The sequence below is a fragment of the Castanea sativa genome, chromosome 2 (genome assembly GCF_040712315.1).
Source record: "Castanea sativa cultivar Marrone di Chiusa Pesio chromosome 2, ASM4071231v1".
In the NCBI taxonomy this organism is placed as follows: Eukaryota; Viridiplantae; Streptophyta; class Magnoliopsida; order Fagales; family Fagaceae; genus Castanea; species Castanea sativa.
The window spans coordinates 22650027-22722115 of record NC_134014.1 but is presented as its reverse complement, the minus strand read 5'-3'; the positions used below and the strand labels follow the sequence as shown (position 1 = coordinate 22722115).

Here is a 72089-nt window from a genome sequence, read left to right as displayed (position 1 = left end):
TGTTAGGCCTATCTACTGCTAATACTGTTATTAGCCTTTTTTTCTGCAATATGGAAATATATTTTGTCAACTTGTTATATCCTGTGAAAATTAAAGTTTGCAAATTATTGAAGAAGCAATTTTAAAATTATATCTTGTGACATACAACAAAAAAGGGTCTAGATGATATGATAGTATTTACAGAAGTATGCAATAAATCCTTTTCTATTTATAATTGTTTTGATATGGAATTCAAGCTCAACGGTAGTGATTACTTTTATGGTGCTCTATGTTTTTTTTTTTTTTTTGGTTAGAATCTCACTTTCCACCACCCACTGTCTATCTATCAAAAAGATAGTTGTTTTGAATGATATTGAATCTTTTTTTTTTAATACAAAATATGGAAATCAAATTAGTGATTTTAGCTTTCAGCAAGTGAAAAAAGGGAATTCCAACCCAAGTTTCTTTTAATATAAGAATGAGATAATATCATTGAATTATAAAATTTTTTTAGTAAAAATACAGTGAAATATAAAGTAACAATTTATGGTAAAAGTTTGTATTAAATAAATATGAGTCTAATTTTTTTTCCAATTTCAAAACAAATGATGATTATCATTTATCATATGTACACTATCTACATCAAAAACTTTAGAAACAGAGTGCTAACCAAACTTCTTGTCGTCCAAAAGATCTTCAACGCTTAGGCTGTTGAGCACTACCGACCAATCCAACTAGTGTCTCGTATGAGTTCAACAGAGTATAATACGATTAAATTAAGTAAAAAGTGTTAAAGCTCCAGGAGATAGCATAATTTAATGTTCTTTCATCCTAATTTCTCACTTAACATTGCACCAATTTGAGAGCCGATTTCAAGCTAGTACTTTCTTAATTTTCTTTGACCAGCTATCCATATCAATGCCATTCTGAGCTAACTTTTTGACTCAAAAGAGTATAAGGATTGTGCTCCAATTCTGGTCAAGCAGTCAACCCTCAAGTTTATCCTCTCTCTTGACTCTTGAGCACGCTTGCAACACGTTTGGGTAGGCACACATTGCAATCATCCTCTTTTTTTGGTAGATACATTAATATGCTCACCATAATCCACCATTACATGCTTCTTACAAGTCTTTTTTTTTTTTTCTTTTACCAATTAAGTGTTCTTTTTGGGAAAAGGGTAAAGTTGTATAATTGTTCTAGTATCAAATTTCAGACTTTTAAGTTCATAAGAGACAAATTTATGCATTTGATTGTGTTCCTCGTCATTTCATTGTTATAATACTTACAATAATGTCACTCTCCTCTATCATGCCAACAATGCCTAGGTAATAGTCATGGACAATTGATGAAATAGCTAAGTGCATTTCCCTCTAATGTACTTATTTCGGCTTCATTTCTCTTCTGATCCCCATCTGCATAACGTTTGCACTGAGGTTATATATAGTTAATTTTACTTCGTCATTCAATCCCACTAAGGGACATATTTCCTATTTTGGCTAAGGCTCGTAAGCGTATATCTTAGCTAGGTTCATTCTAAAATGAATAATCTAAATTCTAATATTAACTTATTACTCACCTATAAGATCATCATCCTTTTTCTGAGTGGTGACTGTCTAATTTCTTTAATCGGTTCTACAAGAAACATAATAAAATCATAAACCATAGAATCATCAAAATTTACTCATTAAAAAGCACTTTGATTCTGATCCATTCAAACCATTAAAAATGTTTGGACAGTCTGTCGGTCCTTTTTTTGTTAATTTAATGAACAATGTGTGGAAAGTATTTGACAAGATGTGCATAGAAATATGAAAGACTTGGCACGTAATTTTATCACAGATTTGACATGCAAAATTATTAAGTATTTCTAGAGTACCATAAATACGTACTCCTCTCTCTCACATAAATGGTAGATTCTACCATGAATTTAATTAGTGTGACCCACCATTCATGAGAGAGGAGGGAGTGTGCATTTATGGTATTTCAAGAGTACACAATAATTTCCTGTTTTGGCATAGTCGATCCAGGTTTATATGAAAATGATTTTTTACCATTTAGAGTTGACCATTTTATCAAATTACAGCAAAAAATTGTGGTGACAGAAAAATTGGCATGGAAATAAATGCCACACCTCAACTGATAAAATCAATTTCATGTATAAATCTCTCAGAAGCAGCTAAACAGATGGTTGATCTCTCTCTCTCTCTCTCCCTATTGTGCTGAGAACTGATGGAGAAATACTCAAATACAACCCCAGCTGAAGTTTATCAAATTGTACCAAAAGATTTTAGGAGCACAATCAATTTTCACACCCATTTTCATAACTATTTAATGTGGCTAGCTATGACAAGTACCAAAAAAAAAAAACCTTGTGAGTCCATGTAAAAGTGATAAATAAGTTGCTAGTCACAATTTGTCAAATAAATAGTTATGAAAATGAGAATGAAATTGATTGTGGTCCTAAAGTAACTCAATTGTGCCTCACTAACAATACCTTTTAGGAAAAAATTACTTACCCTTTCTCTCTTTTTATTGTTTGGTGGAACCACGCACTAACATATTGGCTTCAAATCTGAAAGTCTATGAATCTAACAAATATCGTTTTCACCACCTTTAAGCATGATGTTCACAGTTAATATGCCTGATCATTTCTTGAAAAAAAGAAAAGAAAAAAGCCTGATCAATTAAAAATAGATTAGATATGCAGAAACCTAATATATTGACTTTCATTATCGTGGACTCTAAGGAACTACTTTCCATCGAAATCCATATCAAGTTGGAGAAATGAGAGTTAGTTCTGTAGATTTGAAGTAAGACAAGTTTGGGACACTTAGCTTTCTCCTATACCACATTTCATTTTTCTATCTGATCCTCTTCCTTTCAGGCATTTTTATTTTTTTCGCTTGAGCAATCGATAACAATTTGAAGTATGTCATAAAAAAAAACATTGTCAAAACAATCATTAGTAGCAGGGCTTTGGCGCTCAACTCCCAATCCTTTTTAGGAGTTTCTGGCGACATTTTGAGTGCAAAGTGCTTGACTCGTGGGACACTAGGATGATGTATGTAAATGAGTCTTTTATTTTATATTTTTATTCTTTAGGAGTCACCCCCAACTAGGTGTGCATGGGTCGTATTAAATCGGGTTAAAGAGTTTTTTCAATCCAACCCACCATGGTGGGTTAAAAAATATCTTACCCAACCCAACCCATCACAAGGGTCTAACCCAACCCACGTGGATCGGGTTGGACCCATGAGTTGGAGATTTTTATTAATTATTATTATTATTATTATTAAATTGAGCATTAGAACAATATCACCACAAATAAGAGCAAATTCATAACCAAATAAACATGAGCACAACACCAAATAAACACAAATTATATGAGAAAAACTTAGGGTTTGGGTTTTATTTGGAAAGAGGGACAAAAAAGTAAATGAAAAAAATTACATAATACATTTTTAAAATTTAAAAATATATTAAATATAAGTAGGTCAGGTCGGGTTAGACGGATTTTTAAATCTTATGGCCTAACCTAACCCGAGCTACTGTAAAAAAAATAAAAACATGACCCAACCCAACCCACCAACCCTTAAAAACCGACCCAACTTTGTGGGTTAGATTAGATCGAGTCGGTTTTGGTGGGTTGGCGGGTTTGTTGCAGATCCCTATCCCCAACCGTTAGTTTTTAAGATGTGATTGATTATCTATGTATAATTCATTTTATTAACTAGTTAACTAAGGGATTCCTTAAGGATTTTAAAGCTAAATGGGTAGGCAAGTATCTTGAACCAAAGACATGGACCCAAAAATTCGGTTACATACGAGAAAGGTGTTAAGCAATAAGCACCCCACAACCTAATTTTTTGAATTATTCCGAATTTTTAGTGGGTAGACAAATGTTTTGAATTAATAATATTTTTATCATTTAAAAGTTAACTATGACATTTGAACTTAAAAATATTTACTTCGGAATCATGTTTGAAAGCATTGACATGTTTTTTTTAAAGAGAAACCAGACCGGGTACAGCCTGGGCTTGTTTCTCAAAAAAAAAAAAAAAATGTCAATGCTTTCAAACATGATTCCGAAGTAAATTTCATGTGAAAGCATTGACATGTGATTGCATAGTACTTACTAGGAAAGTAAATTTCATGTCAAAAAAATATATGGCTTACCTCACTCCTTTAAAAGCAAAGTAAATGTTTTTTAACTTGTTCTCCATGCAAATTCACGTGCAAAAGAAACACCAAAAACAGAGGCTCTGGAAGGGGATTTTGTTAACTTGATTTTAAGGTCCATGAGCTTAATTCATTTAAGTCATTAGCCTAGCATCACTTTTGAAAACCATTCTTTGGAAAAAGCGATTTTGTGAGTTTTGGGAAAGGAAATTGTTTTGAGAATTTTTGGAGAGAGAAATTTTTGGAGTCCTTTTGGAAAAAACATCTTATTTTAGGGAAATAAAATTTTGGTTAATGGGGTTTTAGTGAATATATCATGAGTTTTTGGGAAGAGATCAATTTCATGGGAAAGGTTTAGTGAAAATCTCATGAGTTTTTGATGTAAATTTCTTAGGAAAGTTTTTTTTTTTTTTTTCATAATAAAAATCTTATAGAATTTTTAATGGAAATTCCCAATAAAGGTTTTGTAATGATAATATCATAACTTTTTGAAGAAATTTCCTAGGAAAGGTTTATTAATAAAAACCTAATGAGTTTTAAAAAGGAATTTCCCAAGAAAGGTTTTCTAATGAAAATCTCAGGAGTATTTAATGAAAGTTTTCTTTAAAAGGTTTTTAATAAAAATCTCATTAGATTTTGTAGAGAAATTCCTAGGAAAATGAATTATTGGGAAAAGTCCCACGTTTTTTAGGAAGGGGATTACTTTCAATTGGCAATTTTTATGAAAAATGATCTCATGGTATTTCTAGGAAAAGACCTTCTTTTGGATAACAATTTTTATAAAAAAGTGCCATGGGTTTTGGGAAAAGCTTTCCTACGAAAGTAATTTTTTTAAAATGAAAAACCCCATTAGTTTTGCCAAGCTTGAAAAGGTTTTCCCATTGAAATGTACTTATAAATTATTTTAAAAATCAGGTTTTATTTGGAAAATCATTTCAAAAATCACACTGAAATTAAGATTCTATTAGATCAAGCTTTTATCGTGGAATCATGGATTTACGATGCTAGCTAATGAGCTAGAAATGTTGATCCATGCTTAGAAAAAGAGGGAAAACATATAGTATATGTGTGCGCGTGTGTGTATATATATATATATATATATATATATATATATTTATTGTATGGTATTTTAAAATCTTCACCATTGGATTACATATTCTCTATGTTAATAACATGGGTCAAAATGGGCTTTTACCCATTTTTCACAAACTTTCCGACAAAATACCCCATGTCTGAAACTAATTAGGGAAATGCCATTGTTTTGAAACTCAATTTTTGAAACATCGAGTTATAGTTATCGTGAACTTAGAATTTTTTTTTTTTTTTTGGAACTTGAGTTCCATGTAAAGTACTCGAGTTCATGAAATTTTTCAAGGAACTCGAGTACTTCACATGGAACTTGAGTTCCATGAAATCGAGTTCTAGAATTTTTATTTTATAATTTTTAGTTCGCTATAACTCGATTTTTTTAAAAATCGAGTTTTAAATTGAAATTCGATTTTTAGAAAATCAAGTTTCAAAATAGGGGCATTTTCCTAAATAGTTTCAAATATGTGGCATTTTGCTAAAAAATTTTGGCGAAAGGGGCAAATGCCCATTTTCTCCTAATAACATGCATACTAAGTTTCATGCCAATCAAATTCTATTTACTATTTGATTTAGAAACTCTTCTTTTGAGTACAATTTTAAATGCAAAAACTTACAATTTAAACATTTAATTGATAATATAATTATTGATATAAGATCATCTTGAAATTTTGCAAGCATGTAGCTGTAAGTGCACAATTGCACCTGGACCCAAAGACGATTACGGGCTCAGGCCCAATGAGCCTTAAACAATGAAATTTGTAGAGTGTGGGCTTGAAATCTAGATTAGAAGTACTGAGCACTTGATAACAGGCTAAAAGTTACAAACACTTGTAAATAATAAACGATAATTGCAAATAGACCTCCTCGGACGTGAGCCGAGAACTACTTCTGTATTATTTCTCTTTCTTTCTTAAAGGTTACAATTCTTCTTTCTTTCTTTTGTTTCTTGCCCCCCCCTTTCTTTGGCGTTCATCCTCCTTAAATACTTCTTTTCCTGATGCTTTATCCACGTGTTGCTCCAACCCCCTCCCTCCTAGATATTTCTTTTCTTAGTGCCTTTGAATAGTGACCAGAAGTTTCAGTTCTACTGTTCAGGGGTCACTTCCCCATTAATGCGGCCAAGGAGGTAGGTGCAGAGTCTTTAATGTGGAGGTGGCAACTTTTGCTTTTGGTATTTTTCTAACACCGGTGTACCTCGAAGGTTCAGAGTTTCCCCTCTTTAACCAACAGTCTTTCCGGAATATTGCCTTGACCTTCATAGTGAAGTTTCGAGTTCTCCTGGGTCTATCCGAGGAGAAACTTACCCTTGGATGTGTCCTCGGACCCTCGGCGTATGGACCGATTCGCAGTACCAACAGATTCTTAGCTTAAGAGCAGATCGGCCCTCCTTCCTACAGCCCAAAGGCCCATATGCCCACTTGGGTCCTTCAAAATAGGGGCATTTTCCTAAATAGTTTCAAATATGTGGTATTTTGCTAAAAAAATTTGGCGAAAAGGGCAAATGCCCATTTTCTCCTAATAACATGCATACTAAGTTTCATGCCAATCAAATTCTATTTACTATTTGATTTAGAAACTCTTCTTTTGAGTACAATTTTAAATGCAAAAACTTAAAATTTAAACATTTAATTGATAATATAATTATTGATATAAGATCATCTTGAAATTTTGCAAGCATGTAGCGTATAAGAAGAAAATCTAATCCAACGCTAGATTTGTTAAAATTAGCATCTAATAAAATAAATGAGTGATGCAACATAATTTCCAATTTCTTACCTATATAATATAATTATACAATGATTCTTTATTCACATGAATACTAACAATGAATTTACAACAACCAATACATCCAACATAGATCACGAATTCATTGCACGGATGGACATCCAAACACAAAGCCAAAATCAACTATTATATAAATATGGATCATGTCATAGAAATATTCATTGAACATGTTATTCATACATGCAAAAGCTGCAAAGATAAATATGGCATCCAAAGTCCAAACAAAGCATAAGTGGAGCATGTAAATCAAAGCATGTAAGCATGCAGATTCAAATGGCATAAAAATGGGTAAGCATGTAATTAAAGTATATGAAATGGGTAAGCATGCAAATCAAGGCATGTAAATCAAAGCACAACAAAGCATATAATTAGGGTTAAGTATATTAATCCAAACAAGTAAAATTATAAAATTAGTAGTCATATAAGAGTATATAAACATGCAAGATCATGTGATATCAATTTTTAAGCATACATGCATATATTTCAACATAGTATAAACATTAACATATTAACTTCATACATATTTTTCACAAACTAGGTTAAAGCATGCATATCCATATTCGTAAACGTCAATCAAAACATACTTAGAACATAATTCAGCCAAACAAAAATTTTCACACCATTGCAACATGATAACAAGGTAATTAGAGAAGGAGTTATAGGATTATACACTTAAAAGCTTGATTTCAATGAAGGAAATTGAGACGGGGAGGTTTTTGGAGTGTTTGGTTGTGATGGCGACGAAATTTTATGGGTTTTTCTCATTCTCAAACAGAGGGGATGGCTGCTGAATATAAGGAGTGCATGTAATTGTCATATTCAGCATTAAGCTGAACACAGGAGCGCATGCACAGCCTATGGCTGAGCACGAACTTGGGCTCCTAGTTTGGCACTTTTTTCTGCTTGTTTTTGCTCCAGTTTTACCAATTTTGAGGTATCATCTTTGCACACTTATTGAAGGTCTTGGACTCCAATTTTTGCGATCTTATACCTGTCAAAAAACTCGTGTACTTTCTAAAGGTTCTAGCTTTTTACAGTTTAGTGCAGTGTGCAGAAAGTTCCGTAGCTCTAAATTTGGCTGGTCCAAACAGGAGAAAGTCTCAAATTAAATTCGGATTTTGTTATTTTTGCACAAGCGATTTCTAACATTGACGTTGTCTTGAGAAGCTGTCTTTTCCAAGATGTAGACAATCATCTCTGGCTTAAGAAAGTTCCAATTTGTTGCGAGCGAAGAGAATTCTGGGCCTATAGTGGCGTTTCCTATAAACGCTGCTATAGGCATAACTATAGTAGCCTTAAGGGATCTTATAGTGACGTTTTAAAACAATAGGTCTATAATGGCGTTTCCAAGGACCTATAGTGGCGTTTGACTATAGGCCGAAGTGCGTTTGACAACCGCCACTATAGGCACTTTTTTTTTTCTTTTTGTGTTGGACTTTTTTTAAGGGGAAAAAGACCTATAGTGGCGTTTGATAACCGTCACTATAGGCACTTTTATTTCAGTTTTTTTGGTTGGACTATTTTAGGGCTAGGAAAAAGACCTATAGTGGCGTTTGACGAACTCCACTATAGGTCCTTATAAGAGTATGACCTATAGTGGCGTTTGATAACCGCCACTATAGGAACTTTTTTTTCTTTCCAGTTTGGTTTTTTTTTTTTTTTAATGAAGGCTAGAAGAGGAAAAAAGACCAATAGTGGCATTTGAAAACCACCATTATAGGCACTTTTATTTTAATTATTTATTTATTTTTTCCTTTCTGGTTGGTTTTTTTTAAAAAAATATGGGCTAGAGGAGAAAGAAGACCTATAACAACATAAAAAATACTTATGAAACGTAAATTTTTGAAGAAAAAATTCATTATAAATTAACAAATTCAATTAACTTAGGGGAGACAAAATCAACCTACATCCATTTGCCCACCCAATTAATTGGATTAAATGGATATTAACCCAGTTAAACCTAATTAACATTAATGTTTATTGGGTTTTAACTAGGTACCCAATTAGACCTAATTATGATCCAACTATCATAATTACAAATCACCCAACTCTAAAATACCCCAAAACCATTGAAAATTACCAAAATATCCCCTAAACCTAAAAAATGACCGAAATATCTCCAAAAACGAAATACCACCTAAACCTAAAAATGATTGAAATACCCTTGAAACCTAAAATGAGCAAAATAACCCCGAAACCTAAAAATTGACCAAAAAACTCCCTAAACCTACAAAATGACCAAAACACCTACTAAATCTAAAAATTACCAAAATACCCCCCTAAACGTAAAGATGGGCAATAAATGGGTAAATGAGTTTTATGTACCCAACCCTAACCCACCCATTTGACACCCCTACAAAATATGTAGCTCTTTTTTATCCAACTTAAAAAGATGAATTGCATTATGTAAAATATTTTTAAAAAAATCATAGAATTTAAGCAATAATTGAGCTACGTTAATAGAAAAATAGAAATGCAAAAAATAAAAAGTAAAAAGAAGATAGCTCTTCTCACTAAAAAAAAACCAAATCTTTCATTTAGTAGTTCTTCACTTAATTTTGGTTTATTTATTTATTGATTTTAGTATTCTTAAATAGTAAAGTAGAGTAGATTTAGTAAAGTTGTAGTAGAGTTTGAGTTGAACTCAATTTCTCTTGGATTGAAACTTCATTTGTAGAGCTGTTTTCTTTTTACATGTATTATTATATGTTTTTTTTTTATTGGCTATTTTGGTTTTAAGTGTAGTTATATCGATTTTTTTTAAAATCATATTAACGTGCACTATGTTGCTGGTTTTTTTTTTAATTAAGATTTTGTTTTCAACTTTTTTTTATAAGATTTTTTTTCCAGCCATTCAAACGTGTACTATATATGTTGCAAGTTTTGTTTAAGTAATTTTTTATTATAAAGGATTAGATAAAGAATTTATAAAGGATTAGATATAGAATTTACATTGAAAACAAATTAAGATAAAATTTTGATTGTAATTAAATTATGATTTTTCTCAACTTAAAAATTACCTGTTTTTAATTAAGATTTTTTATATAAAGGGTTAGGCGAAGAATTTGGATTGTAATTAAATTAAAATTTTCATCAAATTAGTCACACTAGGAGAAGTTAAAATCATATAAATGTCTACTATGTTGTTGGTTTTTATAAAAATTATGGTCCTTTTTACGTGTAGTATTATTATTATATGTTTTTTTTATTTTCTATTTTCCTTTTAAGGGTAGTTATATCTATTTATTTATTTTTTATCTATATATATATATATAAAAGATCTATAAAAAAAAATTAAAAGGACCTATAGTCCAACCCAGAATTTGAGGGCCCTTTTTATTTCCTTTTGTCTTTTGGGCTGGGTTTTGTTTTTATATTAATAATGATCTATTATATATATATATATATATATATATATATATATATATATATATATATATATAAAATAGATCTTTTGTGTGTGGCTCTGATACCAATTATGGGAGAAAGTGACGAAGAACAAGGAAAATACAAAGGAAGAAAGAGACGAAGAACTAGCTAAGATACAAAAGACAACTAAAATACAAAAACCAAAACTTAAAACATGAAGAAGGAAGCTACGGGAAAGTGGAAATGGTGAATGATAATAAGGACGAGCAATGACTACAAGACGAACACGATGACTGGATAATAGGAGTGTAAGAAGATCATGGAAGCTTATTAATTGCGTATATTACTAAAATACTATAGAAAATAACAGCAAAATATGGAATAGAACATAAAACAAGATACAACAAATTGAGGGATATTATTAGATTGAGCAAGTTTTTTACAGGACTGGAAGACATAGACTGTAAAATATTACACAAACTGGCTGACTCTCTAAACTCTCTAACTTTTATTCTCTTTTCTGCTTTCTTACTCTCATTCACTCTGCTGAACTAATGATACAAACGGCCTATTTATAGGCAAACATTTTACAAGAGGACGAAATAATTTACAGTAACCAAGTGTGAATTCTGATTTCTTGCTTTACAGTTGTCGAAGGCTGGTGGAGGAATCAGTGCTAGCTGGCTTCTGCAAAATTATCTTCTGACAATAGGAATCATGGAACTGAAGGAAAGGACGAGCTATTATGCATGGAAACTTGAAAGAAGTGTGACGGCAAAATAGGAAGGGAGGCCAAGACAAGAGTGGGTCCAAAGTGGGTCACACAAATTTTTTTTTTTTTTTTTTTCATATTTCTTTTGTACATATCTTACTTTAATCATCTCTTCCTTGGAATCATTCTTCATCAATGTCTGCATCTGGATCATGATTATGGTAATAGGGATCATCAAAATCAAACGGACTGGGCATTTCCCAATGGTGTTGATGGGGCCATTGCTGTCTGCAAATGTCTGGGTCGGCTGGTACAATTTCTGGAAGGATTCCCTGGTTGAGAGATTCTGCCATCGAGAGTGAATAGTGACAGGATATCCATAATACATCTGTGTGTCTGTGAATAGTACCGTTGGCATTTGTTACCCAATATACTTCTGGAGGGTGGACAATTCCTTCTGCTTGAACATTATTCTTGGAGTTCAACTTTGCTACTAGGCATGCTGAGTTGATCTTGTGACCAAACCGAGGGTGATCTATTTTGTGATACTTGAACCATTGACCATTATAAGCATCATTTTTCAGAATTTCATGCCAAAATTTGTTAAAATAATGATTTTCATGAGGAAAAGTGTATGAGTAGAATCGTGGCTTAAAATGAATGCACAAGTAGTACTCATTAAGTAAGTACCACATGTAAAGGTAATGTGTCATATTCCAATATGTTATCCAAAATGCAAATGGGGTTTTCCATGGTTGCTCAATATCTGGGAAAATGGCAAGGAAATGACTTTGGTGTTGTTTAACGTAATCATGGAGGACTTGAATGATTCTTTTGGATCTGGCTTGAAGGGTCAGGGTTTTTATTTGGTCTTTTATGTCTGGGGGAAGGGTTTCTATCATGTTCATGATATCATCAGAGGATGAAAGGTTAGAGGATGAAGAAGGGCCTGAGGATGAGGATGGATCTGTTATTGGATATACACATAAGGGTGGAGGAATTATTGTGGTATGGAGGACTGGAGGCTTTCTGGAAAGGTAATCAGTGATAAGGTTATCTGTACCTTTGATGTGTTTGACTTGGAAGGACCATTGTGAAAACCAATTTGACCATCTGAGTAACTGGGGATGGGGAAGCATTTTTCTTTTGAACTGGAGCATTTTTGGGAAGGAAGACATATCCATTTCTACAAGAAAATTGTGACCAAGGAGGTGAAACTGGAACTTTTCAATACCATGTTTAACTACCAGAATTTCTTTGAAAGTGGAATGATAATGGAGTTCTGAAGGCTTGAATGCACCGCTTTTGTATCCGCAAATGTTTCTTTTTCCATCAATTTCTTCAAAGAGAGCCGCCCAATACTCATCACTTGCATCTTGTTTGTAGAATTCTTCTGCATATTCCCTGGAATCTGTAAAGGGGGAAGCTTTTCTGCCAATTTCTTCAATTGTTGGACTGCTTCTGTATGAACTGAATTCCATGCTGGAGGAGATTTTTTCAACAACTTGGACAAACAATCTCTGTGTCTGGAAATTTTTGGAATGAAATCTGACATGTAGTTAACAATTCCAAGAAACTGTTGGATCTGTTTGGTGCTGGTGAGTGTATCTGGAAATTCATTGAGAGAGACCGCTATGTGAGGCTGCAGAGTGTATTTTCCATCTGAAATGTTTACTCCCAAGAAATCAATAGAGGATACTCCTATGACCATCTTCTTTTCTGAAAGCATTATTCCCTGAGCTTTTACTAAATTGTAGAATTCAGTAAGCAATTTTTCATGGGAATCTGCATCTTTTGAGAATAGGAGGATATCATCTACATAGATCAATGCATTTGACAACAGTGGTTGAAACAGAGTTACCATTGCCTTTTGGAACTGGGATGGAGCATTTTTGAGGCCAAAAGGCATTACCGTCCATTGATAATGGTGGTCTGGAATGCAAAATGCTGTCTTGTATCTTTCTTCTGGATGGATTCCTAATTGCCAAAATCCTGCTTTAAGATCAAACTTTGAAAATACTTTGGCATTGGAAAGATGCTGAAAAAGAGCACTTTTGTTCGGCAGTGGAAACTTGTCATCAGCAAGGAAATGATTAAGATCTTGGTAATTGATTACCAATCTGAGCTTTCCTCGGACTTGTTCTGCATGCTTGTTAACATAGAAGACTTCACATGCCCATGGAGAAGTTGTGGGTTCAATGAGGTTTTCTGAAAGAAGGGTAGCTAACTCCTGCTTAGCTAGGGATAAGTGTTCTGGGTTCATACCTTTATGACTAGCTTTTGTAGGGTTAACATCTTCATTCTTTTTGAAGGGAAGGGTTATGAAAAAGGCTGGGTTTTTCCATAGTGGTTTTGGATTTTTGAGGAGGAATTCTGAGTGGGTGGTTGCATAGCATTCATTGATGATCTGGGCTTTCAAGGAGTCAAAGGGGTTTATAGAAAACAAATGTGGTACTTAGGTCCATGTGAGAAGGTGTTGTTTATGCAAGAGGCCTTTTGAGGACCATCTGAGGCTGGGTATCTAGTGAAGGAGGTCAAATCCTATGAGGAGGTCTCTGCCTGTGAGGGGGGATCCAAGGACTTGGTGTTTAATGGTAAAGGTTGGGAATATTCTAATGTGAATGGGTTTGCTTTTCTGGGTATCAAGAATGTTTCTCCATTGGCTGCTCTGAACATCTGATGATGGGGTAACCAAAAATCTTCTAGTAAAATTTTAGGGTGAAGGATTGTTGCTACTGCTCCTGTATCAAACAAAGCTATTACTGGGATGGGTCTGGAATAGGTATCAAGGAGGATGTTGACTTGGGCTATCGGTGTGGGGCCAATTATTGGGGCTATAAGAGGCTGAGATGTGTATACGGTTTGGATTTCTGGGTCTGAATCATTTGTAATGCTTGAATCTGATTCATCTTCTGAGGTTGAATAAGCCATGACTACCAATGCTTGGGGAGAATAATCATCATCAAGGGAAAAGAGTGATTCAACATCTGAAAATGGAGTATCATCTACATGAATCTGGGCTTGCTCCAAAAGCTTTGCTGCTTTTTCTCTTTTTGGACAATTTTTTGTAAAATGACCGGGCTTTCTACATACAAAACAAACTTTTGAAGTTTTGCCTTTGAACTGCTTTCTTCTGAGAAACTTCCATTTCTTTTTCCTGAAAAATTTCTTCTTTGGATGATAATGTTTCTTCTTCCAAGAGTACTTCTTGTAATGATCTCTTCTTTTTGTTGGACAAGAACAGGTTTTGTCATAACACTTGATCTGCAAATCTTTCCTTTTGCAATTGTCTTTAAGCTTGCTGTGGATCTTGTCAATCTCCGAAAGAAACTTTCTTTGATTGCAAAGTTTTTCCAAAGCAATAAGGACATGCTGATAAATCTCACCTAAAGAGGCTTGCTGCAAGGTGATTTTTTGAAGATTCATCATACGAAGAGTCTCATCACCCAGTGGTTCTGGGAATGAGTTCAAGAAGGTGTGCTTGGAATTCACATCATCCATGCCATTAAAGGCGTAGTATCTGCTGGACATTCTGTCAAAATTTTTTTCCAAATCTTTTCTTTCAAAAGAACAGCATTTCATCAATAAGAATTCATCTCTGGCTACTTCAGTGTAATGGGCTAATGAACCAAGAAATTCATTATGGAGGATCGTGAAAAAATCCTCGAGTGTGTTACTCTGGGCTGCTTGTCTTTGCCTATATTCTCCAAGGTTAATCCACCATTGTCTTAGTCTGCCTGTGAGTCTTGCTACAAATTTGGCAATAATCTGGGCAACTGTATTGTTTGGAGTTTGAAGTTCTGCTATACACCATGAATACATGTCGAAAATCTCATCATGCCATTTTGAAGGAGGACTGTTATCAAGGGTAAACAAGTGCTTTGAATCTGTGGTTGATGAGTAGGTTAATCTTGTATGGTGATCAGGGATGACAGGTGGTGTAGGAAATATTGGTGGTGGAGGTGGAGGTTGTTTAGGGCGAAGGACATCATCTTCTTCTTCTACTTTTGGCTCAGTCATGAAGACTTCATCTAGGTCAAGGCCAGATAAATCTAAATCTGTGTCATCAATGACTGGAAGAACAAAGGGTTCTGTTGGTTCTTGAAGAGTTAAAGTTCTGAGAAATGATGATATCGGGTTCGGAGAATCAGAATTTATGGCCAACATATTCATATCTGGGGGTCTGGAGGAAGCACCAATAGTTGGATCTGGTGGTTGGTATAAGGGTTCTTTGTCTTTTTTGATGGGAGGAGGTTCCTTTTATGGTTTGGTTTGAGGTTCTGGTCTGGGTTGAGATTCTAGTTGGGGTGGTGGTATTGGATTTGTTGTGCTGGAAAAAATTCCACATGGTTTGAAAGGGTTTTGGGCTGGATGTGTCATGTTTAGTGGTTGGAGGTTTTGGTATAGGGAAACTGGGGAAAATGGTGAGGGTACAGGTATGAACAGATCTTTATACAATGATTGACGAGGTTGGTATGGCATGTAGACTTGCATTGGAAGAGCTTGGGTAGCTGCCTTTTGTGAGTTTTCCAAAGACTGGAGTTGCATCAATAACTGCTTTTTTTCTTTTTCTTTTTGCCCGATGAGTGGAAAGGAGACAGACAAATCTTTTACTGTGGAGGCAATAGTTTCCAATTCTTGTTCAACTGATTGTATTTTCTTCTTCAAATCTTCAATGAGAGAATTTAAGGATGAGAAGGTATGACTTACTGCTTCAGTCAACTTTTGTTGATTGTCAAGGATCTTCGAAAGAACTTGGTTCTGTGCTACAGCATTTTCTGCCTGCCAATTGAGAGCTGCTTCAGCTGATGAGACCTGTTTTTTGCTTCCATCTGGATTGGTTCCAACAGGGTTTTTGATTTTCCAAACATGTTTAACATTGGCTTGTGGGTGGTCAAAACTTTCTAAAGGAGGAAAATTTTGTGAGTATGAGGGTGATGTATGGTCAAACATATAACAAGGTTAGGGCTTTTGTGTGTGGGTTTGACTGGGAGGTTTGGGTTGACATTTTTGTATTTGGGGAAGGACTTTCTGGTAATATGGGATTAAAGGTGGTTTCTGGTTTTGTTGGTTTGGATGATGACTTTCTTTGCATGGGGAAAGGGATGGAGGTTTTTGTTTTCTAGATCTGGGATAAATGACATAGTAGTTAAACTTTCCTGAAGGTTCTCCAAGGAGGTCAACTTCGGGGTCTCCTGCTTCATATCTTTCTTTAAGAAGCTGCTGTGAAGACTTTTTCTTTCTTCTTTTCTGATCTTCTTCAAATACTTCTTCTTCTCTGCATTCTTCACAATCACAAACATCCCACCATATGTGTCCAGTGGATGATTTTCCTTCATAGACAGGTTTTCCATCTTCTCTAAATGCTTTAATCTGAAGACCATCAAGACCTTCATATGAAACTGGTTGGATCATTGCCGTAGGAAAGACTGTCACTTCTTCTTTTTCTGGTGTGGCTGTCATAAACCTAACTTCAACATCGCCGTTCTGGTTTCTGATGAAGAAAGGAGTGTTGGACTGGATTGGCTGAGATGCCTGATGGAGAGTCTCATATTTTGTGATCCATGACTCTGGAAAGAGTTTTTTCATCTGATCTTTATTCAACTGTCTTGGAACAAATGTACACATAGGTGTCATGCCTGGATCAACTTGGATTAAAAGAGCATCATTGGACTGGGCTATCTCTGGTATAGCTATGTCAAAAGCATGGTTTTGGAGTCTGTAGGCAAGCTGGTAGTGAAGTGTAGCTGCAAAAGTATCATGCACTTGAGAAGCTCCTGTAATCTGGACTTGGACTTTAAGAGCATCACAAAGGTGAGGGTCTTTGAGAGACATGTTGAAATTGGGGAAAAGGGTGACAAAGACTGTTCCCGCATTGAGTGTGGTTTGGACAGTTCCTATAACCGCATTGTGGTATTCCAAAAATCTAGAATCAAGAAGAGCAATTCTAGAAGCTATAGGGAGTCCTTTTCTGCCATGAAAAGTGAGTACGAGTCTTACTGCACCAAAATGGAGGTGAGTATAACCTTGTCTTTGCCATGGGATGACAAATTCTCTAGGAAGGGCAAGACTAATGAAGTTTTCTTTTTCACTGGCTGGAATATTAAACTGGTCAAACTTCGAAACTTGGACATATTCTTTTACACTAGAAGGATGAGAAGGACCTAAAATTTTTTTTATGGATTTTTGAAGGTTTTTTGAGGTTTATCAAACACAGTATAGGGATTTACAATAGGGAAATCTGTAATAGGTATTTTACTATCTTTAGGGACATGGGATATTTCATATAAATAGTTTAATCTATTTGCAGTAGATTTACGAAGGGAAAGATCACAAAAAGTGGTAATGGTATCAGTGACTGCTGAGGATGTGACTGCTGAGGATGATGAACTACTCATGGCTAGTTTCTAAAAATGAAGAACAATTTTCCTAAGGTCTGATAGGACTAAAACGCCACTCCTAGGCTCACGTCCATTAGATAACTCAGGAAAAATAATTCTTTGACACTTTTAGTACAACTCCTTAGTGTTCTACTTGATTATCAAATCCAGTGTTCTGATGTGATTTTCACAGAGGATCCACAATAAGTGGCAACTGTAAATCACAAAGCATACTAATTAGGACAATAATTCAAGTATACTAATCAAAGGAGAGTGAAACTGGTTGCAAGGCTTTAGCAGTTTTGTGTTGCATAGCAGTTTTGAGCTGTATGTGTGTGGATGATGAGTTGCATGGTTGTGAGGAAAAGTGTATGAGTAGAATCGTGGCTCAAAATAAATGCACAAGTAGTACTCATTAAGTAGGTACCACATGTAAAGGTAATGTGCCATATTCCAATATGTTATCCAAAATGCAAATGGGGTTTTCCATGGTTGTTCAATATCTGGGAAAATGGCAAGGAAATGACTTTGGTATTGTTTAAGGTAATTATGGAGGACTCAAATGATTCTTTTGGATCTGGCTTGAAGGGTCAGGGTTTTTATTTGGTCTTTTATGTCTGGGGGAAGGGTTTCTATCATGTTCATGATATCATCAGAGGATGAAAGGTTAGAGGATGAAGAAGGGCCTGAGGATGAGGATGAGGATGGATCTGTTATTGGATATACACACAAGGGTGGAGGAATTGTTATGGTATGGAGGATTGGATGTTTTCTAGAAAGGTAGTCAGTGATAAGGTTATCTGTACCTTTGATGTGTTTGACTTGGAAGGACCATTGTGAAAACCAATTTGACCATCTGAGTAACTGGGGATGGGGGGCATTTTTCTTTTAAACTGGAGCATTTTTGGGAAGGAAGACATATCCATCTCTACAAGAAAATTGTGACCAAGGAGGTGAAACTAGAGCTTTTCAATACCATGTTTAACTGCCAGAATTTCTTTGAAAGTGGAATGATAATGGAGTTCTGAAGGCTTGAATGCACCGCTTTTGTATCCGCAAATGTTTCTTTTTCCATCAATTTCTTCAAAGAGAGCTGCTGCCCAATACTCATCACTTGCATCTGTTTGTAGAATTCTTTTTCATCGTTCCCGGAATTGCAAAGGGGGAAGCTTTTCGCAATTTCTTCAATTGTTGAACCGCTTCGTATGAAGCTCAATTCCATCTTCTGGAGGAGATTTTTTCAACAACTTGGACAAAAAATCTCTGTGTCTGGAAATTTTTGGAATGAAATCTGACATGTAGTTAACAATTCCAAGAAACTGTTGGATCTATTTGGTGCTGGTGAGTGTATCTGGAAATTCACTGAGAGAGACCGCTATGTGAGGCTGCAGAGTGTATTTTCCATCTGAAATGTTTACTCCCAAGAAATCAATAGAGGATACTCCTATGACCATCTTCTTTTCTGAAAACATTATTCCCTGAGCTTTTACTAAATTGTAGAATTCAGTAAGCAATTTTTCATGGGAATCTGCATCTTTTGAGAATAGGAGGATATCATCAACATATATATATATATATATATATATATATATATATATATTTATATATATATATATATATATATTTATATATATAATAGATCATTATTAATATAAAAACAAAACCCAGCCCAAAAGACAAAGGAAATAAAAAGGGCCCTCAAATAAAAGATCTATAAAAAAAAGTTAAAAGAAGGACTTACAACCCAACCCAAAAAGAATAAGAATTTGAGGGCCCTTTTTATTTCCTTTTGTCTTTTGGGCTGGGTTTTGTTTTTATATTAATAAGGATCTATTAAATAAATATATAAAAAAAACCCTATAGCAGCCCCAAAAAATGAAAAACCCTAGCCACTATCATCTGAACTCTCTCTACTCAAAAAATTAAAAAAACTAAAGCGACTCTCTCTTTCTCATTCTCTCTCTCGCTCTCTTGCTCTCTCACAGCTGCTGCCGTCAAGGCCTCCCACCACTGCCAGCCTTCACCTCGTCCTCCACCCACAAACGCATAACTACAAGGTATGATTGATTTGATTTGATTGCATTTTCATGGTCTTTTCAGGCTTGTTTCATTCTCTATGAATCTCTATTATTGGCTTGAAAAATATTATTGACTCTTGGCTTGTGCATCTTCTTTTGTTTTTCCATATTGGGTATTTCAAAGTTTGAGTTTTTAATGAATGGAACTAGTTTTGGGACTTGTGAACATTGTGAAAACAACTTCACCTGATTTTCTTATCAAAAAAATTATAAAAAAATTCACCTGATTACAATAGAAACATTTGCCAGGATAGGGCTTTAAATCTCTTAACATATTCTGTTGTTTTGGTCTGAAATCAACTTGACGACAGAGCTAATTAAAACTTGCCATCAAGGACATGTCTTCAAATAAAACCAACAGTATAGTTTTTAATAGTAGTTCACTATATACAGATGACGTGATAGCAACCCTTGCTAATGTTGGACCACGTGCAAAACATGGTAGTACACTAATGCGAGACATTTGGAATCTACCGCCAGGAACAAAACATGTACTACATTTAAATGGCCAAGGCCAACCAATTGGGGGAAGCGGGGCGACATTTAAGAGGTGGGTAGGCACTATTACGAGAAAGTACTATATGTGCCCAGTGGTGCCCATTGATTGGCAGGAACTGCCTATCCAGTATAAACGAGAGTGTTGGGGGGAGATTGAGGTAATAGTGACAACAACTTTGGCATGTTGCTTTAATATTATCAAATTATAAGTATGGTTATGTGTAGTTATGCTAGATGATGTAATATAGACTAGAGTATCATTATGAGTAGCTATGTAATTATAATTTCGACTAGGATCAACTTTGACATGTATATTACTAAGTGTGTTCTTTCCAGAGACAATGGGCCATCCCTACAGACAAAGTCCTGCCAGCGAAACAAGAGGACTGGGCAATGCAATTATTGGGGAACCTGAGAAGGGCGCACAAGACCTTCTTAAAGAAGAAACGTTGTTTGGAAGGTATGAGTCCACAACAAGTTTTAGACAATATACCAAACAATTGTGATGAAGAACAATGGAAGAAGTTGGTGGAATACTGGTTTACAAAAGAAGTACATGTACTAACATTTTTTGCCTATTGAAATTATTTGCGGTAACACTTGGTTGATATTATTGGACTTTACGTACTATATTAGATTGATGATGTTGTTTGGTGGTGATTTGTGCCACTGCATACAGGACAAGGCTTTGTAGAACAAGGCCAACCGTGGATTCCAAGAAGAAATACCTACAACTGGACCAAGAAGTTTAGCCCAACTAGTTGCTATCATGGTATGATGTCTACCTCTTACATTACTTCTATAAAAAAACAAAAACCGAATATGCTAAATAGGCTATTGATTTAAATATGAGATTGTGCTACAAATTATATATATTGAAAAGCAAATATATAATAATATATTTCTTACGCTATTCTCACAATTCAATTTTCTACCATAATAAGCATATCAAAAAGCAAGTCTATTAAAGAGGTTACTTTTATTGAAAAAGTCATTGCTTCATTATTTGTGGCCTTGCTCTAAAGCTATATCATGGTTCATCACTCATAAGTCTTATCTTGGGCTATGCATATTATGAATAGAGCTACTATAGTTTGTGTAGCGTTAGTTGATACAAGTTCATCTACTAGAGATTGGTTTGTGAAATTCCGAATTTAATTTCGAAAAAGAAAAGTTCTTAGCAGCCATAGTTGCAAATTTGATTTATTAATCTTGGATTACTTAATACATTAGGAAATTATAGACAATATAAGCTCTAGATCATAAGGCCTTCATCTCCTCGACTCCTCCGTAATTACTTAGCAAATAATTTTCCTTGAAAGAAAAGAATTTTTACTTATTCCCTTGGAAAAAATTTGGGAATCAGTCCATACATGACATATAGTCACACTTTTGGGACCAATATATAAGCATGCATGAGCTTAGAACCAATATATAAGCATTGCAATTTGCATTACGTATTTGTTTCCTAAAGATTTCAGATTTGTGGCATATAGAAATAAGGTGGCTTGTTTTGTTTTGTGTTTGATTTGTTTTGTTTTTTTTTATTGTTGTCTTACATGTTAAGATTTTTATTTAGCACAATAATTAATGGATATAATGAACGTGTTCTAGGAAAACGAAATAGGCGGGCCAGTGGAGCGTGCTGTAGTATATAACAAAGCTTATAGACATAAAGATGGGACACCTGTAACAGATAAAGCCGCTGAAAACATTGTAAGTATTTTCTCTATTAATCATTTGTGACTTGCTTATTTTTTAAACTAACAAGGAAATTGATGTTTATAAATACACTTCTTTTTTTGCACTATATGTAGAATCTAATAAGTCATTTGGTAAAATTATGAAAATAGAGGAGGATGCAAAAATTGCTGAATGCTGGAGCCCAATTAACTGGAGAGAGTAGTCATGGTGGAGGCATTCTTTGGGCACCAGATGATGCCTATGCTCAAGTGATGGGGCAAGAGCGTCATGGACGCATACGTGGAGTAAGGTTTGGACCGACCCCATCCGGTAGAAAGGCAAAAGACGTTCTGCTAGACAGTACGACTCCACAACAATCTTATGCCAATGACCATAGGTTGTGGAGTTAGAGGATCAAATAGCGACACTGACCCAAGCTCGAGTGGAGGATAGAAATAAAATAGATGCACTAACCCAAGCTCAAGTGGAGGATGCAAATAGAATAGAGGCACTAGCCCAATTAGTAACACTTGAGTGAACTCAAAGGATAGAACGAGACACCCAATTCTAGAAAATGATGGATTCATTTAGTTAGCATGTGCGTGCATTGTAGAGTCAGGTATAGCTTTTTAATTTATTAATGTCGTTTCATGTATTAGTCATTGGTACTCTTTGATACAAATGCATACAAGGACAAGATTGGTCATTTCAGCACTTGACTTGGGCTTTTATGTTGAAAAATGGCTTAAAGATAGGCCATTGTATTATGTATGTGTTAGTGGGAAGGTTGTGAGCAGTTAGAGACTGATGAGTGGGAGTTATTCAAGGGTAAATTTGGGTATGTAGATTTTGTTTATACCCTTGTGTCATATTTTAGAAGTGAAATAGAGAAAAATATATTGTAGGCTTATTTTTGTCATTTTACCAAAAATTACTTATATACTCGATTGCTTTGTGATGTGCTTCTAAAATTTTAGGGGCAATTTAGAAATTAGAAAAGGCAATAACTAACATTGTGAATCCTCTTAATATATAGAGATATATATGTATCAAGCTTAAGTTGATATACTATTTGGCTTTGTTTGTTCATTTATTATAATGTTGCCTCCATCTTATTCAGAGTGAAGAAGATGCTCATGCTGATGTTGATGATGGGGATGAACTTGATGATGGGGATGCACTTGATGATGGTGGTCATGACAGGTTTTTTTTGATGGAGTTGTGAGTATTGTCCTTTTGCTCCATGTGTTTATATTGATTATGTAGTATAATTGAATGCATGACACACACACACACACACACACACACACACACACATCTATATATATATGTATGTGTGTGTGTGTGTGTGTGTGTATCAAGTTTAGCTAATACAATATTTGGCTTTGTTTGTTTCTTTGCTATAATGTTACGTCCGTCTTATTCAGGGTGAAGATGATGCTCATGCTGATGTTGATAATGGGGATGCACTTGGGGATACACTTGATGATGAGGATGCTCTTGATGATGGTGATGACATATTTTTTTTGATGGAGTTATGATTACTGTCCTGGTGCTCCATATGTAGTTAATTGAATGCGCGCACACACACACACACACACACACACACACACACACACACACACACACACATATATATATATATATATATATATTAGGGCCTATTTTGTGTACCCTTAGAAAGGGTGAATATTAGGCCCTATTTTGTGTACCCTTAGACAGGGTGATATGTTTTGTGTATCCTATGCTTGTGATTTGCCCAGGACAAGTGAAATATGTGTGCATGTATATATATAGCGGCGTTTGTGACTATTGATATATGCTTGTGATTTGCTTAGGACAAGTGAAATATGTGTGCATATATATATATATATATATATAGCGTTTGTGGACCCAGCTAGCTATTTTCATTTTGTAATAGAAAAAAAAAAAAAATTTACTATAGTGGCATTTGTAAAACACCAATATAGACAATTGGTTAGAAATCCGTTCTTGACCTATAGTGGCGTTTACAAACGCTATTATAGGTATTTTTTTATTTAAAATTTGGCTATAGTGGCGTTTCTGAAACACCACTACAGGTCATACCCTATGGTGGCGTTCTGAAATGCTGCTATAGCATTTTAAAAAAATCCACTATAGGTCTATAGTAGCGGTACAATAGTGGCGTTTTTTGGACCTGTAGTGGCATTTTACAAATGCCATTATAGGTCCTGTTTTTTGTAGTGGAAATTTGTGTGCAAAATGAGTACCAAAAATAGATTTTTAGTATTATTTTTATAGGTTTCTCATGATTTGTCTTGTTTTTGTGCATGTAGATTTTGGCCTTTTTGACCATCATTTGGTTCAAATGAGGCGTTGTTAGAAAGATTATGATGTATAATTGTATAATTTCCACTTCATGGTTTCAATTTTCAAAATTTGTAAACCAGATGTCTTGAAAGGTAGTATCAAACTCAACTTTTTTATCCAAAAATCCCATTTTGGAATTTTCAAAAATTCTTTTTGATGGTGAGCAAAAATAGTCAACTCCAATTCGTCCATAGAAGTCATCCATAGCGGAATGATCATCCCAACATTAAGTGGTCGTCCTCTCTTAGACGGTCGTCCATTGGAGGCAAGGGTTATGCATCCAAAAGGGCCCTGGACGACCCCTTGACTCTTGAGCAATTTATGGATTTCTTCACCAAATCTTATAAATTAAACCACGTGGAACTATATAATAGCATTAGCAAGATCTTTGTTCATTTCTCTGACTTCCTACTTAACTTCCCATGGCAGTTATAAATATCCTAACTCCTAGGACAGTTAACAGAAGTTAAGCTTCCACAAATACTGGGGAATTTACAAGACAAATAACTGCCCTAAGACTTACTATATAAGGACCCATCCGCATTGAATGAATGTAAATTTTTGATAACTCCTGAAAAGTGGGAATTTTAGAATTGAGGAAAGAAACTAACTTTGGCATTGAATGGTCCTTGGCCGGTCTACCCCGGTCACCTTTGATCGTGTTCTCTTTTTTTAGGCATTCCAGTCAACCACGAGCCCTTTGAAGCCCGGAGTATTCAGCCTACTGATTTTCCTTGCATCATCAGTTGGCGCTGTCTGTGGGAACTTCGAAATTTTGTGTTTCGCAATATTCTTTCTTCGACAAAAATTTGTATGGTTCGGACAAGATCAAGGGCCACTAGCTCAAGCCACCAAGAGAGTAGGGATCTTCTAGTAATCCCCATCGTGACCGTTAGCAAGCACCTGTCATGCAATTGCCTTCCGACCAACACATACAGTCCATGGCAGCTGTCATGGCGGAATTAATCCGTCAAAACCAAGAGTTGACAAGGGAGATTGGTCTGAGGAGGCAACACCATGAAAGACACGCGGGAGGACAAGCCCAGAGTCAAGAAGATAGAGGAGAAAATACTGAGCCCGACAATCAGTCGAGGGGAACCACTTCACGAAGGGTGCCACACTTGGAAAGGGAGATGGACCAAATGAGGAAGGCTATGAACTAGATGAGGGAGAACATGAAAAGGGCAAACCCCATGGATGATTTAGTTCATCGCACAGACTCCCCTTTCATCGCTTCCATCAACAGTCACCCCTTGCCTCCAAAGTTTAAGATGCCTTATTTGGATTCATATGATGGAACGCGCGACCCATGTGGTCATATCGCCACCTTCAAGACTACAATGCACCTCCAAGGGGGTTTCAGACGAGATTATGTGTAGGGCTTTTCCTACCACCCTCAAGGGGCCAGCGTGAGTATGGTTTAGCAAGATACCTCCAAACACTGTGGACTCGTTCTAAGAATTGAGTAAGTTGCTCGATAACAATTTTATCGGAGGACAACGGCACAAGCGTTCCTCGTCTAGCTTATTAACCATAGAGTAAGGGGAAAATGAAAGCTTGCGGTCCTTTATTACCTGGTTCAATAGGGAAGCCCTGACGGTGGACGAGATGGATGACAAGTTATTATTTGCAGCCTTTCATAATGGAGTTAATTCCGATTTATTCATTCATAAGCTTTATGAGCAAGAGCCACAAATCATGGCTGAACTTATCCATTCAGCCCAAAACTTCATGAATGTGGAGGATGCAATCATAGCCAAGAAAAGGAAGAGAGCAGAGCGCATGGAAGCAAATCTCCCACTCCATCCTAAGTAGGGTTCTCGTTCAAAGAAGGCTCGGGCAGGAGAGAAAAAAGACAAAGATAACAAGAAGGCAAGTTCTTCAACAAGGAGTCAGCAATACAAGCCCCTGAATATGCCACTTGAGCAAGTGCTTATGCAAATCAAGGATGACCCATCCTTGAAATGGCTAGAGAAAATGAAAGGAGATCCCAACAAGCGTAATAGGAACAAGTATTGCCACTTCCATAGAGATCATGAGCATGACACGAACGAGCATTTTGATTTGAAGTAGCAGATAGAGAATCTCATCAAGCAAGGAAAATTGAGAAATTTTCTTGGACGAGACCACAAGGACGAGAAATTGAAGGCAAAGGTGGAAGAGTCGTCACGACCCCCACTTGGAGAAATAAGAGTTATTATAGGGGAACCTCGACAGGTCAATCTACCAAGTAAAGGAAGACGTACCTAAAGGTGGTGCAAAACGTCCAACTATCTAGATGATCACCAAGGACGAAGGGAGCTGACAAGCAAGCCATTACGTTCACGGACGAGGATGCTGAAAGGGTTCACTACCCACATGACGACACGATTGTCATTACCTTGCTCATTGCTGATTATACGACTAGAAGGGTGTTGGTAGACAATGGGAGTTCAACGGACATCTTATATTACCCTGCCTTCCAACAAATGAGGCTTGGACGAGATCAGCTTCGTCCAGTAAAATTACCCTTGGTAGGATTTGGAGGAATGAAAGTGCAGCCCGTGGGTACCATTACATTACCTGTGGTGGTCGGAGCATATCCACGATAGATAACCAAAGAAATAAACTTCCTTATTGTTGACTGTTCATTGTCATACAATGCCATCATTGGAAGACCGACTTTAAATAGTTAGAATGCGGTAACGTCTACCTACCATTTGTCTGTCAAGTTTCCAACTGAGTATGGAGTAGGTTAAGTGTAAGGAGATCAATTAGTCGCCAGAGAGTGCTATCTAGCCATGTTGGCTATGGACGAGTACGTACAGACAATGAGCATAGATGAGAGAAGGATTACCGCAGAGCCCACAGAAGTGCTAGAAGACATTCCTTTGGACAAGAGCAACCCCAAAAAGTTTACTAGGATTGGGGCGAGCATGGAAGAGAAGACGAAGCAAAACTTGGTCCAATTTTTAAAGAAGAGCATTGATGTGTCATGGAGTCACGAGGACATGCTAGGTATTGACCCAAGTGTTATTACCCATCGTCTAAACGTGTATCCTTCCTCCAAGCCTGTATGTCAAAAGAAAAGAATTTTTGCTCCTAAACGAGACAACGCCATTAAAGAAGAAGTCTAGAAGTTGATCACGGCAAAATTTATCCGAGAATTTTATTACCCGGATTGGTTAGCTAATGTGGTTATGGTCAAGAAAGCCAATGGCAAATGGAGGATGTGCGTGGACTTTACTGATTTGAACAAGGCTTGTCTTAATGATAGCTATCCATTGCCACGCATTGACCAACTAGTAGATTCAATTACAGGTCATAAATTGCTAAGTTTCATGGACGCCTTCTCAAGCTACAATCAAATAAGGATGGACAAGGTGGATCAAGAGAAGACTTCCTTCATTACTAACCAGGGGTTGTTTTGCTATAAGATGATGCCCTTCGGTTTGAAGAATGCAGGGGGCAACTTTCCAAAGGCTGGTTAACCACATGTTTCGTCCACAGATCAAATGGAATGTAGAAGTTTATCTAGATGACATGCTGGTAAAGAGTTTGGATGAAAAAAAGCACATGGACGACCTTCAAGAGACCTTTGATACTCTTAGGCGACATGAAGTTGAATCCAAGCAAGTGTGCTTTCGGAGTTTCGTCAGGTAAGTTTCTTGGGTTCATGGTTTCGCATAGGGGAATTGAGGCAAATTCTGGTAAAATCCAAGCGATACTGAATATGGAGCCACCAAGGAATATCAAAGAAGTCCAATCTCTCACTGGACGAGTTGCCACCCTTAACAGGTTCGTCTTTAAAGCTACTGACAAGTGTTTACCATTCTTTAAAGTTCACAAGAAAGCATTTGAATGGACGGACAAGTGTCAGAAGGCCTTCCAAGACCTCAAGACCTACCTTACCACAGCACCTTTGCTGAGCCCGTCCATACCGGGTGAAGAATTATATTTGTATTTAGCGGTATCCCCACATGTAGTGAGCTCGGCATTGATTAGAGAAGAAGGGAGGATATAGAAGCCGATTTACTATACGAGCCGGGTGCTAAGAGGAGCGGAATGACGATATCCAATGATGGAAAAGCTAGCCTTTGCTTTGGTCACAACTTCTAGGAAGCTGAGGCATTATTTTCAGGCTTATGTCATCAACGTCCTGATAGATCATTCCCTAAAGAAGGCAATGAACAATTTGAAAGCCGCAGGACGACTAGTCCAATGGGCCGTGGAGCTCAGTGAGTTTGATGGTAAGTACCAACCAAGAAGTGCGATAAAAGCACAAGCATTAGCAAATTTTATTGCGGAGTTCACTCCTAGTCAGGACAAGCTAGACAAAGAGGAAGGGGCTCAAAGGTGGGTCATCAATGTCGATGGCTTGTCCACATTATACGCAGGGGGATTGGAGTTATACTCAAGTCCATGGAGGGAGATAAGTTGGAATATACAGTCTGTCTACAATACCAAACCACCAACAACGAAGCTGAATATGAAGCTCTCCTTAAAGGATTATAATTGGCTAAGTCTTTAAGGGCATAGTCAGTAGTCGTCCAAGGAGACTCTCAGTTAGTTATCAATCAAGTGAATGGAATGTATGAAGCTAAGGAAGATCGAATGAAGAAATGTCTCAGCAAAGTAAAGCAGCTCGTCCAAAAGTTTAAAGAATCTAGTTTTTTTTAACTCCCGAGGGAGGAAAACATGGAAGCGGATGCTTTGGCAAAAGCAGCTTCGGCAGGAGGAGTTATGGACGAGTATGACAAGGTCCAATACATGCCGAGCATAGATCTTCTAGAGATACAAAAAATATAAGGGAAAGAAAATTGGATGACTCCAATAATAGCTTATCTAAAAAATGGAAGGCTTCCAAAAGACAAGGACGAGGCTAAGAAATTAAGAATCAGGGCTTCCAAGTATGTCCTCATATACGAAGTGCTGTACAAACGAGGCTTCTCTCAGCCTTACTTAAGGTGAATAGCTCCGGATGAGTCAAACTACATGTTGAGGGAAGTTCATGAAGGAGCATGAGGGAAGTTCATGAAGGAGCATGCGGGAATCATTCGGGAGTGAGATCACTAGCCCATAAAGTCGTCCGTGTAGGCTACTACTGGCCAACTATTTACGTAGATGCTAAGCCTTATGTCAAGGTGTGTGACCAGTGTCAACGATTGAGCAACATCCCTAAACAACCGTTGGAGGCGCAATTGATTAATCACGTACTAGGAGCCATGCAATACAAGGAGAGATTGTCACTACAGAACAAGTCCAATTGGGTATTGGGGTAAGGGTTCAATTGTAGGTTGGTATAAGGTACTAAGATTCCTTTACTTGTAATCGCTTGTTTTCATAATAGTGGATTCTCGGGAGTGGTGACCTTAAAATTACCCGATGGAGTTTTTGCTGTGTTGGTTTTTCCCATTCGTAAACAAATCACCATGTCAATTTATTTTCTGTTGCACTTTAGTTTATTGGTGATTTATTTGTGCTACCATGCGTTTGCATGTTAATTTGATTAATTAATAAACTTGGTTAATTAATCAATTGATTTATCATAAGAGGTCAATACGTTTTTGGCCTGTAAAAAATGATGAATTTCATGAAATCCGGCTCAAACCTTAGCCTTAATCGACTTTTTTGAAATTATGTCAAAGTTGACTGAGATTGGTTGAGGGTTGACCAAGGTTTGACCAAACTTGTTTACTTGGATCTAATTTTGGAATAATAATTTTCATGAACTTATAGCCAAACACTAACTTTGATTATGTTTGACAAGATTTGACTCAATTTGATAAAATTTTGACTAAAAAACAAGTTATCCTATCGAAGTAGCTGAGGTTCTATCTTAAATATCATGAAATTCCCTTTTATTTGTACATTCACTTGTTAAAATCGCATTGGAATTGAGTGATAGATCAATAATAAAAAAGAAATTGCTAAACAATTAATAATTTTATACTACTTGGTTTGGGAATTGTTTATTTTTAGTAGCTTATTTGCATAATATGAGACAAAAAGTTAAAAACTATTTTATTTCTAAAAAGCTAAAAACTAAATTGATTTGAAATAAAATTGAGACAAAAAATAGTATAGAATCCACAAACAGTGCATCAAATAAGTAATAAGCTAGCTTATAATAAAATGCAAACACAGTTTGGAATGTTTGTTTTTTATAGTTTGTTGAGTTCATCGCTTCATAGTGAATTATGCTCTAACGATATATTTAAGTTAGCCTTTTATTTTATCTTTACATATTAACATTTATATATTAAGAAAATTCAGAAAGCTAATTATTGACTTTATGACTTACAAAAATACCTCTAGTTTAATTAACTTACTCTTATTTCTAAAACATAAGAAATGAAATTAAAATTGTAAATTATCAAAAATTAATAACAAGTAAGTGAAAAACCAACAAGGTAAAAACTCTCCACAATGTTTATCGCCAAAAAAAAAAAAACCACCGCTGGGAGATACCATCGTACTTTCATGGCTTCACCAGAAAATATATTAAATAAAAAAAAAGTAAAAAAAAAAAAAAAAATGGAAACACAATTGGATCCATATACTAGGGGTTAGTCTAGACGTTCAAAAGAGTGGAAAGCCCATTTCTTAATAGAATTGAGTATCTGACCACGTCCAATGGGCTTTAGTGTTCACCGCAATTGCGAGACCCATCACTCAAAGCTTCAGTACGCAACACAAATTTACACCGTTTTGGACCTTTTGGCCCAACCTAAAACTAGGTCGTTTTGGCAAGCTAACCCTAACTAATCCAAACCGTCTCTTTCTTTCTTTCCCTCACACGCCTCTCACTCTGAAACTCAGACGCTTCCTCTCCTCTCCTCTCTCTCTCTCTGTTCTCCGATTCTCTCACCGTCTCAGCCTCTCTTCTTCTCTCACTGTATCTCGGCCTCCTTCACTCCTTTCTCTCACGGCTTAGTAAAGGTAAACTCTCTCTCTCTCTTACGGTTTGGTTTGCTGAAGGTTCTTGAATTCTTGTTTCAATCTTTCGGTCCACTGGTAAGCGTTATTCAATAACCTCTATCTTCTTCAATTATTCTTTCACTAATTAGTAATTATACACTGAAATATTTGTCACAAGCTGAGTTCTTAGAGCATTATAATTTATTTTTTATATTCATTGAAGTGTTTGTAACAAGCTGTGTTGATACTGATAGTTGATGAATATGGTTGCTGCCAGTATGAAATTGTTGATTGGAATGGAGTCTGTTAAGGATGATTATTTTGTAATGCTAATATGTTAATGTTTACTACTCTTTGTTACGTTTTGGTATTTTTTTATTTTGTAAATATTAGATGTAAAATGCTCAAAACTTACATAAATTCTTTAAAAATATGTTATATATTATTATTTATGACGGCATTGGTATGACCCACTGACCCAGCCGGACCATAAAACCAGAAACCGTTCCCTTTTCCGGTTCTTTGACCTTTCTGTTTTATAAAACCCTGATATTTTCTAATTATATTTTATAAAATTTGTCCTTAACCTAGAGTTTGAAGTTAGTAAACTCTCTAGTACCCTTCTCTTTCGACCTGCCTCCTTGAATGACACTGTATTTTCTGGCTGGAATTTTGTTCGCATTACTGTATTCGCCGGAGCCTTAACTTTCAGGTTTCATTTGTTGGTTTTGTTGTTTGTACTTCTATTTTTATTCTCTAGTACTAGTGTTTTTAATGGACATGTCTAGGGTTCAAACCCCCCTTCCCCATTGTACTATCACATTATCAAAGATTGGTAAGTTTTCACACACAGTAGGAGGTTGGGCCTGGGTTTGACGCCTTTCACCAAATTTGATAGGTTGTGGGTTCGAGTCCTAGACCCTGCAATAGTGAGAGTTTTGTGCATTGGGGTACGACCTTTTTAAGTTTACACACAGTGGATTATGAGTTCGCAACTTTATCTACCAGTCTTTCTTATTGGAGGAGTTTCTGTTTACGTATTTAAGAAATGTAAAAACATGTGGAGACTTGATGCCTGAAATCTATGTTGAAAGTAGACATCATCTGATTGAAATGCAAAACTGGAGGTAGACATTGAAGTGCATCAACTGTGTTTTGGGTCAGCCCCTACTGTTTTGAGTGATTAAGTCCACATTTTGGTTCAAATTAGTGGCATGTCTTCCTCAACATTTTTACTTGACTTTTTTAGCCTACAGTATAGGCAACTCTGGATTATAAGTGAGGCTTTCTTTTGCTCAATTAAGTTGTTTAGGATCAGGGCATAACAGCCACATTATTGCTGGAAGATATGAAATTGTAATATTGTTATGTGGTTTTGTAGTCTTAGCTCTTAAAACTTTGTTTATGATGTTTATGTTTTTATGATTTTTGTTTTCTGTTTTGAGATTTGTGTTGTTGTACTGTTATGCTTTATATGGATTTTGGGCATTTCATCCTCATTCATTGTTGCTTCTTTTTCAATTACAGTACAGATGAAGAACAAAAAGCAAAAGCCTATCACCGATTCGAAAGGGGACACTGAATTGAAGTCTATCATTCGTCAGCATTCTCTGTTCTTTGACAAGTTAGTTGAGTTAATCCCTGCAAGGTTCTATCTACCGAACAATGATGAGGAGAAGCCATGGTTTCAGGGCCTTAGTAAGGCCGAAAAAGCTTCAGCAAAGAAGGAATCAAGGGAGAACATTAAGAAAGCTCGAAGAGATCGTATGGATCCAGAAAAGGCTTCCACAACAACCCTTGATTTGCTAAAGAAAAGCTTGGAGAAAGAAAAATCAAGTGAGAGTGATGAGGAGGAAATAGAGATTAAACCAATGTTGTCTGGTCATGAAGGTAATGATCGGAAGGTGACTTTGGAGGAACTTCGGCAACGGCTGCATCAAAAAATTGAACAGTCCCGAGCAGATCGTCATGTTGAAGATTCGAACAGAAAAAAGAAGTATGCAAAATATCTCAAAAAAGGAAATCAGCAGAAAAAACGCAAAAGAGAGCCTGTTTCTGAAGAAAAGAAACCAACTAGTAGTTCTGTAGATAAAGTGGAGAAGGATGTAGCAGAGGCTTCGAAGGAACTCGCATTTAGTCATGTCAAACTTGGAAATGAGGAGGAGCATGGAAAGAAGAAGAGGAAACTTTCAAAGTCTAAGGAGCTTGAAAGGGCAAAGAAATTGGAGGAAGCAATGAAAGATCCTGAGAAAGGTGAGGTTATCTCAAAGAAGCATTCGTGGAAATCAGCAACAAGTAGAGCAGCTGGGATGAAGGTTCATGATGATTCAAGCTTGTTGAAAAGGAGCATACACAAGGAGAAGAAGAGGCACCAGAAGAATGCTGAGAAGTGGAAGGAGAGGGCACAGACCACAGAGAAGATGAAAGCAGAGAAACAGAAAAAGAGATCAGAAAATATAGGACAGAGGATTCACGAGAAGAAAATGCGGCGAATTGCAAAGAGAGAGAAAAAGCTATTGCGTCCAGGATTTGAAGGTCGAAAGGAAGGTTTTATTAATGAAGGTTCATCTTAAAAGTTTTGAGTTTCTGCCTCTTACATTGGCTTTTTTTTTTTGTTGTTGTTGTTAATCTTCGCTTTAAGATCAGTTGGCATAAACATCATATTAAATTATAGTAAAGTTTCAATTTAGGGATTCTGTTATATAGATCCACCTTTTGCCTTCCCCTTCCCTTTTCATACTCTCTTTTGACTACTTAGTAGATGAATATTGGTGAAGAATTGACCTTCTGTTGATATCTGCAAATGTTTGTTGCTGAATGCTGATATTAAATGGTCTGAATGTCATCTTTTATGTGTTGTTTGATAACTATGCTAACGGATATAATTAATCTTGATGCTTTAATATACCATGCTAACAATTCTAGCACAATCACGGAAGAATGTCAACCCAATTTCAAAGAGAATGTCGATGCATCTTGAAAGTATTTAGGGTTGCCATTACCATACCAGAAGAAATTTTGGTAATTCTTATATATATTTGAAGATTGCACCATGTGTTTTCCTTGAGTTAGAGAGAAAAAAATCTTCTTTGGAAGTCTAAAATTAAAGTAAAGCTTTAAGAATATGCGTTCATGGTACTTAATTAGGTTATTGTTGTTGTTTATTTTATGTTTTATTTGATTTTTTTTTCTAGGTTCAAGGGCTATATATTAATAGATAAGTCTTGATTAGCTTTTATGTGTTTCTTTTTTTTTCTTTTTTTTTTTTTGTGTGGGGGGGGTTTGTGTGGGGGAAGGGGGTTCCTATTGAAGTAGAGTTTGTTTACTAGTTACGAAATACTAAGATCTAGAGTCCACAAATAATAGGAGTGTTGAATAATAAGAACTGAGTATTTGATTGTAAAAGGCATCACAGTCCTGGTGGGATTCTCCTTTTTTTTTTTTCTTTCGTTTATTTATTTATCTATTTTTTCCGTGATACTATTCATGGGTGCTGTTCATATAGCTCATGAACGCCATACGTTTCTTTCTTTTCCTCATTTGGCTATGATCTCAAATCAAGCACTTCCCCTACCCTATCGAAACCTTAAAATTCATGTACTTAACTTACCAAAAACTCATTAAATAACTTATCAAACCACCCTTCAATTCCTATTGACAACTAATGTCTAGAATTTCTAGCAACTTGTATGCTTCAATAGATAGTATTCTTATCATTTTTCTTATTCTTATCGAACTCTAGTAAATTTTAAGCACAGCCCTTTCTTCTACAACTCTAAACCATAGATCCACAAAATTCTCTTAATCCTACCTATATCAGAAGCACATGTAGATTTATTCCCAATTTCCTATGTTGATTTTGGTATTTTTTCCAAAATCCTTCTACTAGACCTTTGCCACGTCAAACAAATCTTTGAAATCTCAAATCCCTAAGAAGAGGCTATGATCTACATCAGTTGACAATTGAGCTCTCAAGAACGGCTTCAATGTGAGCAAATCAAATGACATACGTATTTAATAATTACTGTGGAGAAACTTTTAATCTTAAACTTTTCATTAAAAAAAAATTTATACGCCGCAATGAATTTATAGTTTGAAATAGCCAAATAAGTTATATTGGTCGAAATAAGCTGAGCATCCTTGGTATTCAAACTGGCACATTTTCAAGGATTATCATACTGGTTTGGTGGTCGGTATGGTATATTTTTGCCTATTGGTTAGTAAAAAACAAAATTTAAACCTCTGATATAAAACCAAATAATGTCCATGAACTTTTTCTATCAAATAATATTTAAATAATTTATCAAACCAACTTTAAAGATAACAGTTGTTTAGTATCTTATAGTAATTTGTCAGCATCAAGAAATAGTATTTTTGCCCCTTTTCCCCATTTTATCAATTTGGATTAATTACACTAAGTTCATTGAAATGATACCCTTTCCAAAAGTCTATAAATACCACTGCACATTTTTGGTGTGATAGTCACTCTACAAGTATAAGTGCAAGGGTCAGGGTTCAAATCTCCAAGAGGAAGCTTCACGCACATATATACACTTAGATTAGGTTAAAGTAAAATTTCTATCTTGTAAACAAAAAAAAATCTATAAATAATACTCCCATAATTACACTAAGTTCATCGAAATGATCCCTTTTCAAAGTGTCTATAAATAATACTCTCTTGAAGGTTTATATAAATGTAACACTTAAATCCATGCCCTCTCAAACTATGATTTAGTAACAGAATATATATATTATTCTTACTCAAATTACAAATGAAATGACACTCCTTTCCCTTAAGTAGGGCTGTTCATCGGAACCTTCCACTCAACCCACCCAACACAGACTAGACTCGAGTTGACTACCGGCCAATTCGACGCCTTGGTGACGGATGGCGGGTGCTCCCCTCCAAAACCCGCCGACTCTCGGTCCAATGGCGGTTCTACCTCTCCAAAACTCATTTGAATTGACCCGACCGTCATCCCCCTTTGCCATTCATATTTTTGTTCAAATTTGCCATCTTTGTTTAGCCCTTCGCCTAGATCTACCATCTCCATCACGATCTCGACCCCTATTCGATGAAGATCTTGCAATCTTTGACGAGTTTTCCATCATCTCCTTTGTCTCTGTTTCAAATTGATTTCTACTGAAACTCAATCGATCGTACCCAACAACCAACTCGATCTAATCCTCTCTTCTCTTCTCTTCGGTCAATGAAGGGTGTTGTTTTTTGCCACACAATGGAATCAAGTCGAGTCCAAATTGAGCCTAAACCCGAACTAAACTGATCTGTGGACACCCCTATGGACCTTATGAATGAGACACATCCTCTTGAGTTATATTTAAATTATTATGAATTTTTCATGAGGTTTACTAGGTGTCACATGTAGGGGTTTGGTTAAAAACTAAGACACACCTTCCTTATGTCATTAAAAGAAATTAAATGGAATATTATGTTAGTAAAACTTAACTTTTTTACATTTATAATAACTTCAAGGGGAGTGTCATTTCATGAAATACGGTGGAAAAGTATCTCATTTTGTAAAAACTCAAGTGAGGTTGCTGTAATCTAACCATATCAAATTTTAGTCAATTTAAGCCCCTTACCCTTTTCTCTACTACAACTCTAAATCTTATATCTGAATTTTATTGACTGTAATCCCATTCCAAGCACACGATAAACAGATTTTCCTACTAGAAGTTGAAAGTTAATTTTCTTTTAGTTTCTCTTTTGAGAAACAATTTTCTTTTTAGTTTCAATTGGCTAATTATTTGTACTAGGACGTCATCTCTGCTACTAGTATCATGAATAATCATCAATGCATTTCAGTTGGCTTGTTGGTAGTTTTCAAATAGGAAGCATCAACGCGGCTGGGAGGGTGCCGCACTAGAGTCCGACGTGGCCCCGACACGGGGTGTTGCCACCGACACTGCTGCTCGCGTGTTGGTGCCACGTTTATTTATTTATTTATTTTTTATAATTCGCGCCGAAACGAGCTGATTCGGCTAGAATTGGGTCATTCCTCAAATTTATTTAAATATTTGTTGCTTCTTTTGTGTTTTGTTTTGTGTTTCTTGCCTTCTTCTTTCTTTGTTTGTGAACCTAGGCCATAATAATGTGCTTTTTACGAATATTTTAATGGTAAAAATATATAGAAAATAAAAATAAAAATTTTTTAAGAATTTTTTAATTGCCGCACCCCGTCGCACCCGCACCTTATTTTTTCAAAAATTGCCAAGTCTCGCACCCGCACTCAAGTCCTAAAACGCACCCGTACTTCTTAGGTTTTCAAGCCCTAATGTTATCATGAGCTTGTTTTTCGTCAAGCATGTGGTTTTTTTCTGAGAGATTTCATTGAACGAATAGTCTAGGTCCTTGTTTATTATTCACTTCATCGCAGTGCATGAGAAATTTTGCACATTATCATAATAGACTATTATTGTTGCCAGTTTCTTGTCTCAGAATCATTAAGAGACGAGCAAAAGGGTTGAGTACAAATGGCACCTCCATGTAAAGTGGAAGGTGAGATTTCGAGTTCAAAATTCATGGGTGTGCGTATGATTAATGATGCACTTAGAGTTTAATGCTATACAGTACACCGGATTTGTTTGATGAGTATCTCCAATATGGAAGAAATCCCAATCATAATATATCTCAACAATGCATTTCATTACTATAGTATTTCTAACGTGTTAAGAAAGTAGTCATTGAAAAACATCTACTACTACTAGTAACTTTACTGTGTTAACATTTTTTATGTTGTGGGCTAGCAGTCATTGTTTTATGTATTTAATAAAAACATGGATTAGTTGGGGTGTATTTTAGAGCATCCACATCAGTTCATTCATTTTACACACTGGCGGAGCCAGAGGGGGGGCGAAGGGGCACCCTGCCCCCCTGACTCCTATTTTTTTTTTTTTTTTTTTTTTTTGTATTAGTAATCACATGGAGGAAAAAAAAGAAAAGAAAAAAAAAAGACTTCTACTTGTTGAAACTTGAAAATGACCAAATCACCTATTTCACTATTTTTTTTATATTATTATTTACAAAATTTTTACTATTTATGATACTTTTCACAGCATTTTATCTTTGAATGATGCTAAAAATATTACAAATTTTACTACTTATGTCTTACAAATTGGCATGTCACCAATCACAAAAAATAATTTCAAACATTTATTCATTATATTTTTTAAGTAACACTAATCATATTTTTACTCCATCAGTTTGTAAATTTTTTAGCAGTTATGAATTGGTTGTTTTTGTTTATTTATTTTAATAATATGAAATATATTCATATTTGCTTACAATTGTTTATTTATTTTGTTATTATTGTTGATTAATGTTTTTTAGATAAATTTCACTTTTAATATCATCTTTTAATTTTGCCCCCTCTAGACTAAAATCCTAGCTCCGCCACTGATTTTACACATCCATTTTTACACTAAAAACCTATTTTTTCTATTTTACACATCTATTTTTACAAAACATCCACATCAGTTCATCTATTCTACCACATCTTTTAATTAAATAATCAATTTCCTCACATTTTTTATTATTTCCCTCAACTACCCGCATATAATACGCGCGCTCTCTCTCTCTCTACCCATTTCTCATTTATGATTTGTTGCTCTCTCTCTCTCTACACCCATCTCTCCCTCTCGATCAACTCTCCCTCTCCGATTCACCATCTCAGATCAACTCTCCCTCTCCAATCCACAAGCTCAGATCAACTCTCCCTCTCCGATCCACGAGCTCCGAGCTTCGATCTGAGCTCCGATCCACGATCTGAGCTCCGATCCACGATCTGCGAGCTCCGATCCACGATCCGCGAGCTCCGATCCACAAGCCAGACACACGAGCTCCGATCCAGTCAAGCACCGATCGTTCCGATCAATCACCGATCTGTGTTTGTGTATCTCTGTTTTTTTTTTTTTTTAGCAAGTGTATCTCTGTGTTGATTTTCTGTGTGGATGTGTTTGTGTGTGGGTGTGTTTGTGTGCATCTGAGGAAAAAGAAGAAGATGAGGAGTTGAGTTTTAACTGGGTTTGTTGAGCACGGAAAGGAGAGAGAAAAAAAGGAGCGAACGGAAAATTATAAAATAATGGGATAAACGAGCTATAGTAACCGTGTAAATATACACGGTTACTGTAGCTCGTGGATGAATTTGCACAATTTTAGACATTTTTACACTCACTGATGTGGGTGTTTTTTTGCTCAAAATGTGTAAAATTGGTAGTTATTTATATTTTAGGAGCTTTTACATGAACTAGTGTGGATGCTCTTAGTGGGCATTTGTAAGATCCGGCCAATTGTTTTTTATTTTATTTTTTATAATCTTGTAAGATCCAATTGTAGATAGTGATCACCATATCTTGTTAATATTGGTTCATTTTAGTGCACCTTATAATTAATAGTTTAATCAGGTGTACTCATTTATTTGGTGTCAAATGTATGCTAGTATTTCTTGAAAGTTTGATAAAGTGTTTTCATCCCTTTTTGCTATCTGGAGCTTTTTATCCGTTTGCTCATTTGGTATGTGGAGCTTAGTTGAAGTTCTTCATCATGCTGTATTAATTTCATGTACTTATGCCATGTTGCCCCGTTTCTGCAGTCAAGCCTGTATCAATTTTTTTTGAGTTCCTAGCTTAGCAGAGAGGTGGGGTTATAACGTTAATATAGGAAAATATTTTTCCCCCTGGTTTTCCAATGCTTAGCCAAGCAATTAAATTCCTTCTAAATAGTACTAGCTGACTGTTTTGTCATTGATGTTGCAATTGTGATCAATGGACAAACCTGGTTTTAATAATGTTAGAAATACTGAATTCAATAATATTGTATTTCTCACTGAAATAATATACATGAGTGCCTTTATATAGGAGGCATATGAGTGCAATACAAGGAAATATGAGTGCAGTACAAGTAGTACAATGTGTGCTATACAAGTAAGTAACCTAGTTGGGCCAAGCCCACAATACTATACGTTAACAGCCCCCCTCAAACTCAAGGTGGATGTGAGACCAACTTAAGGTTGTTAACTAAATCACGAAGGCGTCCCTTAGGATGGGACTTGGTGAAGATGTCTGCAAGTTGATCTTTGGAGGAGACGGAGAAGAGCTTGAGAGCACCATGGACAAGATGATAACGGATAAAATGACAATTAATCTCGATATGTTTAGTCCGTTCATGGAAGACATCATTGTGAGCAATGTGAATGGCACTCTGATTATCACAATAAAGAGGAGTAGCAGAAGATGTAGACACACCTAAGTCTGTAAGAAGCCATCGTAACCAAAGGAGCTCAGATGTGGTATTAGCAAGAGCACGATATTCTGCTTCAATATTGGAGCGGGCCACAAAGGTTTGTTTCTTACTTCGCCAAGAAATCAAGGAAGAGCCAAGGAGAGCCAGTGGTGGACCTACGATCAGTGGGATCTCCTGCCCAATCAGCATCAGAGAATGCACGAAGTACAAGAGAAGACTGAGCTGAGTAGAAAAGGCCATGGAAGAGAGTGCCCTTCAAGTATCGAAGAATTCGCAGAACAGCAGCAAAGTGAGTCGACCGTGGAGCAGACAAATACTGGCTGACCTGATGAACAACATAGGAAATGTCTGGGCGAGTAACTGTGAGATAGACTAGGCTGCCAACCAATCGTCTGTAAAGAGAAGGATTAGACAGTGGTTTCCCCCCAAGGGAGTCAGATGCGCATTAAGCTCAACTGGGGTGTCAACAGTCTTGCTGTCAGTGAGTCCAGCACGAGACAAAAGGTCAGAGGCATACTTGGCTTGAGTAATATAAAGACCATCTAAGGAACGAGTGATTTCAAGACCCAAGAAATAGCTAAGGTGTCCAAGATCTTTCATCTCAAACTGCTGACTGAGAAAATCCTTGAGTTCTTGTATGCCACTAAGGTCATCACCAATTATGATCATATCATCCACATAGAGGAGAAGTAGAATGGTGCCTTTATCAGTACGACGAAGAAATAAGGCAGCATCATAAGGACTGGCAGTGTAACCCAAGCGAAAGATGGTAGAGCTAAATTTTGCAAACCAGGCTCGAGGAGCTTGTTTAAGACCATACAATGCTCGTCGAAGGCGACAAACCTTGTTGGAGTCAATGGAGAGACCTGGAGGAGGTTGCATGTAAACTTCTTCACTCAAGTCCCCATTAAGGAATGCATTTTTAACATCCATCTGAAAAAGGTCCCATTTTCTAGCAACAGCAACGGCTAGGAGGGCACGAACAGATGAGATGCGAGCAACTGGAGCAAAGGTCTCTTCATAATCAATCCCATACTTCTGTGTAAAACCTTTTGCAACAAGACGAGCCTTATAGCGCTCAATGAACCCATCTGAGCGAGTCTTAATCTTGTAGATCCACTTGCAACCAACCACAGACTGTCCAGGAAGAAGAGTAACGAAGTCCCAAGTATGGTTTTTGGTTAATGCATCAAGTTCCTCTTTCATTGCAATCTGCCATAAAGGGTCAATGGAGGCCTCACGATAGGTTTGAGGCTCGTGGAGTGTAGCAAGTGCAGTGTAACAATGATAATCAAGTAAATGTGTAGGAATGGATCTTACTTGGGTTGAGTGACGAGGTGGAATGTCTTGTGGAGGTGGAAGGTCTTGTGGAGGATCTTCAGGCGGAGCAGGAGCGGGGGACCCAGGCTCAAGTTGGGGTAACTCGTCATCAATCTGTTCATCTTCAACCTGTCCAGAATAGACATCAAAAGGATCTGGTGTTTGAATAGAGAAGTCCAAAGAAGGATCAAGAGGATTTGGAGAAGGAACATGAGACTCCTCTGGAAAGACTTCAAGTACAGATGAGGTAGTGAGGGAAGAACGAAAATGAGAGAGTTCAACAAACAAGCGGTGTTCCCAGAAGACAACATTACGAGAAACATAAAGACGATGAGAGACAGGATCATAACACCGATACCCCTTTTGTGTTTCGCCATAACCAAGGAAACAACAAAGTCTAGATCGAGGCTCAAGTTTGTTGTGCTCATAAGGCTGAAGAAGAACGAAACAAACAGATCCAAAGGAGCGAAGGTGATGATAGTCAGGGGGTGACCCAAAGAGGCGCTCATACGGAGTTTGATTATGGATAACAGTGCTTGGAATGCGGTTGATGGTGTGAACAACATGAAGAGCAGCTTAACCCCAGAATGGGGGAGGAACCTTGGCAGAAAGAAGAAGAGTACGAACAGTGTCAAGAATATGACGAAGTTTTCGTTCGGCTCGACCATTTTGCTGAGAGGTACCTGGACAAGTTAGATGATGTACAGTGCCATAAGAGTGTAACAGAGCTTGAAAAGCATATTAAGTGTATTCAAGACATTATTAGAACGAAAAATTTTGATTCTTTTGGAGAATTGGGTTTCAACCATTTTTGCAAAGTTACTGTATATTGGCAAAATTTCAGAACGAGATTTCATAGGAAATATCCAACTGTAATGAGAATAATCATCAATAAAAACAATAAAATATCGAGATCCACCGATACTAGCAACAGGAGAAGGTCCCCAAACATCAGAATGAATTAACTCAAAAATACTATTAGAAATAGAGTCACTATTATTAAAAGGTAAAGCTGGCTGTTTTCCTAACTGGCATGAAGTACAATCAAAATTGTCTTTGGACACAGAACTTAACAGACCCTTAGAAGCTAACTGTTATACCCGAGAAGATGGTGCATGACCAAGACGAGAGTGCCAAAGTGAGAGAGAGGGTAAGGAAGACACCGTAGCGGTAGCAGCAGCAACAAACACCGGAGCAATAGGTGGAAGATGAAGATTGTCCACTAGAAACATACGCCCAACTCTAGGGCCGGTCCCAAGCTCTTGCCCCGTCCTCGGATCTTGCACAATACACCCAGAATAGTAAAAAATAAGGTGATAACCTAGTTCTGCTAATTGTCCCACAGAATACAAATTATAGGATAGGTCAGGAACATGGTAGACCCCAGGAACAGAGAGGTTGGAGGTTGAAACAAAACCTAGACTATTCCCATGCATGGTGGAACCATCAGCTATGTGAATATTTAGGGGATGTGGAGCAGGGTCAAGTTTGGAGAATAAGGACGAGTGAGGTGTTATGTGATTGCAACAGGCAGAATCAAAAAGCCAAGTTTGAGACTTACTGGGTAAAACTGAGAGAGCAGTGGAAAGAGATGCATTCCTGCCATACGAACAGCTTGAGCTATGATCTCCTATAGTTCATTGGGTGAGAGGTTGATAGTGGATCCAGAAGACTGGGACTCAGCTGAAATGGGAGGCATTGGCGGAGTAGACTCAGTGTTAGCAACTGCAGCAGTAGATTTGTTGCGATGGTAACAGGTCTCAATAGTGTGGCCAGGGTGCTTGCAATAGTTGTAGAACTTTTTATTGGTCTGTCTGCGACGATTGCTGGAGCCAGAAGGATCACCTGAATGTTGAGGTTGCTCTATGGGTGGAGCAGAAGGAGTAAGGGCCAAAACATTAAACTTATCCTGGGCTCGAAGAGTTGCAAGGTGAGCTTCTTCTCTTACTAACTCGTTCACATCAGTATCAAGAGAGGGAGGAGGACAACGATTAAGAAGCTAACCTCGAATGGGCTCATAGTCCTTGTGGAGTGACATTAGGAACTCATAGAGACGAAATTCATCTCTAATAGCAGCATATTGTTGAGCATCTTTTGAGCATGCCCAAGTTGGATCGGAAATGTCAATTTGGTCCCAAATGAAGCAAAGCTGATCATAGTAGTCATTGATGGACTGCCCCGGTTCTTGCCTGAGTTGATGCAATTCAACCACTAACTGATATTTCATGGATATGTGAGTAGTAGAGTATCTTTTGGCCAACATATCCCATACTGATTTCGCATCATCAAAACTGCCCAACAAATTGGAGATGGAGGGAATGGAAGTGTTTCGAATCTATGTGAGGATCATGTGATTGTGACTATCCCATTCAATCATGCGACTGAGGAAGGCAGTATCTTCTTCACTTGCCCCCTTCACAGGATTAGTGATTGCACCAGTACAATAATGCCAGAGCATGCGACCCTTAAGAAAACTGTGCATAGCTTGAGACCAAGATAAGTAATTCCTAGTCCCCTCCAATACAGTATTGATGGGGCGAGGAAGAAAAACATCATTTTTATCCATTTAGAGACATAATATGCAAAAACAGACTACAAAAATGAAATTTACGCGAAAAACTGAGTAAGGAGAACCTGGACTGAAAAAGTCAACTATGGAAAAAAGTAAACGGTCAGCGGTCAGTCAACGGTGACGTGGCGGATGACGTCAGCAGCGCGCTGGAGGATGACGTCAGCGATGACGTGGCAGTGATGATGTCACCTAGGGCTGACGTCAGCAGGAGCAGGTCTGGCGCGTGGCAGCGCGTGGCGGCGCGTGGGTGCGTGATCTTTAGTGCAGAAACTTTGGGCAGCGCGTGAGGGCGCGTGGAGGCTTCGATTATTGTGAGGTTTTCACGAACAAGTAGATCGGAGCAAGACGATCTTCGTGGTACCTTTGGAAAATTTATCGGAGCAATATTCACGGCGGTGCCGGAAAAGACAGTGGTCTTTGCAGTGTTCGAACTCCTCAACGGCGACTGCTATAGGTCCGGAACTTGAGGACGATGTCTGGAAGACTCGAAGGTTCAACGGCGAAAGGCTGTGGCAGTTGTTGTGACAGCGGAAGCAATATTAAGAATGGAGTTACACCAATAAAGACAAGACTGCTAAAAAAAGGTCAGAGCAGTGGCTCTGATACCATGTTAGAAATATTGAATTCAATAATATTGTATTTCTCACTGAAATAATATACATGAGTGTCATTATATAGGAGGCATATGAGTGCAGTACAAGGAAATATGAGTGCAGTACAAGTAGTACAATGTGTGTTATACAAGTAAATAACCTAGTTGGGCCAAGCCCACAATACTATACGTTAACAAATAATATTACCGCATATAGAGAGAATGCATTCTTAATTTTCTTGTTAGTCTAGGACGCATTAATTTAGTCCGAGTTAGTTGGAATCTTTACCTATCCTCCTAAGATACCATTGTATATCTCTATGAGGGGTTGCGTGCTTTGTATTAAGCTGGGTGTGGTGTATTAGTATTCTTGACGTTATTTAACTTCATGATAGACTTTAGTGTCAATTTTGAAATAGAGTCCAGTTAATGTGTGTCCTAAGCCATCTATTTTTGGAAAGAGTTTTATTGAGAATTAAAAAAGTTTTACAACTTTTTCAATTTCTGATAAAACTTTTTCTTAAAATGATATATTATTGTATACCCTTAGGACATACATTAGTAATATTCTTTTAAGTAATCTCTCAACCACAATCAACCTTGTGCCAACCATAGCAATATTCGGCATTCCATATATATATATATATATATATATATATATATATATATGTGGAGCCACAACAAGTTGACTGTTGGCATTGGCAAGTGGCAACACCAAGTCCTCGAATCAAGAAATTTATATAAAAAAAAAAAAAAAGTTAATGCATATATGCTTGAAAATTGTGGAAACTATGCTCTAGCCGGAGACAGGAAAATGATTTCATCATATATGGCGCACAAGGAGCTGGCAACTGTATGCATGCTTGAAAATGGCCTTTCCACAGCCAGGGTACACTAAAAAAAGACGAGACAGAAATTTAAAAAAAAAAAAAAAGGTTTTAATTTAAATAGACAGAGTTAAAAAAAAAATAAATAAAATAAAAAGAAGAAGAAGACAAGAATGAGTGAAAGAAAAAAGATGTTTTAACTTTCATCTAGCTTACATTAGGTACACAGTCTCACTTATTTCACTTTGTAACCGATAAAAAAAATCTATCGTTAGCAACCATATATGTAGTAGGCTTTTCTAGACATTTGCCGTTTGTGGTGGCCCATTTACTGGTGGTGTTGTGTTGCTTTCGGATTTACTAACCCTGTGCTGTGAGTTCCTTACAATAAGATTCTTTGAGTATCATTGTCGTCCATTGCTGTAACTTATTACGTGTACGGTGTACTATGTAGTCCGTGCATAAAATGATCCTTGTTTAGTCGGGGATTATGGACGTGAGGATGAGGGACTATCACATATTTCAACTGGTATTGACACGTATACATAACTTTCGGCTTTTATTTTTTATTCTTTTTTTAATAATAAAATATCCCCCATCAATTGCTCAAGAAACAAGAAGAGTGCTTGTTACAGGATCTAAAAAACCAATGAACAACAACAAACAAATTTAGCAACACAATTAGCGTCCCTCTTAACCCAGCAACACAATTAGCATCTCTCTTAACCCAGCTAAGTACACATTGGATAAGACCTCTGCTATATAACATTATATAGACCACTTCAACAAATATTAAAACTAAATTTAAAATATCAACATATAATTTGGAATCTCTATCTACGATAACCTTCTGGTGTTTTTCGTTTTGTAAGGCCCAGTGGAAGGCTTCAACTTCGGCTTGTAGAGAACCCTCAATTTTGGAATATAGTGATCATAGGAGTGAAGGTATTTGCGACAACACGTACATCAACATTGAGCTTGACTGCTACAATTTTTATTTATTTATTAATTAATAACATGTCCTAAAATTAGTAGGATTCTAGAAATGACAAAATTTAGTTACAAAATCGGTTGTACCTTTAGGCCACAAACTCACTCAATATCTTTTTATTGGAATTAAATTTTGACAAATCTACCATTGGATTACATCTTCTTCTTATATCTTCCATGTTTACAAAATTTCAAGAAAATCAAAGATCAATAGCTATGTCATCAATATATTTTTAAATTGTAAGTTTTTGTAATTTAAAATTATGTATAAAATATAAGTTTATAGATTATATAGTAAATAATATCCGATTGACATAAAATTTGACATATGTATTAAGAGGGTAAAAAACATGCAATTCAATGGTTAGATTTTCAAAATATGCAGTAATATTTATTTATTGAGTGAGTTTGTAGTCTAAGGTTATAACCAATTTTATAGCTAAACTTTGTCCTTGTAGAAAAGCAATGATGAGGTACTCAATCATGTATGATACTAGGATTGTAGCAATTTTAGGATGGGTCATTAATCTATATATATATATATATATATAACCGAACCTCTGCTGGCACCACAATTTTCCACATCAACATCATTTAAAAAAAAATCTGATTTTTTTTTTCTCTAAAACCCAATAATACAAAAAAAAAAAAATTTCTCCTCCCTCAAACCCGATTCTTTGCCCATCTTCAATTCGACTCCAAGTTTTTGACAAACCTAAAAAAACACACAGTGAAACTTTCAACTACTTCCTTCTCTCTCACTCCAATCTCTATATATCTCTATCTCCAATGAGACCCAGAAAACTTATAAATCAACCTATTGAACAATGAAAAAAAGTTTGCAGAGCTGTAATCCTTGAACAAATAACATTCTTGGATGACAAGGCAGTCTTTTTATTCAATTGGTGATAAGAACACATATTTCTCTCATAAAAATTTATCTGCAGTTTCTGTCCATGCTTTGTGCATAAAGTCTATGATCTGCTACTGGTATGGTATTTTCTGCCCATACCAATTTATATATCTTCTTTTGCTGCAACACAATGTTATCTTTACAACTTCTTTCTCTTCAAAATTTATCAAGGTTCTACTATATTCCAAAACATCTTAGATGAAGGCGGCTCATGCGTGGCCTGGGAAGTAGGGACACGTCTAATTCTATCGTTCTATGGCTACACAATTTATTTATTTGATTTTAACCAAATTTTATCAACGTGTTTCTCTAAAAAGAAAAACACTGTATTTTACCATTATGCAGCTTCTGTTATACATTTTCCTCTTATGAGTGTGTGGAAGAAGATTGCGATGACCATTAAGTATCTCTTTGAGATGGATTTGCTAGACTAGCAGTGGTGTTCATCAGTTGCAATAAGGTTATATCCTCATGCCTAATTCTTTTGTTGTATGTATTGAATATAAATTGGATTTTTTTGGCTTAAGCGTATATTAGATTTAGGGATTAGGTTTGCATGACATATTTAGGGGAATGATCGATTCAATTTTACTTTGAATTAAATTACATAATTTTTTTCGTTCTTTGCTTTTTTTTATTTTTTTTTTTATTTTTTATCTTTCATCCTAATATGTCAATAAGTTTTTAATTTCTAGATTACATTATTCTTTTTTTTTTCAAGTTCCTCTATTTCAGCACCTGTACATCAATCAAGTTCTGTTTCTTAGCTATATCTGTTAGGTATTTGACAAAACGCCTACAAGAGTAACTGTTGTACATGTATTGGAATAATAGAATAAATGAACTGGCATAAACTATTTGATGATGGCCCATGGTCACTAAGCTGCATCTTACTGTTCAATGTGTAATTAAGTCATGTATTTCTCTTAGAATTGCTTCAAATGAGCAATAATTTGCTTTGTTGGCAAATTAAGAAATACGTGACAAGGTCAATACACACACACACACCTACCTTGGTTGACCAGCTCAAATCTTAATGAAATTTGTATATTCCTTTTTGTGTGAGTTATTCCTTAAAATCCAAAGTGAAAAGGTCCATTTACACACACACACACACACACACACACACCTACCTTGGTTGATCAACTCAAATCCTAATGAAATTTGTAGTTTCCTTTTTGTGTGAGTTATTCCTTAAAATTCAAAGCGAAAAGGTCCATTAAGTTAAATTTCTCTCAATCCAACAAAATATGCATTTAATTTCATTAAAAAAAATATTTAGCATTTCTAAGAACTTTCCCGTGCATCGCACGGGTTAGCAACTAGTATAAATAATATATATAAAAATAAACGTGTATGATACTAGGATTGTAGCAATTTTAGGATGGGTCATTAATGAAAATAATATACAAAAATAAATAAATAATTACACTCCCTATCCGAAATTGACGCTCTATTCCAAACTTGCCTTAACATTCGTTTAACCAATTAAGCTAGCTATGTTAAAATCTGTTAAAATATTATGTATATACTAACCTGCTATTTTGCTTGAGGGTAACTAGGTTTCAAAAATTATCCCTCATTTCAAAATGGATTGATTGAAAATTTTAATTTTTAATTAAAGTGTATAAACTATTAATTTAATTAAAATGTATTTTAAAATATTTAGTGTGAACTTTTTAAAATATTGTAAACTTTAAATCATTATTCTAAATTTATTAGTTCTGTTTTTACTAATTAGAGTTAAAATTTGGTAAAGGAATTTAAAAAAAAAAAAAAAAACTTAAAATAGTTAAATTTTGATTAGGGGAGAGTGCTATTTTCTTTATAAAAATAAAAATAAAAAAAATAAAAAAAAATAAAAAAAAAGTTGTAAAGAGATTTGTCAAGTACAACCAGTATCAAAGAGTTTTTATTTTTGATAAATAAGTCAAGTACAACCAGATATCAGGAAAACCAAGCTGATTACAAACACTGATGAAATATGCCTATCATAACGACGGAAAATGCTTACGTTAGATAGGCCAAAGTCATTACAAACTGTACATGATGCTGGAAACTCACACAAGAGAGAACATAAAGGTTATTACCTTCACATTACAGAACCACAAACAGATCCCCCAGCCCCAAAAAAAGGAAAAAGAAACCCAAATTAAAACAGCAATTTAAAGAAACCATGAAGTGTTACATTTTGATTTATTAAACCACCCTGGACCCAGCAACAGGAGCACCACCCTTATGAATGGGATCAGCACCAGTCGTTGCCCCCATGGCATAATCCGTGTCTCTGTAACCAGTGCCATACTTGCTACTGAAGATCCCAGCATGAAGGAACAAAACATAAACCAGTTCGGTGCATGCTAGAATGATTATGAATGCCTCTACCATCTTCAGTCTCCACCCTCTGTACCCTCCTATGTCTATCTCCTTGCAAGCCAAGCTGCAAAATGTCAAAACAATGTGACACTGTGTACGTACCACAATTGAAGAATCAAAATGTGTGTCATATATATAATGTGTGTGCCTAGAAGAACTGTTGAAGAATACAAGCTAGTATATATGTAGAAATTAAATTAAATTAAATTACCCAGCTGCTAGTGCAGTCAGGGCCCATGCCACTACTGATGATGATGCTGCTGCAGCTAGACTGTCATTCCTCCAAGCTCTGATATGGTTTCCACCCAGGAACTTAGATACCACGCCAAGAACAGCAGCCAACATAGCGAAAGTCAAGAAGAACATTGTTGCACCATTACCTCCAAAACCTGTACAGTTTTTTTCCCAAGAAAATATTTATTATTTATTAGCACAAAAGAAGTTAGTCAAAGGGAGTAAGGAGCATCCAAAATTGTGTGTAAGAGAAAGTGAGAAAGAGCATGAACTTACTAGGATGCTTGGTTTGGCCGTTGATGTGCCTGTCAAGACACCAACTAGCAAAACCCAACACAATAAGGTACATGATCAAGTTTAAAAACAACAAAGGAGCTGCTATGTTCCTTCCCACCGTTTGAGCCATATCTTTCTTAGCTTAATTTCTCTTTCAAAAACAAACCCAGAAAAGACCAAACAAACCGCTTCTAGCTTCAAAGAAATAACACACTTGAGATTTTCCTGCTTCCAAGTGAATATATAGGCTATATATATAGAAGAGCAAAGGTTATAAGTCCAGAATACGTGTAAGCCAATCAGGTTTTGCATGTGTACTTTTGGTTACAGGTGTTGGGACACTTGTCAAGTTGGATCTTATCCATGGCAAAAGATCTCTTGCAAACACTTCTTTGTCAAAAGTTTAATCCAGCGGTGCATTATCCAGAGATATCTATAGCATACTTCTGAGTTACACGGTTTACACTGTTGGCCCACTGAATCAGCGGTGTTCAATTTTTTTGATGTATCTTGATGAGAATTTCATTATAATTAAGCTGCACATGAGTTCTGTTCAGCCTAAAAATAGGAAAATAAAATTTTGGTTCTCCAAAAATCTAAATACAATTTCTTTTATGATCTATGATGGTAGTGAATTATAATGTCAATAATACCACTTTTGTCACGTATCAAGCATGATATTTCGAATAAGATATTGTTAAAAGATTTACAAGTATAGACTTAGTTTTTGGTTCTCTTCATTTAAAAAAAAAAATTTTAATTGGGAAATTTGTGTTAAACTGATAATGTATGTCAGATATTGTGAAAAACTTTTTGCGTATAGATTTATTTTTAGGTTCTCTTCTCTTCATTTAAGAAAAAAAAAATTTTAATCATGAGAAAAAGTGATAATGTATGGTTTTGATCATATATATAGCTCTTTAGATTTGATATAGAAATTCTGAGTTTTAAACTGGTTTTTCTGTAGCCAATAATAGCTCCTACTTGGAAGATTTTGTCTAGAGCTCTCTTTCTAGAATGGTCCATGCAGTTCAATGGGCTATAATGGTGAGAGCTGGAAATTTACAAATTTCACTAATATATCGCAGAGTAAATTTCATTAATATATTCTAAAGTTTGGGATAGTATTAACCAAATTTAAGATTTTTCAAAACGGACTAATTTGGTCTTTAAAGCCAACTAAGAGTTAAGTCCTTTTAGATATACACTACTGTAAGTTTCTTTAAAACTTTCTCCCCTCTTTCCGTGTGTGTGTGTTAAAAATACTTAATATTCTCAAAAGAAAAAATAGTGGGTTAATCCCACATTGAAAAATGAGTATGAGTTAAAGAGGTTTAAAACCTTCTCCCCTCTCTCCGTGTGTGTGTGTTAAAAATACTTAGTATTCTCAAAAGAAAAAACAGTGGGTTAATCTCACATTGGAAAATGAGTGTGAATTAAAGAAGTTTAAAGTCTGTGCTGTGTATCCAAGAGTTAGGCTCCTTTGGATATACACTACTGTAAGTTTTTTTAAGACATTCTCATCTCTTCTCATGTGTGTGTTAAAAATACTTAGTATTCTATAAAATAAAATAAAAGTCTCTAAGACATTTGAGAAAATAACTAAATAATTGACTTAACAGTATTTATGGACTAAGTTGAATTTATGGACTAAATTAATCAATTTTAATTTTTTTTTAATCTAATTGACATTAGATCAAACCTCAGGTATATTAATGAAATTTACTTTTATATCTATTATCCGGTGAAAGAAACATTGAGTAGCCAAATATTTTAAAGGAGCTTTCAGAATAAAAAAGAGTTAGTTCTTCTATCACTAGTCCAAAAAGGATACCAAAGGTCCAATGTAACTATCAACCGGAAATGTAATCTCTTCTTTCGCAAGAAGTAGATTAGCTTTGGTCCAACGTTTGTTATTGTTTCTTACTTTAGCCACGATTCATTACCAAATTTTATTTTTAGGTATGCCTCTCTTCGTGATCAAAATTAACTAGATGATTGGCTAATTAATTAGACTGGTTATCAAAGCATTAGAAAGGCCTTAGCTCAAGATCTATGCCCAAGCCCAAGCCCAACCCAATACTACCTACGGTTCAGGCTAGTTGGGGATATCTACAATCTACAATAATTTGGCATGAACAAGGAGAACGAGGGTAAGTTGTGTTTTACCTCATTGCCACGAGTTATGCTGACCAACAAAAAATTTAAAGAGTTCCACAGTTAGCATTTATAAAATAAATAAAAAAAACTGTGGCATAAAAATATGAATTACGTAATCAATATTATCTGAAAGGGCATGATTCTCAATGGTTACTCTATATGAACCTATAAGAGATCAACCAAGACCCTAAGGGCTTCAAGAAACCCTAGTTCAAGTGCAAGACATAGTTCTCTCACTTGTGAATATAGCCTTGCTTGTATATATCCTATCTTCCAACTGTAATCTGTGTGTGTGTGTGTGTATATATTCCCCTCTATAAAATGGACTTAATTAGAACCCATTAACCCGTTCAAATCCAAAAAAAAAAAAAGGGTATTGAGTAATAGCAATACATTTTAGTATGATAAGTTTAAGATTTGTACCCAATTTTGACCCAACACGGGTTGGTCAAATCCATACCCCACTCAACAACAGTACTACATGTTCATCAAGTCTTTATTATAAAATTTCAAACTTAATTTCAATTAACTCATTTTTATGGGTAAGGACCGGGATTCAAGTCTTCAAGAATGAGCTTCACACACATATATACTTAGATTAAGTTAGAGTATAAATTCTATTTTATATAAATAAAAAAATGAAGGGTCAAAATAAAAAAATTTTGAAGCATGCATAAAAGGCTAAATAAAAAACTAAATCAAACATTAATAGCCAAAATGAAAATTTTGAAGCTTAAAAAGCCAAAATAAAAACATCCCATAACATTAAAGGCTAAAAGTATACTTTAGGTTATATTTTACTCTTAAAGCTATCTATATTGTATGATTTTGGATTCGTTTTTTTATTAATTTTTTAGCTTATTTGCTTATGTACATATTTTTAAAAGTCTCAATTTTTTTAAATAAATATAATTTATCCAACTTTTAGCAAATTACATTTTAGCAGAAGCTAATCTAAAAGCACACATAATTTATAGGTGATTTAACTTTATTTTGTATAACATGTATAAGCTTTTTTTTATTCTTCTTTTGTAAAATTATTAGACTTTTATAAAATTAATTATTGGACTATAATTACAGTTTACCAAACGTGCCATTAGGCCTAGACTTTGCTGTTGAGGTATCCTAATGAAGACCTCGACTTTGTGTTGATTTATTTGGAGCTTTGAAATTTTATGCATATTTGGAGAGATATGATTTGTAGTTTGTATTGTTTGTAAATGTATCATAGATGTTTGACTTATATTGTGGAGATTTTTTAGCAAGTTAGGAGAAATGATATGTCCACAACATTTTCACAACAAATCTTAAGTGACAGGTTGTTACTGGTTGTTATTGTTGGGGCAAAAAAGTAATCTTCGTGTTAAGTTCAAATTTGAACCAATAACAATTAACCACCTGTGATTTGTTGTAAAAATATTATAAAAATGTTGTGGATGTAGCATCTCTCTTTATCATATAGATATATTATTTACTTGATCCCCTACAATTTATCTTGAAGGTTCAATTCCACATGCTTTGGACCCTTTTTAGCTCTAAAAAACTGTATCATGATCAACAACAACAAAAAAACAAAAAAAATAATTGTATAGTGGGCAGTATAATTAAAGCGAAAGGCATGGTAAGAGGCTAACTGCTAACCCCTTTCATTGCGTCAAGAAAGGAGATGGTCATAATAATATATATATACTAGCCTCTGAGCACGCGCGTGAGGCTCTTCTATTTTTTGGGTAAGGGTTAATGTAGAGCATTTATTATAATTTGGGATTACTACTTTTTCCAATCACCAAAAAAAACTTAGGGGTGTGATGAAAAATTATTTCACCACACATAATTTGCAAACAATCTTATGATAAAAATGAGTATTATGTGCAATGAAATAATTTTTCATCACACCCCTAGGTTTTTTTTGGTGATTGGAAAAAGTTAGTAATCCCAAATTATAATAAATGCTCTACATTAACCCTTACCCAAAAAATAAAAGAGCCTGTGAGCACGTGCGTGAGCGCGTGCTCAGAGGCTAGTATTTCGTAACTATTATCTATTTTTGCTAATTTTATTTATGCAGTAATCAACATGTTATTGATTGGAAGATGATGCAATAGTTTAGTATTAACCTTTAGGGGAGGAAAAAAAGATCCTCTGAATAAATCTTATAAATAATGCATATATTGAAAATGCATAATAAAATTGTAACAATAAAATTTCTTATAAAATACATGTGATGACCTTTACAAAAGCAATTATGAAGAAGTTGATGGATCAATGTAGAAAACTGAAATATTTACATTAGGTAAAACTGTAAAATAATGCACTACATCTGAAACATGGAATATGTGAACTTATTAATATTATGCCGGCTACGGTGGAGAAGTTGGTAGAGCAATGCTATTTGTTTCACATTCTAATTGCTTTCCAGCAGCATTTGCCATGAACCTATGATACAAAATGTGTTAGTTTGTGTTATTAATAGAGACTTTAAAACGTACATAATAATAATAAGCACAATAAATATCAAGCATAAACTTGTAAAATGAAATATTTGAACTGCCCTTGTGATGATATTGCATAGCTCCATATATGTGAAATGGTCTACTTCAGCTTGGGACTTGAAGAATTATCATTTAACCCATACGCAGCATGACATTTTTAATATTAATTTTGATAAAACAATTGAAAGGGATGCTGATTAAAGATTTCATTAAAAAGAAATATACCTTGTTATCAATGGCCTCCATGTTTAATAATGATTGATCATCCTTCCAATTTTCCCAATGAGTAGTAGGAACAACATGCACTCCATTACTTAGCATAGTGGACTCAATCCTCACATTTGAGTTAGGCATCCTTCCTATTACCAATTAATTGTATACATAAAAAAGATCAAGAAATAAAATATTAAAACGTAGACCGCATAACCATTAAAATTTGTAAATTATTAAAATAAATTTATATGTAAGACAGTTCTTTCCAATTGTTAATTAATACCTATGAGGAAGGGAACAAAACATCCTTATACACAATATTTCTTGTGTGAACACCTTCCTCCTCAGGTATTGTTCCTTTTTGCACCAATAGTTTTATGGTGGATTGAGAGACTCCCCTTGACAACGCCACATATAATTGGCCATGACTAAAAACATGACCAGGAAGATAAATTCCAACGGTTGGAATTGTCTGACCTTGTGCTTTGTTTATTGTAAGTGCAAAGCTTAAACGTACAGGAAATTGTCGTCTGATCATTACAAATGGCAAGTGTACATTTTCTGTTGTCTTCAAAGGGATTCTTGGCAAGAAAACACGTGTACCCGCATATTGTCCAATCAAAATTTTAGCGTCAATTACGTTGTTAAAACATCCATGCCATATCAATCTTGTACCATTACATAATCCGGCTTTTGGATCTATATTGCGTAGCAACATAATTGGAGCACCATTTTTTAGCCTTAATATATGTGGTGGTAAACCCCCTGGAGATATAGAATTTAGGAATTCTTGTTGATATAGATGCTGCGTATCTCCTTCAACCTCATCAAAAGAATGTAACGTAAACTCATCTCCTGGGAACTTAGAAATTATCTTTGCATTAAGCTGTTCAACATCATCATTGATAGGTGTTAGCAAAGCCCTATCAACCATATACCTTGCATCATTGGCATGTTCTTGCAAATTTGGAAAAACTTGATCAATCAAGTTGTATATAGAATGCTAACCCTCCCATTGCATTGCCATTGAAAGGGGTAGTTTAATCAAATCATCCATTATAAATGGTTCATTCCCATCACCAATACGTTGTATATACTCAGCAAACTCTTCATCGTTGATAGATCTCATATTCTGCTTCAAATGTAACACTTTGACATCTTTCCATAATGGGGACTTGACTATGCATGCATCAATCATTTCTGTCTTTGTACCCTTTGGAACAACCGGAAGTACTTGACGAAAATCTCCACCCAAAATTAGCACATTCCCACCAAAAGGTAAATTTACTTCCATAATATCTTTAAATGTTCTATCTAAAGATTCGAGTGCACGTCGATTTACCATTGGGGCTTCATCCCAAATAATTATGGTGGCACGTCTAATAAGTTCAGCTAAGTCTGATTTTTTACTTATTGAGCAAGTAGATGAAGCATCGGGAGTTAAAGGAATCTTAAACCTGGAATGCGCTGTTCTTCCACCAGGGAGTAATGTTGCTGCTATGCCAGATGTAGCTGTGGCAATTGCAACGTGACCTGCTTTTCTCAAGGTTGCCAATATTATGCAATACAAAAATGTTTTCCCAGTTCCCCCTGGCCCATCAACGAAGAATATCATGTTTTCCTTACAATCAATAACTGTCATGATTTTCTCATATGTAACTCTCTGGTCGTTATTCAACTTTTCAATTAAAGTGAGTTCTTCATCTACATTAGGAACAATTAGCTCATCTTGAATGAGTCTGGGTACAGCTGAATCATTGTCACATTCTCCAGTTGATATCGGCAAATCATACTCTGTAATGTGCTTTCCATGTTGCAAGAGTAACGCCCCTAAATCCTTGAGAAGTTTATTTGTACGACGTACCTCTGTTGTAACAGATGTTGATGGATAATCTTCTACCATATATGGGTAAAACTCATTCCACAATTCTCTTACTCCAGTTGGTAGACAAAATACCAATATTGTTGCAAACAATCTTCTTAAAGCTAACGGCATTTGAATGTCTCTTGCCTCAAGTAGACACTGTCGTATGTTGTTATCATTCTCTAGTAAACCAACCCTTTTGTTCAGCTGCTTGCTTAAAAGTTGGATAGGTTATCCCATTAACAGTCAATAAATCATCAAATCCTGTTGGCCCTTTGACATGATTAAGAAGAACACGCAGATTGAACTTCTCTCTATCAAATGGTGAAATAGTATATATCCTGCCCACTACTTTTTTATGAGATCTTCTTCGTGTCCATATATTGTTTTTATAATCCCAACAATAATGCTCAGGAAACTCTCTATATACATAATTTCGTGCATCATGATCAATCATATTCATATAAAAAAATTCAGTAAGCATTGTCTTTTTACTTCGCTCCAAAACATTAGCAATAGGTTCATATGATCTAATGCGTACTTGTTGTCTATCTGGAAGATGAATTTGCAAACGAAAAATGGCAGGGTACATTCGATACATAGGAAAAGAAAATATCTTCCAACATGCCTCTGGAGCACATACCCATCTTGCATCAATGTACTGTTGGACCTCATCATAATTTGGGTCTGGCCTAACTTCCATAGAGACACAATCTGGGCCTTTATACACATATTTATATAAGTACTTTACACTCTTGATACTGCAACATATTTCAACATTAATATGACAATTATATTTCAGCAGTAACCAAGGATTATATGGAACAACCCAAGTGTTGTCTACCATAATCCTGCAATGATCATTCAGTGGCACGGAATTATTAGTATCATATCGTTTGTAAACAGGATATGAGTCATTGCCTTGGTATGTTTCTGGTGAGAAAGGCTTTAGGTATCCTTTTTTACATCGCCCATTTTTCATGCACGGTGATCTTGGATTTTGTACTCCGCAAGGGCCATGTATCATATGCTTCCGTACAGCTTTATGTAACTGAGGTTGTTCCTCCTTACACGGTATTTCTGCCTTAACAACCCGATCATAATCATCTGGATTATGCAATTTATCATCTTCATCGAGAATTATAAGCATGTGTGCATGTGGTAAACCCCTTTTTTGGAACTCAAAGACCTGCACGTATACAATAACTCTTCCGAGAACCCCCTTGACCACGAGATCATCTTTCAATTCTTCAAATTTTGATTTGAAAACTCTTGCAAGCAAGTCTGAACGATCTTGTGCTGTTTGTGCAGGTAAAAGCTCATTTTGGATTTCTTCCCATCCTGGATTGCACGTCATTGTGATGAATAAATCTGGCTTCCCAAACTTTTGAACCAATGACATTGCATCTTGAAATCGTTGGATCATATCGCGCGGGCTTCCCACAAATGATGAAGATAGAATGGTTCTATGTCCAACATTTCCTATATATAAGATGAAAAAGTTGGGGCACTAATAAATATTGATACTAATTCGCTATTAATAAAGTAATGTAAATTTCAAATGTAAAGTTTACATTACCAGTATCACTCAGTGTGGCCGATACCGTACCGGTACCGGCCGTACCGGCCGGTACATACCGTACCGGCCAGTGCACCAGTACCGGTACACTTTTATATTGTACCGGAAAAAATACCGGCCGCGTACCGGCCAATTTCGGGTAATACCGGCCGGTACCGGGCGTACCGGCCGGTACAGAAAAAAGATTTTTTTTTTTTTTGTTGTAATTTTTGAATTTTTTTAAAGGTATAATGGTAACTTATTTACATTAACTTCTTAGTATTATTTATTTTTTTAGTATGCAATGAACAACTAAACTTTCTATTTTTTATATTGTGTTTTTTTTTCTTTTATTTGATACTAAAGTCTAAAATTATGAATAATTTGTTCTGAATTGAGGTAATGTTTTATAATAAACTTTTATATTTACTATAATATAAGTGAAATATTATATGTTTATAAACATGATTCTAGATATTTTGGTGTGTGTGTGTGTGTGTATATATAAAATAGCGGTAAACTCGAAACGGTACACCGGTATTGACCGGTATCCGAAATATATCGTACTGGTGACCAAACCGGTACAGCCTCCGGTACGGTATTGACTTCCTTGGTATCACTCTCTCCTTCATTGAAAGCATCTTGTAGGCCTTGATATAGATCTGCCCTTATAGAATCTTGATTGTGCTTAAACCACCTAAGCTTGTGTGTTTCAATTTTTACATAATTATCAACAACATACTGTTGGGAAAGGCGTCCTCCAAGCCAAATCATTAATAAAGCATCGTCGCGAATCTTCGACATTAGTAAAAATAGATGTATGTTCAGTTATTTTATAATGTAAGCGGCATTTCGAAGTAATAGATTGAAAATAATAAAACTGTTACCTGAAATATGTATGCATAATAATCGCGACATGACACTTTATTTCTATTAGCGTCACGTGTGTTGATGTCCCATCCATATGTTCCAAATGGAAAAAGTATTGGGTACTGCAATGGATCATAAAATCCTGCTGTATCTTGAACATTGATCAAATTACCACCAAAAGTTTGAACCAAAATTTCTCTGCCACTTAAATAACCAGCTTCTTCTCCTCCTACAATAATAGCTGCCACTTGGGAAGTATTGGGAAGGCAATATTGAGGTTGGTTTAAAGGTTGTTCTTTAATAAGGAGTTTACACTGATGTAAATTTGGACTTCGAAATAGTTGACGAAATTTCTCCACAAATGGATTGTGCATGTCTAAGATCCTTTGAATAAGTCGCACAATATCTTCATGAGCTTCTACAGATTGAGACATTCTGCGTTGTATTTCAAGATCGGTGTCATAGATATACAATTGTAGATGCCGCACACTTAGAGGTGTATGTGGTAAAAGACTACCAATTCTATGATAGATGGCACCTTGGGCACGAAATGTATATATTCCTCGACTATTTGAGGCCACGCTTTCATCCACATGCACACCCATTGAGGTAAATGCAAACATGTTGTTGTAAAACTGTATATATTGCCTGAAATGTCTGCCCCGTGGTGTTTGCTCACAAATGAGTTTCATAAATTCAGGACAAATTGGTATATTAGGGAAGGATATTTTTCCATCCTTGCAACACATCGAGGATGTCTCTCGATGGAACAAACGGGCATTACAAAAGTGACATGTCTTTGGTTGTGTTAGTTGGTACCTAATGGTCTCTATACCTTCTTTAAAATCCTTTGCACAATTGTATCTGCCTCGCATACAATTTATTACATATGCAGTACAATCAAATGTGTTGTCAACACCTAATTTTTATTTTGAGGAAAAAATTAGTGGTAAAGAGTGTTATGATAGTTGTGAAAGAAAATATTAAAATTGTACCAAATATTATGTTGTGAAATAAGCAAAATATTACTAATGTTTCGAATATGCAACTTGATAACAAATAATAAAATTGATAATGATAAACATGTAAATTGAAATGAAAATGGTGACATTGAGTGACGAACCTTGTTCTCTATAGCCATCCCCATGATTTTGATCATTTATATTTTCAACTTCTTCAGTTCTCTCTACAGCTGCAATGTAATTATAGAAAATGCTCAATTGGTGTAATTATATATAGAAAATTATGTGAAAGCTCTACAGAAGGATATAAAAATGAAAATAAAAATGGTGGCATTGAGTAATAAACCTTGTTCTCTGTAGGCATCCCCTTGGTTTTGCTCAACAATATTTTCAACTCCTTCAATTCTTTCTGTAACTACAATGTAATAATATAAAATGCTCAATTGGTTTAATTATATATAAAAAATAATGGTGAAAGCTCTATAAATATATTATATAAAACTTACCATTATTAACATCAGAATTTATATGACTTGGTCCAGCCTCAAAGTCATTTGCCATTATAGTTGGATAGGTTGGAGGGAGACCTAAATTTAATATTATAAACATTAACTTAGTAATTTTGTATACATTGACATACAACTAACATGCCAAAAAATATGAATTTTGTATAATCTCACCACTGACTTCTTGCATAGCCCTATGCTCAACTGACATATTGCGTGCCAAGTTACGGATATGTGTAAGACGACGACTTTGTCCAGCCTCGTGATTAGGCGGTATTAGTGATGGGTTTGTTGATGTTGAATTAGAATGTACAACATCTTCTTCATTCAAATTTGTTGGGCCTACCACTAAAATGTGATCACCACCCAAAGTTTGTTGTCTTTGTCTTGCGTAATTGGCACGACGTCTTGCCAATTGAATATTTCTGCTTTCATTGTCTTCTCTTTGTATTCTCAAGCGAGCATAATATCTCCATTGTTCTCGACGACATTCTATGTCATCGGTATTCACCATCGCTGTATTTTGCGAACTCATTCTTACATAGAATTAAATTAAATTTATAGTGGTTGTTGCACATACATACACAATAATGAATAGATTTTTCCTTGTCACAAATAGTGTATTAAAACCTCAATAAAGTGAACTAATTTTGAACAAATTAATCACATGTAAGAATTGTAATAATATGTGTAATTGTAATAAATTTTTAGTAAAATAGGAGAAATAAGTTACACTTATTAAAATTATTAAATTATTATTTGAGGTAGAAGTTTTAAGAATATATTTAAATTTAGGTAATGATTTGTAAAATCAATATGACGAAAATATTATTTACAAAATGTTTACTTTATTTCACAAAATCATTAATTATCCATAAAAAAAAAATGCATGGCTTGCATTTTTGGATTGGGATTTGGATGCTTCTACTAATTTTTACATTAGTGAGTATCTAATGAGTTTTAAACTGACAGACTATCATTATCAATACTTATGTTGTATTTTATAAGGTATGTAACATTTTCTATGGAATAGTAAATTAATAAGCTTTTTGTTAAAGGAAATGTTCTCAAAAAGATCCTAAAATTTAGTAACTATTCATCCACTTTTTTTTTTTTTTTTTTTTTTCTAGTATTGTTGATGTTGTTCTTTTTTTCAAACTTTATGTATGACAGTTACCATTTTTTGTCTAATCCTAAAATGTAGTTTTTTTTAATCCTAAAATTTAGTCATTTACTACATATCCATATCATAAGTAAATAAAAGCTTAAATTGAAAATTTTATGGCAAGAGATACATGTTAATTGTATAAAACCACAATTGTATTTTGAGATTTTTTAAAATAAAGTATTAAATGGTGCTTTAACCTTAACAAAAGGCTAATACCATTGGGAATTAATGATTAGAAGTATCTTCAAAAAAAAAATTGTATAAAAACTTCATGATTGTTTGTTGAAAAGAAAAAATAATAATACTATAAAGTATTATTAAAGGTGGTTTAACAAAAACCCAATACGAATAATAATGAACTTTTATTTTAATTCATCAATGCTGTTCTTCTAAACTTTTTATTGAACAAAAGTACACTAAATGTAGTTTAAGGTCATAGCAGTAGGAACAACATCCAAATTGATGTTTAAAAATTTGTTTTCAATAAAATATTTTTAAAGATAATTCCTAAAAAATTCTTTAAACTTTTCTCATTAAAAATTTCCAAAAAATATTTTGTAAACCAATGCAATTCTCCAAGTTAGTTTAAGCATGGGCTTGAAAGTTGGAAAGCGGAATACAGTTCATGCAGATTTGGCGTTTGCACCTTTCACTTAATGGAGTATGCGATCCAATGAGATCTAAGGAGGTTCGGCACACCCATGAACATGATCTGACCGTTAAGTAAAATAGCTTTCTCTCTATCTCTATCTTTTTTTTTTTTTTAAATCTCTTCCATATTTTGGAAAGAAAAAAAAAGACTTCTACTATAAAACCACTACTATAACTTCTCCATCCATATCCTTATATTTAGGCACTAACATATCTGATTTTGAAAGAAAATAAAAGGCTAAATTTAGTTTCATAATTTTACAGGCAGTTGAAATTGGTTTTTGCTTAGATTTTTTTTTTTTTTTTTGATATGAGAATGGGGTAGTTTTTATTTTTTTAGAATGTGGGATGGTTTCAAGCTTGGTTTGTTGATAGTGTCGTCCAATTGTGGACTTCACGCGCACCACATAGGTGACGCAGATAAAGTTGTGCACTTAAAAAAGATTTGGGCGCAGAGAGATACACTCTTTGTGACCTGTCTTCAACGTTCAGCGTTGTGTTGTAGGCGAGCTTGTTGGCTTATCAGAGAATGTGGGATGGTTTTATATTTTATAGGAACATGTGGGATTTTTTTTTTTTGGATAGAAGGTGGGGGTAGTTTTGGTTGTGTATATGGAGAAGAAACTTTTTGTGATTAATGTTGGAAGGAGCAGGAACGTGTTGTAGTTTTTTCAAGATAGGACTGTGGGTAGTTTAAATTTCAAATATATCAACAACATTTTTTTTTTTTTTGAGAAAGACATCAACCATTTAAATCTGAGAAAAAGGTACGTAACATTTTTTATGAAGTAGTAAATTAGTACTTATGGAAAAAAATTTAAATTGAATTTGACATAAAATTATACAAATGATAAACCACTTTATGTGAGGTTTAATACATATAATAATTCTTGTAAAGTCTCTCACCCGAACTTATCTAATATTCCATCCCAATGACTCCTCAATACAATCCAAAAAATTTGTGTGTATGTGAACCTAAGAGAAATAAAAGAATTAGGGTTAAACCAAGTATTTTAAAAAAAAAATTTAATCAACAAACCAAAGTTAGAATTTAACTCTATCATGGACTCTTTAAAATTTAATCACCACATCATCAACTATTTAAATAAATAACTAAATAAAAAAATTTAAATAAATAACTAAATAAAGAAAAACTAAAAAACTTTAACGCCAAAAACATATACAATGAAGGTAAAAAAAAATTCTTAAAAAAAAAAAAAAAACGTAGAAGGGAAAAAAAAAAGTGAGGAAATAGAAGATAAAGATTTTTAGAATTTAACTCTATTATGGACTCTTTAAAATCTAATCACCACATCATCAACTATTTAAATAAATAGCTAAATTAAAAAAAAATTAAAATTTAACACCAAAAACATATACAATGATGGTAAAAAAAAAAACTAAAAAACATTAACACCATTCATTTCTTAAAAAACTGAAAATCTAAATAGAAAGCTAAAAAAAATTTCTTAAAAAGAAAAAAAAACGTAGAAGGAAAAAAATAAATAAAAATAAAAAATTTAACGCCATTCATTTCTTAAAAAACTAAAAAACTAAATAGAAAGCTTTTCTTAAAAAGGAAAAAAAACGTAGAAGGAAAAAAAAAGTTGAGGAAATAGAAGATAAAGATTTTTTAGAATTAAAAACTTTAATGAAAGTCATTAATAAACCAAAGATAAGAAAACAAAGAGGAACTTGCAAAAGATAGAACCTGAAAATTTGTTGGTTTAATGCTTCTTTTGTAGTATAAAGCAGCCCTGTCTTTAGATCACAATACCTACAACATGGAATGACAATTCATATGAAGGAACCATTCATTTCAAAATTACATTTAAAAAGTAGAGTTAACAGAAAGTCAATCATAAACCAAACAAAAGAAAACAAAAAGGAACTTGCAAAAGATAGAACCTGAAAATTTGTTGAAGCCTCTGACAATAAATATCTTTAATCTGAAGAAAGAGAAATGAGGATGTAGAGCTAAACTAAATGTCTTCAATCTGAAGAAGAATGAGAGATAGAAAGTGTTATAGAAACTGCAAAGCGTACGTGAGTTTGTGGGTTTTAAAGTGTAGGAGTTTTAATTTACATATTTATCCTCGTTAGTTGAAAACTTATAAGTGGATATGATGAGGGTACTTTAGGCATCTAAAATGTGGAATCCAAACAGGGGAAGCCCCTTAAATAGTAGTATAGATATATATATATATATATATATATATACACACTAGCGTCTAAGCACGCGCTCACGTGCGTGCTCAGATGCTCTTCTATTTTTTGAGTAAGGATTAATTTAGAGCATTTATTATAATTTGAAATTACTACATTTTTCAATTACAAAAAAATACCTAGGGGTGTGATTATTTCACCGTACATAATACTCATCACACCCTAGGTTTTTTTTTGTAATTGAAAAATGTAGTAATCCCAAATTATAATAAATGCTCTAAGTTAACCCTTACCCAAAAAATATGATAAGTAGTTTTTATTATTCCCGTTCTATTATAATTAATCTCTATCATTATACTAAGACACACAATTTTGACATTAAAAAAAAAAAAGAACAATATTAAATTTCATATAGTAGGATATTTACACAAAAAAAAAAATGGTCTTTAACAACTACTTGATAGATTGACTACCACTTCGCTTACCCAAATTCATCCAATGTGCTTGCTATGCAATCTAACAAAATTGTTGATATATCACCTAAAAAAAATACAAAAAATTAGAGAATAAGGCTTAAATGTAAGAAAAACAACATACAAAAATAATAGGAGGAAGAGAGAACACCACTTACAACACATACACTAAAATAAATTTTTTTTTTTTTAAAAAGACAAAAATATATGTCATTCCCATTCTTAAAAAAAACTCATTAATTAGAGAAAATATTAAACACTCTTCAAACTGACCAAATAAAAAAATTAAAAAAAAAAGCTTAAAAAAGAAAAGAAAAGATAAACTGAGATAATGATATGGAAATGATAATGATAACAAAGTAAGGAAACCAAATATAGGAAAGCAAATACTGAATAACAACTCATAAAAGAAAATGTAATTTGCTAGATTACAGAGAACTGTGGAATTTAAGGGCTTCTTTGACAACGTACTTGCTTGTGAAACTTGAGGCACCTAGGATTATCAGGTCGTAGATGATGGTTTTTGCCACTACGTCTTCATTGTCTTGCATTATTCAATAAATTCTTAGGAGAGATTCAAGACTTGAGCTTTGAGGGTTTCAACTTTCAAGACTGCTTTTTGTTTTTAGTATTGAAAAGTAGAGAGGTGTGGTGTGCGCGTGCAAAACTGCCAACTGCAGCTATGCCCATCACTGTGTGTTCCTAACTGCCAAATGCCAACATTTTTTGCAGCTTTGGGAGTGTGGAGATTTTGTGGAAAGAATCAGCCTAGTGGAGTCTGTAGTGGACAGGTGGAAAAAAACAGTTTAATGTAAAAATATGGGCCATTTCATTTTGGCAGAAAAAAAAAAAGCACATTTGTGGAAGAAAAAAAAAACAGTTTTATTATTTCTTTTTTCAAAAAAAAAAAAAGAAGAAGTTGTATTAGTACTTGACAATTAACATGAGAGAGAAATGTGGAGGTGAGAGGAAAAACCTTTTTTTTTTTAAAAAAAATTAGCTAAAAATTAGGAGTTTTTAAATTAGTAATTTTATATGTCTAACCCTATTATTTAAACTTTACAAATTGGTCAATTTGAGGGTATTTTGGGTATCGAAATTTATAAGTGGATAAAAAAATTTAAAACTTAACAGGAGAGTGGTCCTATTTTTTAGGCAATGTTTTAGTGGGAGTTAGAATTGCAGTTTTACCGGATTGTCCTTTAATTTTGTCTCTACTTAAACGTAGGGGTGTAGGGGCATTTTTGAACTAAAAAATATGGAATCCAAACAGGGGAAGCCCCTTAAATAATAGTATAGATATATATATATATATATATATATATATATATATATATATATATATATATATATATATATATATCTATACTATTATTTAAGGGGCTTCCCCTGTTTGAATTCTACATTTTTTAGTTCAAAAATACCCCTACGCCCTTACGTCTAAGTAGAGATAAAACTAAAAGACAATCTGGTAAAACTGCAATTCTAACCCTACTAAAACATTGCCTAAAAAACAGGAACACTCTCTTATTAAGTTTTAAATTACTTTATCTACTTTTAAATTACTTTTTCAAAATAAAAATGATATATATTAGTTTTTATTTATTTATTATTTATTTTGTTTTTTTATGTGATATGTGACAGTTTTTTTTTTTTTTTTTTAATTTTTAAGGAAACTGTGGGGGGCAAAAAGATCCTGATGGGAACGTGGGCCTTTTGGGCCGTGTTAAGGAAGGCCGACCTGATCCTGGGTTTAGAAATTGTTAGTACTATGGGTCGGCCCATACGCCGAGGATCCGAGGATCCAGCCGAGGGCGAACTTACCCTCGGATGAGCACCGAAGAACTCGGGATTTCATAGTAAAGGTTAGGGGATGACACAGTTAAGGCCAATGGTTAAAAGGGGTGAACCCTAGAACGCCCCAGAAGCACCGGTGTTGAAGAAATGTCAAAGATAAAGGCTGCTACCTCCACATTAAAAACCCTGCACCTACCACCCTGGCCGCATTTATGGGGAAGTGACACCTGAACAGTGGAAGAGAAACTTCTGGTTACTATTCAAAGGCACTGAGAAAAGAAATATCTAGTCTAAGGGGGAGGTGGGGCAACACGTGTACAAAGTGTTCAAAAGAGGAGTATTTAAGGAGAAACCTGGAATAGAAAAGGGAAGGACTTTTTGTAACCTAAAAAGAAAGAAAAGACTAAGAAAGGGATATAATATAAGAACAATTTCGGCTTACGTCCGAGGAGGCTAATTTACAATATTCCTTATTGTTTCCAAGTATTCGAAATCCTTAGTTTGTCATTTAATCCCCACATACTTCTAACCAGGGTTTCAAGCCCACACTCTACAAATTCATATTGATTAAGGATCAATGGGCCCGGGCCCGTAATCGTTCTTGGGGCCAGTGCAATTGTGCACTTACAATTGGCGCCGTCTCGTGGGGAATCTAGTCTAGAAGAGGTAGGGATATTATGGCAGGCTTAGGCTCTCACCATGCAGAGTCACAAGGATCACAACCGGAAGATCATTTCCAACGTCTTGAACATCGTAGGGATCGTGAGGGAAGCGTCCATACAGAATACCCAGGTGCTAGCCATACTCATGGAGGGGGTAGCACTACCCATGATGAGGGTTCTAAATCCATGCAGAGGGAAATCAATCGTTTGAAGAGGAAGTTACGCCGCGCGAAGCGTAAGGTTTCCCCGTCCTCGTCTAGTTCTTCCTCAGAGAAGGATAGGGGAGTTGGGTACAGTTCAAGGTCATGTTCCCCCACCAGCGCAACATCCTCCGGTGAGGAGGACGACCGGCCAACCCGCAGACGTAAGAAGCTTCGTTCTAGGGGCTTAGGCAACGATACCATGAGTAGGGCGTTGCACCAACTCTCTAAATCTCCGTTTTCACGGAGGATTGAGAGGGGGAGGCTTCCCAGGAGGTTCACCCAGCCCACCTTTACCATCTATAATGGCCGGACTGATCCGGTGGAGCATGTGAGTCACTTCAACCAAAGGATGGCAGTGCACTCTCACAACGAGACTTTGATGTGTAAAGTCTTCCCCTCCAGCTTGGGACCTGTGGCTATGAGATGGTTTAACGGTCTCAAATCGGGATCTGTAGGGTCATTTGGGGAGCTAACTAGGGCATTTGCTTCGCGGTTCATTACGTGTAGCAGAGTCCCTCGGCCATTGGACTCGTTGCTATCCATGGTCATGAAGGAAGGGGAGACACTGAAAGCATACTCCGACAGATACTGGGAGATGTTTAATGAAATAGACGGCGACTTTGATGAGGTGGCGCTTAATACCTTTAAGGTGGGCCTCCCTACTGATCACGACCTGAGAAAGTCTTTGACGAAAAAGCCCGTCCGCAAAGGTACGCCGTCTTATGGATCGTATTGATGAATATAAGAGGGTAGAGGAAGACCAAAGCAGGGGAAAGGAAAGGAGAAGGTTATCCCGCAGAGAGAAGGGATTTCGTGCCTGACAGATATCACAACAAGCCGAGGAGGGATTACTTCGGACAATCCGGCTCGGCAGACCCCAGTCAGTAAATACCGTGTTCCGAGAACCAAGGCATCGCTTATTAGAAAAAGTTCGTAAAGAGCCCTTCTTCGATGGCCCGGCAAGATGGCAGGGACCCCGCTAGAAGAAATCAAAACCTTTTCTCGTCGCACCATCAGATGTGGGCCACACTACCGAGAACCGTCGGACCCCGTGGAACCATCTAGAGCAGCTCTCGTCGGTGAGGGAAAGTTAAAGCAAAGACTTGTGTCACCCACCGGGCAGTCACCAAGTTGGTTCAAACAATCGTAGGAACAGCTTCATCTCGGCCACGCATTGGGAACAATTAATGTTATCTTCGCCGCACCTGTAGGACCGGCTCAGTCCCACTAGGGTTATGGCGGTTTCCCATCCGCAAAGCCGAGGATGTGGGTAGCAGGCCGAAGAGATTAAAGAGCACTTTACCCGTCTTGGGTTTCTCCGAGGAGGATAAGGTAGGGACTATCCAGCCCCATGACGATGCTCTTGTGGTTACCCTCGAATAGGGAACTATGATGTGAGAAGGGTGATGATAGATCGTGGCAGCGGTGCGTATATCATGTACCCCGATCTATTTAAAGGGCTAAGATTGGAGTTGGAAGATTTAACCCCTTATGACTCCCCACTTATAAGCTTCGAAGGAAGGGCCGTTATGCCGAAGGGACAGATCCGTTTACCCGTTCAATCCGGCACCGAAACGGTTGAGGTAGATTTCATTGTGGTTGACGCGTACTCTCCATATACAGCCATCCTCGCCAGCCATGGTTGCACGCCTTGGGAGCCGTCTCCTCTACCTTACATGTTAAGGTGAAATTCCCCTCGGGGAGCATGTTGAGGAAATCCTCGGCAGCCTGTGTAGTGGCTAGGCAATGCATATCGGCCGCGGTGCTTCGTCGCCGAAATTGAGTCATCAACCTTGCCCATCCAGAGTCATAGCAATTAACAGCTCCGAGGCACCCGGAGCGATGACAGGAGACGAGGCTATTTGTGAGGAGTTAGAGAAGTTTGTAATAACAGATGATCCAGAGAGGTTTTTCCAAGTTGGCATACTTTTGCCACACCAAGAGAAGATGGAGTTGTTGAAATTTCGAAAGATAATTTAGATGTTTTTGCGTGGGACCCCTATGAGGCTCCGTGCGTAGATCCGAACTTTATTTGTCATCGTTTAAACGTCAATCCCGCCATTGTTCCGAGGAGGCAGCCACCTCGGCGATCTTCCCGAGAACATTCGAAGCCGTGAAGGAAGAGGTTCTTAAACTCAAAAGGGCGGGGGCTATCAAAGAGGTTTTCTACCCCGAATGGTTGGCTCATACCGTTGTTGTTAAGAAGAAGAACGGCAAGTGGAGAGTATGTGTGGACTTTACCGATCCGAACAAGGCCCGTCCTAAAGATTCGTTCCCAATGCCACGGATTGATCAACCGGTAGATGCTACCGTTGGACATCCTCGGATGAGTTTCTTGGACGCCTTCCGTGGTTACCACCAAATTCCCTTGGCGTTAGAGGATCAGAGAAGACCGCTTTCATTACTCCAACCGGAACTATCATTATAAGGTCATGCCATTTGGATTAAAAAATGCCGGGGCTACTTATCAAAGAATGATGACCCGAATGTTTGAACAAAGAATCGGGGAAAACCATCGAAGTGTACGTGGATGATATGGTGGTGAAGAGTAAGACAATACCTTCACACATGACAGATCTGGCCGACACCTTCCAGATGCTAAGGAAGTATAAATTGCGCCTTAACGCCTCCAAGTGTTCTTTTGGCGTGGGATCTGGGAAGTTCTTGGGATTTATGATTACTCATAGGGGCATAGAGGTAAACCCAGTGCAAGTTAAGGCTATTCAGAATTTGCAGCCGCCTAGGAACCCAAAAGAGATTCAGAAATTGACTGGAATGATTGCTGCGTTGAATAGATTTATTTCTCGGTCAGCTGATCGGTGTCGTCCTTTCTTTCAGTTGTTGCACAAGTGGAAAGGGTTTCAATGGACCGAGGACTGCGAATTAGCTTTCCAACAGCTTAAGCAATATCTTTCTCGGCCACCTATTTTATCTCGCCCTGAAGTGGACGAGGTTTTATTCGCTTATCTGGCCGTGGCTATTCACGCGGTGAGCTTAGTCCTTATAAGGAATGAAAGCGGGGTACAGAGACCGATCTACTACGTTAGTAAGTCCTTGAATGAGGCCGAGGTGCGCTATCTGCCCTTGGAAAAAGCACTTCTGGCTGTAGTCCACGCCACGCGCAAACTTCCTCATTATTTCCAATCTCATACTGTGGTTGTTTTGACCCGCTTGCCTCTTAAGGCCGTGTTGCGTAGTGCCGATTACTCGGGGTGGCAAAATGGGGAACCATTTTGGGAGCCTTTGATGTTAAATACAGGCCTCGCACATCGGTAAAGGGACAGGTCCTCGCTGATTTGGTGGCAGAGTTTACTGAACCATTGTTAGAAGAAACTTCAAAAGAAGCACACATGGGTGAAAAATCAGTTGGTGTGATCACAGACGTATCGCCCTCGGTTTGGAGAGTTTATGTGGATGGGGCTGCTAATCAAAAAGGGTCTCGGTGTTGGACTTGTTCTAATGTCCCCCGAAGGAATTGTCTTCGAAAAATCTTTGAGATTGGCCTTCTCGGCTACTAATAACGAGGCCGAGTATGAAGCGTCCTTAGTAGGCATGCAAATGGTACATAAGATGGGTGGCAAGGAAATCCACGTGTTCTCGGACTCTCGCTAGTGGTCGGCCGTGTCATGGGAACCATGGAGGCTAGAGACCCCGTAATGTGAATATTTGGCCCAGTCAAACGCCAGGCCGAATTTGACTCCTTTGCCTTAGCTCACGTTTCTAGGAGTGGAAACACTCATGCATTCCTTGGCTACGTTGGCAACATCCTCGGCTCAAGGTTTACCAAGGGTTATCCTCGTTCAGATTTGGTAGAACCTTCTCTTGTAATCGCTAACGCACCTCGCATCCATCTAATAAGGCTTGGTCCTAGTTGGATGGATTCGATCATATCTTTTCTTAAAAATGACATTCTTCCCGAAGCCAAGGCCGAAGCGAAAAGTTACGTCGAAAGGCGCCGCGTTTCCGGTTGTCCGAGGA

The 72089-nt window shown here is 35.9% G+C and overlaps 2 protein-coding genes and 1 pseudogene across 2 annotated transcripts; 1 reads left to right on the top strand and 2 right to left on the bottom strand.

Moving 5' to 3' along the window:
- The first annotated feature begins 30845 nt into the window (after positions 1–30845).
- On the top strand, positions 30846–33705 carry LOC142625923 (uncharacterized). Its single transcript, XM_075799677.1, has 2 exons — positions 30846–31025; positions 32532–33705. Exon 2 carries the CDS (start codon positions 32537–32539, stop codon positions 33575–33577), a length of 1041 nt encoding a protein of 346 aa, XP_075655792.1. The 5' UTR covers positions 30846–31025; positions 32532–32536; the 3' UTR covers positions 33578–33705.
- A 15703-nt stretch (positions 33706–49408) lies between these two features.
- Positions 49409–50583, bottom strand: LOC142623136 (membrane protein PM19L). The gene is made up of 3 exons (XM_075796533.1): positions 50367–50583; positions 50068–50245; positions 49409–49920 (listed from the first exon to the last, which is right to left on the bottom strand). Exons 1-3 carry the CDS (start codon positions 50494–50496, stop codon positions 49680–49682), a joined length of 549 nt encoding a protein of 182 aa, XP_075652648.1. The 5' UTR covers positions 50497–50583; the 3' UTR covers positions 49409–49679.
- Positions 50584–55514: 4931 nt separating this feature from the next.
- LOC142625080 (uncharacterized) lies at positions 55515–57134 on the bottom strand (annotated as a pseudogene).
- Between the last annotated feature and the right edge of the window lie 14955 nt (positions 57135–72089).

What these genes read in the sequence shown, in the direction of transcription:
- LOC142623136 (XM_075796533.1), bottom strand. Translation starts at nt 50,496, where the DNA reads ATGGCTCAAACGGTGGGAAGGAACATAGCAGCTCCTTTGTTGTTTTTA. An exon ending in CGGCCAAACCAAGCATCCTA is followed by an intron (nt 50,246 to 50,366) that starts GTAAGTTCATGC and finishes AAAACTGTACAG; the next exon opens with GTTTTGGAGGTAATGGTGCA. An exon ending in CTGACTGCACTAGCAGCTGG is followed by an intron (nt 49,921 to 50,067) that starts GTAATTTAATTT and finishes GACATTTTGCAG; the next exon opens with CTTGGCTTGCAAGGAGATAG.
- LOC142625923 (XM_075799677.1), top strand. Translation starts at nt 32,537, where the DNA reads ATGAAGAACAAAAAGCAAAAGCCTATCACCGATTCGAAAGGGGACACT.